The following is a 60,948-nucleotide window of genomic DNA, read 5'->3' on the forward strand; positions in this document are numbered from 1 at the left end:
TGGAAGAGCTCGGTTTGGTGGTATTTTTGAACAAATGTAGATAATTATCCCTTGAAGAGATTTGCAAATTGATACTTGAGAAGATGGATATGGAGGGTTTTGAGCTCTTTTGTATGAGCTTATGGAGTTCTTGGCGCTGGTTATGCGATGTTAAGCATGGAAAGGTTTCTTCTCCACAGTTTGAGAGTCTTAATGGAGGAAAGCACTACCTGGCAGCCTTCAAGAAAGCTAGAGAGCAGGTGCTTGGAGTTCCCGGTTGTTACCGTGTGAAGGAGATAGTCGCTGGATTCTTTCTCGCTGCGGCATTCTCCGGGGATGTTGACTTCTCTTTGCACGACGTCAGTGGAGCTGCCAGCGTGGGGTTTCTGGTTCGCGACTGGGCTGGTGCAATTATTGCAGCTGCTGCTCACAGAGTTGGGCGGACGGAGACTATCCTTATGGGCGAATTGCAAGCTATGCTTTTGGGTATCAATTTTTGCTTAGAGAATGATCTTGGCCCGGTTGTGGTGTACTCCGATTCGATGTTGGCGGTGCATGTGGTTCACGAAGACTACAAGGGAGTGGATTCTTTATGTGATGATTTATTTGAGGCGTTTGTTCTTGCGAAGGAGAGAATTATTTTTTATTTTAGGCATGTTCGTCGTGAGGCAAATAAAGTCACTCATTATTTAGTGAATTTCGCTGCTTGGTCTGATGGTATAATGATCTGGAATTAGGATTTCCCCTCCTATATTACAGATATTGTTCATCGCGATTTGAAATAATATGTTTCTATGGTTTTCCCCTAAAAAAAATTATATCTTCAACAAAAGTTGTCAATTCGAGATGCCTGATTTAAAATCAAAATAAGTCAAAATTCGTGTATTTATTATTAATTATAAAAGTATTATTTAGATTATTTTTTTTAACAATATATTTCATGGGAAAAAATAAAATGAACTTAAGTTCGTGTATTTTTTGACAATTCTCAAAGTTCGTGAAAAAAAATAAGGGTAAATATCATGAAAACCCCTGAACTATATCCACGTTATCAAAAATACCCTGAAACTTTCGAAATGTTCTCTAAACCTTCAAACTATCAAGTTTTTATCAAATATATCACGCATCTATTTTTCGATTACCAGAAACGTGATATGGCTCACCGGATGCCACAATGTAATTTATATTCTATTTTTTTAAAATGATATGAAAAAAATAACTTTGTTTCGTACCATATTCTATCGTGTTTATCCCTAATTCTAGGTTATTAGCATGAATTTCAAAGGCAACTCTCTCTCCTCTTCCTCAACCTCAAAGACACCTTCTTCTTCTTCTTCTTCTTCTCTGCATCTGTTGGGACCTCCTCCATTGCAACTCTCTCTCCTATTTCTCTCTCTTTTTTATTTTTCTTAAATTACGCACGTGCACAATACGCTAACACCTTTCTTCACCTTCGTGCCCGGCACCATCCTTGGCATTCAACATGAACCTCCTCCCCCCAGCGCGACGCACGGGTGCCGTGCCGGCTCGGTTCAGCACGCAAAAGAGAGCGCTGGAGATGCTCTTAAAGGAAAAATCATATATACCCCAGCGCAACACACAAGTGTCGTGCCGGCTTGATCCGGCACGCAAAAGAGAGCGTTGGAGATGCTCTTAAAGGAAAACTCATATATAAAAGTGGGTGCATTTATCCTCTATTATACATAATACCAAAATAAAAAGAAATAATAATAAATAAATAAATCATCATAATAATAATAATAGTAAAACAATGATGATAAATAACAAAACAAATAATTAATAGATAATAATAATAATTAATCACTATAATATTAATACTAATATTGCAAATAAATAATAATTAAAAATACTAATTATTAATATTATTATTATAATATTATTATTCATTTATATCCATTCATTCCTATCAATAAAAAAAATGCTATATTTTATTCTATTCCATTCTCATCATCATTTCTTTCTTAAAATCCATTCAATTCTCATCTAATTTTATCTCTGCTTATCAATCATGACCTTCCGACTTTACATAAATTTACTTTGGAAGAAATGAAAGTAGGGGAAGATAATGCCCCTATGGTTATCTTTTCCAGAGGTTTTGACGAGGTCTAGACTCGTTGAATTTTGGGAAAGTGGTGAGCAATTTGACATTAAGGATCAACTAAGGCCCTTAAGTATTTTTATGTACAAATAAACCCTTAATCAAGGTTTTAAAATGTGTTTTAAGCCTTTAGGTGTTTTCCAATAGCTCAAAGGTGCAAGCCCCGAGGCGGTCTAAGTCTCCTTGCTTGGCTGTCGCATGAAGGGTAGAGTCTTCAAAAAAAATCAAAATTTAGAGTTTCTTTGGGTTTCAATTTTTTTTTTCTTTTTCTTTTTCTTTAATCTTTTCAAATTATGACTTTTAAAAATCAGAGCATGCACATCGGTCGGCTCATAGCCCAACTCAAATTAACCCAAGTTATGAGTCGATCAATGTCGAGAGGGATGGCTTGAGTCCTGGCACGATGAAATGAGCTCGGCTCATCGCCTTTTATGAAAGGTGCGTGTATGATAAGCGTTGAAAAAAAAAATCATACATGTTTTCAAGAATTGCGGCTGCCACTGAAGAGAAACATGAAGAAGACAGAATGAAGATAAAGCAACATGAGGGTTAATAAATAATCTCTTATTGTGTGCGTGTGTTGGCCTAATCGTAGGAGGTCAAGACCTAAGGTCCTGGGTTCGAGTCCTCCGTCGCTCGATCTTTAAAATTTCTTTATTTACTTATGTAATTTATCAAAAAATAAAATGATCCCTTATTAAATTTTAAAACTATAGTTGGGCTTGGACTTCTGTTAAGAAAAAGAGAAAAAAAGTTTGGGCTTCTATTTTCTAAAACTATAGTTCGGACTTCTAGTTTTTACTGATATTAAATTTTTACTTATATTAATTTTCAGTTTTTGTAATTATTGTAATTTTTCAATTTTAAATTACTATAGTTTGGGCTCTATTTACTAATTTAAATTTACGTATTTTACATTCAGTAATTTAAATTAGTACAATTTTAATTTAAGTAACCGTGTTATTTAAATTTGTTTCATTTAAATTAAATGAAAAATGCAAAAATCAAAACTAATTCAACCATCGTAATTCGTTAGTGGTCAGACCAATACATGCCTTGATTCATAAGTGGTCCCACGGCATGGATGAATCAACAACTAACTCAAATCATCGTAAATACTCAAGTTATGGTTTCTTTGGGTTTCAATTTTTTTTTTCTTTTTCTTTAATTTTTTCAATTAGGACCTTTTACACAGCTCGAGACCTAAACATGAAACCTCATTTTTTTTCGAGCCTCAGGCAGCCCAAAGATTAAGGAAAAAAGGAACGTCAAACCGTAAACGTGAGCCCAAATCAAATTAGTTTTGTACATTATTCTAGTTTTGAAGCATTAACAATAAGAACTAGCTATATATTTATCCATTTATTTGTACTTCTACATATCTATTTATTTTTATTTATTTTAAATTGAATAAATTCCGTCTTAAATTATTCAATTACACTGCTCTTGAGATTTACAATCTGAAGCTAGAAATTTGGGTGAATAATAAAGTCAAATTTAATCTATATAAAAATAAAAAAACAGTAATGTTGATAATAAATATATTAATAAAACAAAATGTATAATAATAATAATAATTAAAATATTTAATAGAAAATTTCGTAAAAAAAAATAAAGAGTGATAAAAGGAACCTTAAGTATAAAGAAATTAATGAAAAATTAGTAATTAGTTCTTATTATTAATGCTTCGAGAAAAAAAAAATGGCATAACACTAAGGGTATATTTCAACATGAAGGGCTTATTTGATCCTTTGAGGAAACACTAAGGGTATATTTCACATTTTCCTCTATTGTATAGTATTTTGGAAGCTGATATTCCCAACAATATGAAGTGAAATTTGGGAGCAAGTTGAAAACTGACCTCCATCTCCATAATTCAACACTTTCCTCCATCGATTAGCTACCTCGCTTTGTCAAATATATTCATAAATAATCATAAATGGTAAGTGTAAATACTCAAGTATAAACTAACAAGAAATAGCATGTGAATCTGGACGTAGCGCAATGCATAGCTCTCCAAGGATTAATTTTGTTTCAGAAACTTAATAAGTAATCCGAAAATGAGAAAGTTCTTACTTTAATACATGTAGATTGCAGATTGATCGGATCGCATCAAACACCTTCATTTGAGGTTGTCGAACATGATTTCATTAATTCTGTTAATGCCTATGTCAGTTATGGGCTCGATTGGCTGCTCATCGTCCTCTGTTGAAGGGACGCCACTCAGCGATTCCCTACTAAATTCATCTGCATAAATAGAGCAGAAGTGAAAAGGTTATTATCTTTGATGTGACATGAAAATGCATGTTCATCAATACTTTCTGATTCTGGACCAGCTTTCTACACCTTATTTTCCCCAAGTAATTAGAATTTAGAGGCAAGGAACAAGATATGGTAGTGTAATAAGAAGTCAATTTACCAAACATTATATTTAAGGAGGTAGGAGGAGGAGTTGCCATAAAATTCATGCCGATATAAAATGTGATGGCCAGTAAAATTGTCACCATCACGTAAGCTGGCACAGCCAACGCCCAATACCTGAAAAAGCTTACAAGGCATAAACCGTGCTTCATAGAAGACATTGTGACATGCACTATAATGTAGCCACAATGTGTGATTCATGGACACAAATCAATCCAGTTGCCTGTGAATTCCGCAAAAATAATACTCCTCAGCTTTAATATGCATTTTAGAGAGAATTAACAACAAAGCTTCAAAATCTGAAATGCAAGTACACATTCCATTACACTAACCTGCTTGGGTAGTAATAGATCCCTATAGAATGCAACCAATGGTCAGGAACATACGCCCATACAATGAATATGACTGTTGCAGGAGAAGAAAGAATGTGTTAAGAGTCTTAGAGATGCTATTCTAATTATCTTATTATCCTTAAGATTCATCAAGCTACGACTAGATCTTATGATTGAAGAATGATGACGAATAGAATACTAAGACTACAAACAATAAAAACTAGTCAGTTTAACAATTAGGCCACACACATAATACTTTTATTTTTTCCTTTGGATCTTAAACCACACACGTAATATATACAAGCAATCAAGAAAAATGCATAACTGAGCTAACATGACTCCGGTGATTTTTATCTTCATTATAGTACTTCAATTATGTCGAGCAGGTTTAAACTCTAGTGATCATATATATCAGAATTTAGAACAGCATGAGAAGCCCTAAAAATCAATCACCCATAAATTTCCACAGGAGTACATCACTCACACCATTTAAAGTCAACAAGTCCAAGACAAAATAGGAAGGATAACCATAGAAATGGAGCAGATTCTACATAAAATTCATAATGAGCAGATGAATCGTACCTGTAAAAACAACAGTGGTGATGGATCCGACGAACCCATAAACCTCAGAGGGTTTGGGACCATGCTTGCCGGAGACGCCTAGTTCCGCCGGGGAGTGGTGGTCGGCATCAGGGAACGACACGTTGGCCGCTCGGGTCTTGGAGAAGCTCAGAATCCGTCGAGGGCTATTAACAGAGCAACGCTCTTCCATCCTAATCTTTTATTTCAGGTGGAACTGAATTTGGTAATTTCCGTTTTGAGCTAGCAAGCAATCGGTCGATGTGTATACGGCAGGAAGGATGTAACTTTAATCTCGGTATTTAACTCGCCGTTTATCTCTAGCCTATGAAGCATGGGTACGTGTAAACCCCACTCGCCGCTCGCCGTCGCGCCGCCCTGCGCCTCGCCGTCTCACTGCCCTGCACCACGCCGCCGTCGCGCCGCCTTGCACGCTTGGAGCCGCCGCGCCACCCCAATAAGTGAAGGTATTGCTCTAATTTGGCTTGGGCAGTGGGTATGTATGAAGATTGGGTGAATTTGGCTTTGGTGATGTTCAAATTTACTTAGGATTTTCGATTTGTATAATTGGGCAGTGGGCATGTGTAGACAATTAAATTGTCGTCGAATTAAATCGTGCCATGTGTAAATTCATGAATTAAATATTCAATTATATTTTCTATTTTATTAAATGGGATTTTATTCCTAATTAAATAGATATATATGATTAATGTTTAATATAATGAATTAATGGGCTTGTTGGCCACCTAAAGCCCTAAGGCCCATGTATGAAGGCCCAAAGCCCATAAAGCCCACAAAGCCCATCTCTAAAATCTATAAATAGAGGTGTTGGGGTGTTCATTAGAACCAACTTGAAGAAGTGGAAGTTCGAAGGACATAACGAATTCTCTCTAGTATCACAAGTTGAAGTTGAAGTGGTGCAAGAATTGAAGGCTCCAAGCATCTTCAAGAATTTCATCAAATCTTCAAGTGATCTTCAAGTATATCTTCAAGTCTTCAAGTATATCTTCAAGTGATCTTCAAGTATATCTTCAAATCAAATCAACCAAGTCCCAAAGCTTCAAGGCGTTCTTACAAATTCTAAGGACGTTCTTCAAATCAAATCAAATCAAGTTCAAAGGCTTCAAGGCGTTCTTACAAATTCTAAGGACGTTCTTCTTCAAATCAAATCAAGTTCAACGTTCAATCCAAAATCATGACTTGAGTCCTTTGGATTGGCGTCATCAAAACAAGTATTTCAAGAACCTTCGAGCTTGTTCAAGAATCAAATGGAAGAGAAGAATCAGAGGATTAACTAGAGATTGCAACCCGCATAAATCTATCTTCAAATCTATCAAATTATCTTTGTAACGCGTTTTGTATTTTATCAAATTGAAATACAAAAATTTGTGTTTACAAATTTTGGCACGCCCAGTGGGACATCTCTACCTCTCATCTCTACTCTTCACCAAAAATCTTGAACAATGTCCATTCAACCAAATGCAACTGCTCCAGCTTCATCTAAAGGTTCTTCGGAAAGCATCGGTGTGATCACGCGAAGCAAAGCAAAATTGATGCAAGAGGTGTCCAAGTCGACCTCCCGTCTTCCATCTATCCATGAAGAAGATGACAACTTTGAGAGAAGCTTCACATTCCCCACTGAAAATTATCAACTCCATGCAAGTGTCATGATGACAAACACTTCCACCATGGAGGAACAACTCTTGAACTTGACAAAGATGGTTGAATCTCTAACCAAGCACATCCAAGAGCAAGATGCCCAGATTGCAAAGCTTAAAGGAGAAAAAGGAGATTCAAGCCACGCCAACAACGATAGGGAAGGCGAAGAAAGCGAAGAAGATGGAGAGAATAACGATGAAGAAATCTCCAAAGACAAATCAAAGAGTGATGGAAAAAGGCCTTCAGGAAAAGACATTCTCTTCTCGTCTGGTGGCCTCATTCCCATTGACCAACTCAAAGAGTTCATCGAAGCAACAATGAAGAATAACTCCGATGGAAGCTCCAAGTCATCGTTAACTTACTCCAAGCCATATACTCGGCGAATTGACAGTATGAGGATGCCTCTTGGCTATCAACCACCAAAATTTCAACAGTTTGATGGCAAAGGAAATCCAAGACAACATGTGGCTCATTTCATTGAAACATGCAACAACGCTGGTACTTATGGAGATCATTTGGTCAAACAGTTTGTTCGCTCATTGAAAGGTAATGCCTTTGATTGGTACACCGACTTAGAATCAAACTCAATTGATAGTTGGGAACAACTGGAGCATGAGTTCCTCAACCGCTTCTATAGCACTAGAAGAACTGTCAGCATGGTGGAGCTCACAAGTTCACGTCAATTCAAAGAAGAGCCAGTCATTGACTACATCAACCGATGGAGAAACCTTTGTCTCAACTGCAAGGATCGATTGTCTGAATCATCTGCCATCGAAATGTGTATTCAAGGGATGCATTGGGGCTTGCAATATATTCTGCGAGGAATCCAGCCAAGAACATTGGAGGAACTAGCCACTAGAGCTCATGATATGGAGTTGAGCATGATGGCAAGAGGGATCGAAGGACCACCAATCCAGGAGTCTAGCAAATTCAAGCCAGAATTCAAGAAAGGAGGAAAACCATATGACAAAGCACCAAAGAAGGAATCTATGGCAGTGAAAGCAACTTCTGTGAAATTTCTAAAGAAAGAAGTTAATCAGGAAGACAACCAGAATGCTCCACGAGACAATCAGAACTCTTCCCGAGACATGGGGCAAAGAAGACTTACCTTGAAAGAAATGCAACAAAAGCAATACCCTTTCTTAGACTCTGATGTTTCAGGAATTTTTGATGACCTGCTCAAAGAAAAGCTTATCGAGTTGCCAGAAATGAAGCGACCAAATGAAGCAGGGAGGACAGACGATCCAAATTATTGCAAATACCATCGTCTGGTTGGGCACCCCATACATGATTGCTTCATCTTCAAAGACAGGGTCATGCGGTTAGCCCGAGAAGGGAAAATATCTCTTGAAGAAGACGCTAATACTGTAAATATGGTCTCCACCGACTTGAATGACATAATAGAAGGTATTGGAACCCTGTATGATACATCCAACCAAGTAGATGAAGAACCTGAAATAAACATGGAAGAAGGCGATGATGCATTGGCAATCACATTCTCCAATGAAGACTTGCAACTTGGATTCGAACCTCATAACAGGCCATTGTTCGTGAGTTGTTATACACAGGAGCAAAAGGTCAATCGAATTCTCATCGATGGAGGCTCGGCAGTCAATATCTTGCCACTAAGGACTTTGAAGCAATTGGGAATCCAAGCAGAAGAGCTGTCAAACAGTCGATTGATGATTCAAGGTTTCAACCATGAAGGGCAAAGAGCTCTTGGAACTATAAGGCTGCGATTGCAGATGCAGGACATGGAGTCCACAGCGTTGCTTCATGTGATTGATGCAAGGACATCCTACAACATGCTTCTGGGTCGACCATGGCTTCACGAAAATGGTGTCATTCCTTCTACATTGCATCAATGCTTCAAATACTATCAAAATGGCACCGTAAGAAAAGTGGTTGGTGATCACAAACCTTTCACAGAAGCAGAGTCACATTTCGCCGATGCTCAATTCTATTTGGGAAGAACTAAAGCAACAATGGTGGAAAGGGATGTACCACAGGAGGAGTCAGGATCCCGCCAAGAGAAAGAATCTCGCCCAAAGATGGAAGGTTTCACCATCCCTTTGACTAAGATTGATGCCAAAAAGCCCATTCCTCAGTCACTCAAAGATTTTGTCCAACCAAAGCAAAGTGGCGCCACAGAACATGGAGATCTCTCAGACAAAGAACTCTCAAAACACTTTGGTCCGAAGGCATACAAACTCCTTGTGAATGCTGGATACAATCCCCAAGAAAGCTCCACGTCAAAGTCTTATGTGAGAAAAACTGCTAATACAAGCCAAAATCCCAAGGCAGGCTTGGGATACATGGTGCAAAGCCCCATTCGTATTGCCATCAAGAGAGCCACTGCTAACTATGCTAGCACCAAGCAAATCCCGAAATCTTCAAGCAATCGGAGAACCCAAAGGGTTTCTGTTTTCAAAAGATTGGATGAAAGAAAAGCTCAACGAATATCTGTCTTTAAAAGGCTTGGCAAAGGCAAGTCATGGAAAAAGGACGTGACAAAAAGGGCCAATGAATTGGACATAACAGAAAAGCTAAGGAGCTCGATTCCTTCTCGTATGAAGAGGTGTACCACTTTGCTCATATCATGTGGAAAAGAATTGAAGGCCAAAATGAAGACAACCATCTTCACACGAGATGCCATAGATCAAGAAGATAGAGAAAGTGTGGCTTCCTCTTACTACACTACTAATAGTGCTAGTAATCCAGTTCCTCTTCCTCATACTACTCAAAGTCAAGTGCGCCGTGAAATTGCAAGTCTCGTTAGAAGTGGCGTTATCACAACAAGCGTTGCAGAGAATATAGCCTTCATACGCAAGAGAAATGAAAGCATAAAGACGTGTTTTGATTGCAAAGATCCTCGCCGAAAAGATGAAGACGTTGTCACAGCAAACCATATCACCTCCTGCGAGAAAATGGTCGTTGGAGAAGAGAATTCGCACTTGAGCCCCAAAGAACTGGAAACTCTGGATGAAGAGAGACTAGAAGCCCAGCAAAAATTGAAATACTATCACGCTCTTCTTTCAAGATCCTTCAACAAAGTAGTGCGAGCGCCCTCTTTTCAAGTTGGAGACACGGCCCTCGCTGCAAGGAGGCCAATTGTTATCACTCTCAAAGGAAAGTTCTTGAAGTACTACTATCCTTGAAGGGTGGTAGAAGTTGAAGCATGTACATATGTATATAGTTCCAAAAAAAAAAAAATAAAAAAAAAAATAGAAAAGCCAAAAAAAAATGGAAAGCATAAAAAGCAAAAAAAAAAAATAGAAAAGCAGAAAAGCCAAAAAATGAGTCAGATGAAGAAAAGCAACAAAATGGAGTGTATGAAGACAGCTCCTTGACGCACGAGCCTAAACTGCATGTTACTCCTGGCCCGCATGAGTATAAACTGTGCACGGCACCCAATCTCAAACACTTGTTGATCCTATGAACTACGTTTTGACTTGATCCCTTTCAAAAGGGTACGTAGGCAGCTTAGATAATTTCTAAGTTCAGTCATAAGTTGTGTTTGACTCTTTTCAATTTATATCATCAAGTTATGATTTAAGTTGATTATGTAAAACCAAAAGACGTTTCATTCCAAAATAGCAAAAAAAATCAAGTCATCAAAAGAAGCACAAGCATCGGGAGAAGATGTCAAAATATCCACGAAAAACCAAATGAGAATCATCAAAAGAGGAATGATAAAAATGCAATATACTAAGCAAAAGGGTCTTGATCTCTCAAAATCTGCTGCATAGACTCTAGTGAAAGCTTCGAGGCTTCCAAATTCTTCAAGACCTCATCATTTCTCGAAGCCTCTTCAAGCTTGGCCAGGTCTTCCTTGAGTACCTTGATCTCACCACGAGTAGTCTTGAGTATCAGGCTTCGCTGCTCCAAAGACACCAACAATTCTTTCTTGCGTTTCTCCAACTCATCAAGATCCACTTTTAAAGCATCACAATTCGCAGCATCCTTCTTCTCTTTGGCAAACTTCTCTTGAAGGCAAACCTTGACCTCTCGAACTTTGAGTGTGTGGCCTTCATTGATCTCATGAGAAGCCGATCTTACTTTATCAAAAGTGGTGGCTTTGGAGAATAGTTCATCAATACTATCTTCAAGGTTGGAAAGGTCAAGACCACAAATAATCTTCATACGGGAAAGGCCACTCCGTATCTCGTCTTCAAGCGCCGATAGAAACTCGACTTTGGTTCTCTCAACCTTGTCACGAAGCTTCCCCCAGATGATCCTGCAGCACGACTTTGAGTTCATCATCGATCATGCGTGTGGCATTGAACTCGGAAGGCGCCCCACATGATGGCATTGGTCGGGGGCGGGATTGTTTAGCAAGACAAGGAATCTCGTTTGACTTATTGGATTCAATGGATACACAGTCGATTGGTGAGCCCTTCTCAAGATTATTTCCAAACACTTCTTTCAAAGTCTACAAAAGGGCAAGAAGAAGATGCAATTAGAATGGAAATTATATATCAATACGAAAAGAAGATAAGAGATGAGGAAAGACCTTGTTCACATCGGCATCCACTAGAGTTGGCTCTTCCTCAACGTGACCCTCGGCCGGTTTTGAGGACCCCGCAATTCTCTTCTTTTTCCAATTACGCTCAGAATTGCTACTACCAGAATCAGCTATAAGGGTGGTAGAGACGACCTTCCTCTTTCCATCTTTGGAGTTGATTGCTTCTTCCTGATCTTTTCTTTTAAAAGTGATATGAGCCGGAGAAGAGATTTTGTTTTCAAAAGAAAATCTGTACGTCCTATCCCACCAAGTCTTATAGTCGACTGAACAATGTATCTTCATGTCCAAAGAAGATCGTGGAAAACATGCCCTTGATCGCGATCTGTGCAGCAAACACATGCGCCAAAGGTTGAGACCTTCTTCCAAAGATGTCCTTCGAATGTTCTGAGTAAGGCTGCTGGGTACGATTTGGTAATAGCCAAATTGACGGCTGAAGCGGTGAGGACCATAAGACTCCACGATGAAGTGGTCATCCAGCCGGCAAACCAAAAAAACTCGAGCGAATAGCCATGAAGAAGCATTGCTCAATCTCTCTTGTATTTTCACCATCGACATAGAAAATGTCATCTTCCTTAGTGAATGTGGTACAATTCCAACGAATCGAATTGTACGACTGAATTCGTTCGCGGCACGCAACAGGCAGATAATACTTCGCAGCTCCTTCGCCTGAGTATAGAGTCATCTTGGCGACACCAAGGCTTCTTGGAAGGGGAATGTGAGTGTTGAAATAGAGCGTTATCCAACCATATATGAAATGAAAGGGTAGCGTCACCAGGACAAGAGAAGGCTCCATAGAACTAGAGATAGTGTTCAACCCTTTGTAGATGCTGGCTAGAACTGGAGCTGTAAGGGCAACTTTCTGTTTGCACGCCATCAAACTTGCCATTTTGAAAGAGGTTGGTCTAATCGACATGGCATCACCATCTGGAAAAACAAAGATACACAACCAGCAAGCTATATGAGCTGCCAAGTACATAGTAGTGTGATACTTGTCACTAGCATCAAGCTCGATGAATGGAGCCTTTTCTTCAGAAGACCATGGTTGATGCGCTTCAAATGAACCACTCGGATTATGAGTCGATTTGGGGCGTTGAGATTTCTTTGCCCTGCGAGCAGGAGGATGAGAATACTTTGAAGCTTTCTTCGACCAAAATTTGATCCATTCATCGATAGAAACTGAGCTCTTAGGATCCTTGCCATCACGATACTTAAGAGAATAGTAAGCAGAGAGTAAATATCTACAACTCAAGGGAATGAACGGGTTGCCAAACTGATCTTTGCCAAGAATCTCTTTCGCGCAGGGTACAACCTCATCATACAGTGTCCCGGTACACGGAAGCCCTGATAGATACTGTAAATCCCATAGAGAAATAGACATCTCGCCAGATGAAGTGAGAATGGTGTTCGTCGCAGGACACCAAGCTTCACAGAACGCTTTAACCATCTCGGGCTGGCAATCATAAGTGAAAAGAGAGGCATAAACTGCATCATAGATACCAACAACTCGGAGTTCATTCCCGCAGCGGCTAAGGATATCTTCAGTCCACTCCCAATAGCCTTCAAAGAAATGAAATTCCCCACGAAAGCTTGTAACCCTTCCCCATTTGGCATCTTTATCGATGATCCTTCGCCTCAAAGTCAATAGAAAATTGGATTCCTTGCTTTGCCAAGGACGGGCCGGATGCAATGTATGAGCCTTCGACGCTTTGTTCAAACTGATCTCGCTGGTCCATTCCGACTGATATAGAGAATTCAAAAGTTTGGGCCAAGGTTTCACATAGTGGCCTATCAATGCCGGAAATACTCTTAGATGCATGCCCATTTCCGTCTCTTGCTCATCATCACTCAAAATCAGCAAATAGTCTTGACCCTTGACCACAATATCTTTGAAGACCACCATCGTGACACTGCAAGGAAGCAACACATCCAGACTTAGAAATTTATTTGCATTTAAATAAAATGTGAATTAAATTCTAGTCAAGATAAAAGGAGGCAAGCAAAAGGAGGCAAGATTGAATTATATATATATATATATATATATATATATATATATAATAAAAGGAGAAATTCAATCATTAAAAAAAAAAAGCAAAAAAAAATCGGCCCACTCCTAAACTCTCAAAAAAAAAAAAAAAAAGGCCCATCTCCCCTTACTTTCTCTCACTAAAACCAAACACCTCTCTCTCAATACTGTCTGCACCCTCCCAAAACCAATCCCCATACTTCTCCCAAGGAAATCCCCATTTTCTTCTCACAAAATCAAATCCGTAACTCGCACTCCCCTTCTTTTCTTCTCCAGCGAGAATTCGCCGTTCGACCACCCAATATCGCCGCCGCCTTATCATTTCCTCCTCGGCCCCTCTCTCCAGGTCCACTCCGCTTTCGCCAAGCAGAGAAACAAAAGAAATCCGCTCTCGCTCTCTCTCGGTTCACACAGGGACAGCCGCCGACCTTCTTCCCCGGTGGAAACAGCCGCCAGAGGGCCGCCTCCTCCGTTCCCCTCACCCTCTTCTCTATCTCTCTCCCTCCGCCACCACCGCGACCAGCCCCGCCGCTTCATCGTCCTCTCCATGGACGCGAAGCCGACGATTCTCGTGTCGGAGAAACTGGGAGAGGCCGGGTTGAACCTCCTCAAGGAGTTCGCCAACGTCGATTGCTCGTACAACCTCAGCCCCGAGGAGCTCTGCACCAAGATCTCGCTCTGCGACGCGCTGATTGTGAGGAGCGGGACTAAAGTGAATCGCGAGGTGTTTGAGTCCTCCGCCGGGAGGCTCAAGGTCGTCGGAAGGGCTGGCGTCGGGATCGATAACGTGGATCTGGCGGCGGCGACCGAGCACGGTTGCCTCGTGGTGAATGCGCCGACTGCTAACACCGTCGCCGCTGCGGAGCACGGAATAGCGCTGCTTACTGCCATGGCGAGGAACGTTGCTCAAGCCGACGCATCTGTGAAAGCTGGTAAATGGGAGAGGAACAAATACGTTGGTGTGTCTCTTGTTGGCAAGACACTGGCAGTGATGGGTTTCGGTAAGGTTGGTTCAGAAGTTGCTAGGCGTGCCAAGGGGCTCGGTATGCATGTCATTGCGCATGATCCCTATGCCCCAGCTGACCGTGCTCGTGCAATAGGTGTAGAACTTGTGAGCTTTGATGAAGCTATTTCGACAGCCGATTTCATATCACTTCACATGCCACTCACCGCTGCTACATCAAAAATTCTTAATGATGAAAGTAAGGGGAAGATGAAAAAGGGTGTTAGAGTTATAAATGTTGCTCGTGGAGGTGTGATTGATGAAGAAGCATTGGTGAGGGCCATTGATGCTGGCATTGTAGCACAGGTAGCACTAGATGTCTTCACAGTCGAGCCACCGCCGAAGGATAGCAAGTTGGTACAGCATGAAAACGTGATTGCTACACCACATCTTGGCGCTAGCACGATGGAAGCTCAGGAAAGAGTCGCGATTGAAATAGCTGAAGCTGTGGTGGGGGCATTGAAGGGAGCGGCAGCATATTACTACACCGAATGCGAGCACGACTACCAACTCGCAGGCCCTCGGCGATCACCAGAACGCGCACAAGAAGGAGCGGCAGCAGCTCAAGCGCGCCCAGCTGCAGGCCAGCCGCGACGCCGCCGCCTCCTGCATGCGCAACCCCATGGTCTCCCCTCTCACTGCCGATTCTCTCCACGCTATACACAATTTAAAAGTTCGACAATAATATAAGAGAAACTACAAAGGAGTTTTACCTACACTACCTGCTGCACAGCGAAGAAAACTAAGACCACTCCTGAGAATCTCGTGCCCAGTGATAAGACCGCGAGAAAGCCGACAGCGGCAGCATGCGCGGCTGAGGAGGTGCCGGTGGCGGAGAAACCCACTGCCCCGGAGGAGGACGTGCCCCCGCAGCCTGAGCCCGAGCCGGAAAAGGTAGCGACGCCAACTGAAATAGAAGGGCTGTTAGTGGAAGACAAGCTACAGCTAACTCTATCAAAGATGGCGACAAGAAAGATGAAAGAAAGAGAGATGGATTTCTTTGAAGGAAATTGCTTCTACTGCTAGTGTACAAAGAAAGAAAAAAAAGTGAAGAGTGGCTGTTATATGCTAAGAGAAGAAAACCATGATGATTGTGTGAATGAAACTGATCACAGAAGCACCCCTATTTATAGGCAAGGAAGCAGCAAAACCCTAAAACTTTGAAACCTACATGTGCATGTGTACGAGAACAGAGTGCAGCTCCAGCTAACAGCTAAAAGTAAAGATAATGCAATGCATGTTCTGGTACAGCTGTAGATAAAGCTAACAGCTTTACACTTTAGACAAAGTTAAGTGAGCTGTTGTGGTTTTTTTAAAAAAAATAGCATAATCATAGGGGCTGCCTTCTCTTCTCTTCGGAACGAAACTCGTGTGATTTGAAGATAAATTCGGCCGAGCAAATAAGTGAATTTGGTCAAGCCTTTTAAGTGGGAATTGGACTTGTAGTTAATATCTTCAAATTAGACATTTGATGTCTTTGATTAAGCAAATGGCTTGGATTGGAGTTTGCAGCTAATACTTTCTATCAACGTATAGAAAATAGCTCCAAATGATTGAACCACAAATAGGTTAATCATTATGGGATGCTAGATCAAAGTTTAAAAAAAAAAAAAAAAAAAAGCAAATTCAAAATTCAAAAAGAAATTCAAGAACTCCTAAATACGAGTATAAACTATTTAAAATTTCAAAATCAAATGAAGAACTCCTAAATACGAGTATAAACTATTTACAAAATTCAAAATCAAGAACTCCTCGATAAGAGTTTAAACTATCAAAGATAAATTTCGAGACTTGTCTATTACCAAAGGCATTTCGTCTATAAACAAGTCTCGATGGGGCAATTTGTAGACAATTAAATTGTCGTCGAATTAAATCGTGCCACGTGTAAATTCATGAATTAAATATTCAATTATATTTTCTATTTTATTAAATGGGATTTTATTCCTAATTAAATAGATATATATGATTAATGTTTAATATAATGAATTAATGGGCTTGTTGGCCACCTAAAGCCCTAAGGCCCATGTATGAAGGCCCAAAGCCCATAAAGCCCACAAAGCCCATCTCTAAAATCTATAAATAGAGGTGTTGGGGTGCTCATTAGAACGAACTTGAAGAAGTGGAAGTTCGAAGAACATAACGAATTCTCTCTAGTATCACAAGTTGAAGTTGAAGTGGTGCAAGAATTGAAGGCTCCAAGCATCTTCAAGAATTTCATCAAATCTTCAAGTGATCTTCAAGTATATCTTCAAGTCTTCAAGTATATCTTCAAGTGATCTTCAAGTATATCTTCAAATCAAATCAACCAAGTCCCAAAGCTTCAAGGCGTTCTTACAAATTCTAAGGACGTTCTTCAAATCAAATCAAATCAAGTTCAAAGGCTTCAAGGCGTTCTTACAAATTCTAAGGACGTTCTTCTTCAAATCAAATCAAGTTCAACGTTCAATCCAAAATCATGACTTGAGTCCTTTGGATTGGCGTCATCAAAACAAGTATTTCAAGAACCTTCGAGCTTGTTCAAGAATCAAATGGAAGAGAAGAATCAGAGGATTAACTAGAGATTGCAACCCGCATAAATCTATCTTCAAATCTATCAAATTATCTTTGTAACGCGTTTTGTATTTTATCAAATTGAAATACAAAAATTTGTGTTTACAGCATGAATGAAGATTGGGTGAATTTGGTTTTGGGTGTTTAAATTAAGTTAGGATTTTCGAATTGGGCAGTGGGTATGAAATGAATTAACTTTAGCCATATGAAATGAATTAACTTTCGAATTGGGCAGTGGGTATAAGTTTGAATTAACTTAGATTGAAGTTTGATTTATGTTTTTGATTTGTATATTGGCAGCCATGAATATTACAAATTCTAGTTCTGCATCATCTTCTACCACATCCCCTGCCATTGGTGATTCACGAAAATCATTGTGAAGATATTTTAAACGATGAAGATATGAGGGAAGAGGAGAATAAGGATGATGAGTGAAGATGTCTAACATTTTAGTGTGTTTTATTAAGTATTATTAACTATTAAGACTATGTTTTATTTGCTATTTGGTTAACTTTATTATGAATTAGTAGTGTTTTGCTTATATTATTGGTGAATTGTGCATTTATAATATATATAAAATATATTTTAAATAAAAAAAATTAAAACGTATTTTTGACGTATCGTATCTTATTTTTTGAGAAAATGACGTATTTACGTCCCCGTATCGTATCCGTCCCTATGCTTCTTAGTCTCTAGCAAGCCCAACCGATGGTGTCTTGCCTCACTTGAACTTCTCAACCTTTTTTTCGGGAATATGCAATTTCAAATACTATTCCATCAGCAAGTAAGGATACAAGCAAACACAGCATTCCCAAAAATAAAATGGATGGCAAAGACATTCAACATAAACAGAGACGGAGACAGGGGGGTGGCTGGTAGTGGCCACCGCCCCCCTCAAAATTTTAAATTTTTCTATGTATATATATGCATAAATATATAAATATATATAAATGTTTATTTAAATATATATGTGTATACAATTTTTTAGTGGTCCATTCTATGATCGAGCCCAATATAATTTCTACTTAAAATCCAATTTAATAAGTTGAACTAAACAAAATTCATTTAATAAAATATAGTGAAACTTGGTTATACAAAAATTGATTTGCTTGTTATATTCACTCATATATACTTAAGGATAATCGTGTTATTTAAAACTATATAATCTATAAAAATATTGTTCATTATTATTATTACTATTATTATTATACTTGTCTTTTAATAGAAAATGTATGAAATGCCCAAAAAAAAATTTGTTTGTTATTTAGATTATGCTTGTCTTTTAATAAAAAAATGCCTAAAATATACGAAATGTTCAAAAAAAAAATTGTAATGTATTGAAACTAATTTGTAATAATATTGAAACTATATAATCTATGAAAATGTTGTTTGTTATTATTATTATTATTATGCTCGTATTTTAATAAAAAAATGCCTTAAATATACGGAAGCCCAAAAAAAATTTCTCGGGGCTACCGCCCCCGAACCCCCGTAGTAAATTCAGCCCCCCCTGAACTTGATTCCTGGCTCCATCCCTGAACATAAACTTTATATAAGAGATGGTAACACCCCATTTTTCAATGATTTTCATAAATTACTTATTTACATTATTTAGTGTGGTCAAGCCTTAGAATTCATTATGGCAAGATCATAAAAAATTGTTTTTGTAGACTTTAATAGTTAAAAAAAAAAATTACGGAAGCCTAATTAAGGGTGTATAGGTATAGCACTTAATGATCCCAAATCTTTTCCCAGCACCAACCAAGGTTGCACGAATGATTAATATTACAGATAAGAAAGCACTTTAATGACAAAAAATATAAGTACGGGTATTATGCCAGAGAAGCTTGAAAATTGAACATGGAAATATTCCTGTCAGATAAAGATATCACTCAGTAATGTTATTTGGCTTTAAAATCTACGAAATTCATCTCAAAGAGAAGGTTTAAGATATCAAACACTTTTGGAGGAGTTTTACATCTGACATATGATAAACAAGGAAATTCGTGGAAAGTTGTCTTGGATTCTGCTTCTTACAAGCAATTGGATCATGCAAGCAATTAATATGGCACATGAAGCAACAAGATGCTGAGTTGTCAGTCTCAAAGAACTACTAACATGTGCTAGACTCTTGACTCTTTAGCATATCAACTTCCAAACTGATTGATGCTTACCTAACTGATGTTCCTTGACGATTCAGAGTTCATCACTAAACAACCAAAAGAAAAGAAAAAAAAATACTACAAGGTTCTATCCTATATAAAATGCCTTTGGTAAAACAGTGGAAATCCAAGACGTTGAGCTGATGAAAAATGTAACTTCTAAAACTCTATTAATAGACCGTATCCATCGATTCATGTCAAATTTCACGGGGCATCCTTGCTTATCAATCATCTTAATTTTAGAGTCACACCTCCCACAAAATCTGCAAAGATTAATACAAGATTCCAGCTCTATTCAATTTCAAAAGCATCTACTCTGATTTACTCCATCAAAATCCGCAAAATTGCCCATTAAACAAACAGCAAGTGAAGCAAATTCCATCACGAACATTAACTAGATACATTTTACAATTAGAACCTAAAAACTGCGAGAGATGCAAACTACATAGTAAAACTCAGATACGATGATTGAATATAAAATCAAGTGATCATGCATCAAAAGAGACGCAAATAGACATATAAATATATATAGAGAAGATTTGTAAAAACGAAGGGAAAGAAAAGGAGATAAAAAGACCCATGCCTTCCCGTCGCCGGCAGCCGGATCCAACGATTTCCGGTTTCAACTCCTTGTAGAATACTGTTATCTATTTCTTCAACACCTCAAACTCGAAATGAATTCGGGTACCCGTACCGAAATTCTCGGTTATCGAACCCGAAATTCACCCAAAATTAATAACCGAACCCGAACCTTTTTGAATATCCGGTTAACTACGCAAAAACTTGGGTGAGTTCAACCTCACCCTATGAGACGGGTTTGACCCGTTTGACCCGACCCGCGATATTTAATATACATAATCTAGTTTTTAACAAATGGATATAAAAGTTTGAGCTGGTGCAGTGGAGTCACCTATTTTTTTTATGCCATAAAGGTACAGGGTTCGATTCCCCTTTACCCCCCATTTTTAACTCTTCTTCTTCTTTTCCCTTTCTTTTTTACGTTTTTTAGGTTTTTGTTTCCTTTTTTCTTCTTTTTGTTTTTACTTTTTTTTGTCTTCCTATTTTCATTATTTTTTTGTATATATATATATTCAGTATTTTTTTTTCTTTTTAGCATTTCTTTTTACTGCTTTTCTTTTGCATTTTTTTTTATTTTACTGTTTTTCTTTTGCATTTTTTATATATTTTTGTGAAAATATAATAATTTTAAAATATTACATTTCTTCATAACAATAATTACTTTTTCTGACGACAATAATTACTTGAGCAAATAACTAAAAGTATAAGTTCTCGTGAGTGACAATAACAATTATTGTGAATTTTTCTAAATTATTGATGTGAAGAAAAGTAATTTTATTTTCACTGGCTCGAATTTTTAAACTTAGCTATTCGGTCAAGTAATTATTGTCGTAATAAAAAGTAATTATTATTACAATGAAATGTAATGTTTCTAAATTATTACATTTGTTAACTATTATTGTTACTTTAATTTTTGTGAATTTATACTTTTAGTTATTTGATAAAATAATTATTATTGTAAGAAAATGCAATTATTAATATATATATATATATATATATATATATATATATAAGTAATGTTATTTTTACTCGTTATAATTTGTAATTTTGTATATTCAGTCAAGTAATTATTATCGTAAGAAAAAATAAATATTGATGATAAAAAAAATAACATTTCAAAAATGTTACATTTATTCATGTCAATATTTTTTTTCATTATAATAACAATAGTTATTTTGAATAACGTAGAAATAAATAATAGAATGGCGAAAAAATAATCAATAAATTATTCAAGTAATCATTGTCGTAAAGAAAAGTAACTATTGATATGAAGAAATGTAAATTTTCTAAATTATTAGATAAAAAAGGTAATGTTTCGAAAACAATACTTTTCTTCATGTTGATTATTACTTTTTATCACAACAATATTTACTTTGGTTTGAAATAATGTAGAAATAAATAATTTTATTTATTTGGTGAAATAATTAGTTTCTTGAAAAATAATATTATTTTTATTCGCGAGAACTTGTACTTTTAATTATTTTGTCAAGTAATTAAGCATTTTCATAAGAAAAAGTAATTATTGATATGTATAATACTTTAAATTGAATAAAGGTAAATGCTTATATTAACATAAGTATATATTTGTGAGAACAAATGTATATTTTATGGTTATTAAAAATAAATATTCATATTATGATTTAGTCTTTAGGGTTTCGAGTTTAGGAAATATAATACTTTATATTGAATGAAAGTAGATATTTATATTAACATAAGTATACATTTGTTAGCACAAATGTATATCTTATGCGTATTAAAAGTAAATATTCTCATTAGAGTTTAGGATTTAGTGTTCAAGTTTTAATGTTCAGGGTTTATGGTTTAGTGTTCAGGGTTTAAGGTTTAGAAAATATAATACTTTATATTAAACGAAGATAAATATTTATATTAACATAAGTATATATTTGTGCCAATAAATGTATATTTTGTATTTATTTAGGGTTTAGTATTCAAGGTTTAGGGTTTAGTATTCACTATTTAGGGTTTAGTATTCACTGTTTAGGTAATTACAAAATATAGAATGACAGGAAATACTTATAGAAACATAATTAAGTATGCATTTGTACAAAGAAATGTATATACTAGCCTAAATAAAAGTAAATATTTCCGTTAGGATTTAGCATTCAAGGGTTAGGGTTTAGTATTCATTATTTACGGTTTAGTATTCAGTGTTCAGGTAATTACAAAATATAGAATCACATGAAATACTTATAGAAACATAAGTATACATTTGTACAAAGAAATGTATATGTTAGACTGCATAAAAGTAAATATTTCCATTAGGGTTTAGCATTCAAGGATTAGGGTTTAGTATTCATTATTTAGGATTTAGTATTCAAGGTTTAGGGTTTAGTATTCAGTGTTCAGGTAATTACAAAATATAGAATAACAGAAAATAATTATAGAAACATAAGTATACATTTGTTCAAAGAAATGTATATGTTAGACTACATAAAAGTAAATATTTTCGTTAGGGTTTAGTATTCATTATTTAGGGTTTAGTATTCAAGGTTTAGGGATTAGTATTCATTATTTAGGGTTTAGTATTCAGTGTTTAGGTAATTACAAAATATAGAATGACAGGAAATACTTATATTAACATAAGTATATATATTTGTGCTGCTAACAAATGTATATTTTATACTTATTAAAAGTAACTATTGTCTTAATAAAAAGTAATTATTCATATGAAGAAATGTAATATTTCAAAATTATTACTTTTTCAAAAAAATGTTATTTTTACTTACGAAAATTTGTAATTTTAATGACTTGGTCAAGTAATTATAGTTGTAAGAAAAAATAACCATTGATATGAATAAAGGTAATTTTTTTTAAATGAAATAAATGAAAAAAAAAGTATATATAAAATGTTAAAAAGAAAAAATTAAACAAAAAAGCGAAAGAAAATAAATAAAACACTTTACTAATGTAATTATTATTGTAATAAAACTTAATCATTGATATGAAAATATATATATATATATATATATATATATATATATATATATATATATATATATATAGTATAAACGTAATAACAGAAGAAACAAAAACACAAAAAATGCTAATGCAAAAAGAATAATTTATAACAGAAAAATAAAAGAAAAAAAAGGAAAAAAAAAAACGCAATAACAAAAAAAAAACGCTAAAGCAAAAGGGAAAATAGAAAAAATGAAAAAAAAAAAAAGAAAACAAAACATAACAGAAGAAAAAAAAACACAAAAAATGCTAATGCAAAAAGAATAATTTATAACAGAAAAATAAAAGAAAAAAAAGGGAAAAAAAAAACGCAATAACAAAAAATAAAAACGCTAATGCAAAAGGGAAAATAGAAAAAATGAAAAAAAAAAAAAAAAAACAAACAAACAAAACAAAACAAAATGCATAAAAATAAAACACTATAAAATGCTGTAGTGAAGAGTCGAACTTTGGTAGACAATAAAGGGAAAGCTTCCCCCAACCATTACACTACATTTAATTTTGTTTTTAAGAAGGGAACAGTTTTTATATATTATATGCAACCCCAGACCCGCCCATCCCACACCTTAACCCGCCAGACCCGCGCCCAAACTCACCCGACCCGCGCCCGACCCGTCTCATGGGATGAGCCCAAGACCAACTCTTTAACTAATAATCGATTCGGTTTTCGGTTAATCCGAATTGACAAAAAAAAACAAATTACTACAGTGTTTTCAACTCAAAGCTCAACCACAATTGAACAATTCAAAGCCAGCATTCAGTTTCAAAAATTAGAAAAACCTCACCCAAATAGATCGTTTATATCTTGCAAATTAAAAAACCTCACCAAATTCAGAATTATAATCCCTAAAAAGAGCAAAAGGATGCACAAAGCTTGCCTGTGGCCTTTGGGAACGGCGATGGCTTGAGGAGCACCTCCGGTGCGGCGGAGATGGCCCGAGGCTGCCGGCAGGGCAGCGACGGCTGGAGGCGGCCGTGCTGTGCGACGTGCGGCGGTGCGGTGCGGCAGGACAGTGCCGCCTTAAGCCTCGAGGAGCTGCTCCTGCTGCGGTGCGTCGGCGTCGGACCGGAGCTGGAGAGTGGAGATGATGCAGTCTTAAAATCTACTACTGCAAATGACTCAACTTCAAATAATTGTCTGCTTTGATTGGGAAACATTTAGAGGGTGAGCCATACGTGGAAGGAAAGCTAGTCGAGTCTAGTTTTCAGCAAAAAAAGAATTTCAAGAAAATCTTGTCTGTGGAGGAAGTTATAGCCATTTGAGTTGAGTCTGCCACACAGACTGCGGGATTCTGTTCACCTTTCGGATTCCCAACTTTATTTCAAGTCTCTTCATTTTGTTTTTCTAAATTTATTGTTCCTTAGTTCATTTCATTAAATTGGTCAATAGTATTTAAACTACTCAGAAAGTCTAGGAGTCATGTTTGATCTAATCTTTGGAGGATTGTGTTAGGAAATTAGACGCAACATTTTGGATATCGACCGATATGAAACGAGAAAAATAAATGACACCGATATTTTTAACGTGGTTCGGCCAAACTGCCTACGTCCACGGACCCACACCAATATATTAGAGAATCTCAAAAGGAGGAGTACAACAAAATTACCACACTGTATTTTGTATCTGCCTACGCAGAGGCTATCTCTCAACTCACTTTTATCACTCGTGTATAACTTCCACACTGAAGTTTTCTCTCACAAGATTTTTCTCTCTCTATTTCTCTCTCTATCTTTCTTAGCTGAAAGCTTTGTTTGATAGTTGTTTGGTGTGTTGTGTTGCTGCTGCGAGGAAGGATTTTATAGGGGATGAGAGGTGGTAGGTGGCAGATGGTGGTAGGTGGCAAAGAGTGGGAGGTGGTAGGTGGCTTACCTACTTCCAATTTTTTACTAACAATCTCCCACTTGAAGACTGATTTCAATCTGTCTTCACACCTCGATCAACGCAACAGCCTTTCTGTCTTTGTCATTCTAGCAAACCAATTGAAGCTGAGCACAACTTCAATTTATCAATGGTTACTGCCTTTGTAAGCATGTCGGCTGGATTTTGAGCTCCTTGGATCTTTTCAAGTATTAACACCTCATCCTCCAACAGAGATCTGATGAAATGATAACGAAGTCCAATATGCTTCGTTCTAGAATGAAATGCTGAATTCTTTGCCAGATGTATCGCACTCTGACTATCGCTGTGCAAGACATTCTTCGTCTGATCAAAACCCAATTCTGCCAACAACCCTTGTAACCAGATCATTTCTTTGCTAGCCTCGGTGATTGCCACGTACTCTGCTTCTGTAGTGGATAAAGCAACAATCTTTTGTATCTGCGAGATCCAACTAACAGCAGTCGTGCCAACAGTAAAGACATAACCGGTAGTGCTTCTCCTGCGATCTACCTCACCGGCAAAATCTGCATCTACAAAACCTTGTAGTGCTACATCACCTCGTCGAAAGCATAAGCATCTATCAGTAGATCCACGTAGATATCTCAATATCCATTTTACTGCTTCCCAATGCTGCTTTCCTGGATTTGCCATAAATCTGCTCACAACTCCCACTGCATGAGCGATATCTGGTCTAGTACAGACCATGGCATACATCAGACTTCCAATGGCTGAGGCGTAAGGAATTTTAGCCATGAAGTCTCTTTCCTCCTTAGTCTTTGGAGAGTGCTCTTTGGATAGGCGGAAATGGTTAGCTAATGCTGAGCTAACCGGCTTAGCACTGCTCATGTTGAATCTTTGCAAGATTCGATTGACGTAGTTGGCCTGAGACAACTGCAAAACACCTTTTTGCTTGTCTCTGTAAATTCTCATCCCGAGAATTTGCTTTGCTTCTCCTAAGTCCTTCATCTCGAACTCCGCTGAAAGCTGTCTTTTCAACTTCTTGATTTCGTTCAAGTCTGAGCCGGCTACTAACATGTCATCAACATAAAGTAGCAAGATGATATAGCTGGACTCGAACCTCTTGAAGTAACAACAATGGTCAGCATTGCACTTCATGTAGCCATTTTTCTGCATGAATCCATCAAACTTCTTGTACCATTGCTTTGGAGCTTGCTTCAAGCCATACAGGCTCTTTTTCAACTTGCACACCAGCTTCTCCTTTCCTTTGACAGAGAATCCATCTGGTTGTTGCATGTATATTTCCTCCTCTAAGTCACCATTGAGGAAAGCAGTTTTCACATCTAACTGCTCTAGATGCAAGTCCTCCGTTGCGACAATACTCAGGACCGACCGGATTGTTGTCAACTTTACAACCGGAGCAAAGATATCTGTGTAGTCAATTCTTTCTTCCTGTTGGAAACCTTTGACTACCAATCTTGCCTTATATCGCTTTGAACCATCATGCTCTTCTTTGATTCTGTACACCCATTTGTTGTGTAGAGCTTTCTTTCCTTTGGGCAACTCAACTAGTTCCCACGTCATATTAGAGATAAGAGATTTTATCTCTTCTTTCATTGCAAGCTCCCACTTGACAGAATCTCCGACTTGACATGCTTCTTCATAGAATTCAGGTTCACCAGCATCGGTCAGTAACATTTGATTCATGTACTTCCTGTTTGGAACATGAGGTCGAGATGACCTCCTGGGTATAGGAGTTGGAGCTGGAACTGGAGACTGTGGTGGATCAGCCTCAGAGTTGGGCTCCTCCGTCTGCAAACCTTCATCTGTTTGCTTTGATGTACTGCACTCTGCAGTATCATCTGGATCAACGTATGTTGGATCGTCACTTGTTGTGTCGGTGGACTGCACTGCATTCCTGTCCTTGTACATCACATTTTCATTGAATATGACATTCCTGCTTCGAATGACCTTCCTGTTTTTGTCATCCCAAAAACGGTACCCGAACTCATCTCCACCATATCCAATGAAAGTACATTTTAGTGATTTGGAGTCGAGCTTACTCCTGGCATTATCACTAATGTGTACATACGCGACACAACCAAATACTTTCAAGTGAGAAAGTTTAATTTCTTTGCCGCTCCAAACTTCCTCAGGTATTCTGTACTCCAATGGTACAGATGGCCCATGGTTAACGAGATATGCCGCTGTGTTGACAGCTTCTGCCCAAAATTGTGTTGGCAGTCCTGCATGTATCCTCATGCTCCTAGCTCTTTCTGTCAACGTCCGGTTCATGCGTTCTGCAACTCCATTTTGTTGTGGTGTCCCTGGCAACGTCCTTTCTAACTTGATGCCATCCTGGTAACAAAATTTCTTGAACGCCATATCTTCGTATTCTCCACCATTATCGGATCTCAACTTCTTTATCCGTAAGCCAGTTTCATTTTCCACCATGGCCTTCCACTTCTTGAACGCCTCGAACACCTCTGACTTGTGTCTCAAGAAGTAAACCCACACCTTTCTCGAGTGGTCATCGATGAAAGTCACAAAGTAAGACTTTCCGCCATTGGATGAAACTGCTGCTGGGCCCCAAACATCTGTGTGGACTAACTCAAGCTTTACTTGCTTCGGAGTTCTACCACTGGTATTGAAACTCACCCTCTTCTGCTTCCCGTAGATACAACTTTCGCAAAAGTCTATATCAACAGACTGAAGCTCTGGTAGTTTCCCTTTCGAATGCATATACTTGAGCCCTTTCTGGCTCATGTGCCCAAGTCTTTGGTGCCACAAATTTGCATTCTTCTTGCTATCAGCAACTGCAATTGTCACACACGCATTCATCGTTGTGTATAGGCTTCCAGTATCCTTGCCACGTGCAAGAATCATTGCGCCCTTAGTGATTTTCCAATAATCACCTGAGAAGTGTGTATCACATCCTTCTCTTGACAATTGCTTGACGGAGATCAAGTTCTTCCTCAACTCTGGAATGTGTCTCACGTCTTTCAATTTCCATACAGATCCATTGAGTTTGATCTGTACTTCTCCTATGCCCACCACGCTGCATGGGTGATCATCTCCGAGATATACTTCTCCGAAATTTCCCGACATGTAATTTATGAAGGAATTTCGATTCGAGGTGGCATGGAAAGATGCTCCAGAGTCTATGACCCAATACTCGGCCCTTTTCTCCATGGAACATATCAAGGCATCGCCTTCTTCTTCAGCCACAACATTGGCTTCGGTCTTTGTCTCGTTTCCCTTTGAAGGTACTTTACACTGCGTTCTGTAGTGTCCGACCTGACCACAGTTCCAACATTCAACAGACTTTGATTTGTTGGAATTCTTGTGGATCCTGGAGCTCTGCCTGCCATTCCTTGACTTGCTCCGTCCACGCCCTTGACTTCTGTTTGAGTTTCTGCCTCTGCTTTCTGCATTTAAAGCGGCACCTGAAGTGGAGACTACATCTGACTGCCTCCGGATCTCCTCGGTTAAGATCATGCTCACGACATCATCGAACTTCATTTTGGACTTACCGGCAGAGCTGCTAATGGCCGTGACTGTGCCATTCCAGCTCTCAGGTAACTGCCCAAGAATTAACAAAGCCCGGACCTCATCATCGAATTTGATGTCCACCGTGGTAAGTTGGTCCGTCACTTCGTTGAACTCGTTCAAATGTTCTCCAAATCTTCCGCTCTCCGTCATTTTCATATTGAACAATTTCTTGATCAAATGAACTTTATTTGCTGCAGACGGCTGCTCGTACATGCTGGATAAAGCTTTCATGAGAGACGCTGTTGTCTTCTCATGCTTTATGTTGAAGGTGACTGACTTTGACAAGGTCAGTCTGATTGCGCCGAGTGCTTTTCGATCAAGCACCTCCCACTCGTCGTCCTTCATATCCACTGGCTTTTCCTTCAAGGGCTTATACAGGTCCTTCTGGTACAAGTAATCCTCCATTTGCATTTTCCAAAATCCAAAATTCACACCATTGAATTTCTCCATTTTGGAAATTTTATCGTCTGTCGACATTGCTCCCACTCGATCAAAAAACACGATAATTTTCTCAAAAAATTCGTTTCTGATGTGGAGGTTCAGTTTACACTGCAACCACAGAGCATACTAAGAATTTTAAAAGAATAATTACCGTTGCGCACGAAACACTGTTCGCAAAAAATTTACTATTCACGAATTCACTATTCACGTGAATAGTACCAGCGCAAGAAAAAAAATTTCGCCACCAACGTGGCTCTGATACCAGTTGTTAGGAAATTAGACGCAACATTTTGGATATCGACCGATATGAAACGAGAAAAATAAATGACACCGATATTTTTAACGTGGTTCGGCCAAACTGCCTACGTCCACGGACCCACACCAATATATTAGAGAATCTCAAAAGGAGGAGTACAACAAAATTACCACACTGTATTTTGTATCTGCCTACGCAGAGGCTATCTCTCAACTCACTTTTATCACTCGTGTATAACTTCCACACTGAAGTTTTCTCTCACAAGATTTTTCTCTCTCTATTTCTCTCTCTATCTTTCTTAGCTGAAAGCTTTGTTTGATAGTTGTTTGGTGTGTTGTGTTGCTGCTGCGAGGAAGGATTTTATAGGGGATGAGAGGTGGTAGGTGGCAGATGGTGGTAGGTGGCAAAGAGTGGGAGGTGGTAGGTGGCTTACCTACTTCCATTTTTTTACTAACAGATTGTTCCAAAGCGCCTATATATATTTCTTGCAATGAGGAAATGAGGGGAATTGATTTTTAGTTTAAACATACTTTGCAAATTTCTTGCATTTGGAGTGATGAATCCTCCTACATCAAGCGTTTGGCTTGGTCACGTTGAGTAATTCCGTGATTAGTAGCGTCGAGTGAGTCCGCTGCCGCTGGTAGAGTGAGTCCCGGCCACCCTATTCGTCACCCTTTCTATTATTGTGGGTTTCAGCCTGCATCCGGAGAGTTGTGTGCGTCTGTGTCTTGATTGTTGCGTGTGTGTGCGTGAGTGAGAGTAGAGTTTAGTTTAGAATTAAGTTTTAGAATTATAAATTACAACTAAAAATAAATATATATGTATATATATTAAATTCAAATATTTGATTAACCCGATTATGTTATCCGATTAATTGATAATATCCAATTTCTTTTCTAAAATTCACTAATTTTAAATCGATTCGATAATCACAAAGCGAGTTATCGAATACCCGAATCCGGTCTGATTGATCGTTCTCAGTCTGCGTTCGTGGAGGGACGTATGATCCAAGATAACATATTGATTGCTTTCGAAGCCATACATTCAATGAAAAAGAAAACTCGGGGTAAGCACGGCTTCTTTGCTCTAAAAATCGACATAAGTAAAGCATATGATAGAGTTGACTGGAACTACCTTGATGCTATACTTTCCCGGTTTGGATTCTGCGCTAAATGGAGAGCTTGGATGAAAATGTGTGTTGGTACAGTTTTGTATGATATCTTAGTTAATGGGGAGCCCGTTGGACCTATTATTCCAGGAAGAGGCCTTCGCCAGGGAGACCCGCTCTCCCCCTATCTCTTTATCTTGTGCGCAGAGGGCTTATCTGCTATGGTCCGTCATGAAACAGCGAGGGGCTCTCTTCACGGGCTTCAAATCGGTCGGGGAGGGCCAGCTATCTCTCATCTTCTTTTCGCTGACGATTGCATGTTCTTTTGTCGGGCTTCGGAGACGGAGTGCTCGGTACTTAAAAGTGTGCTTGGTGCTTATGAATCTGCCTCTGGCCAGGCTATTAATTTCCAGAAGTCTGGCGTGTTCTTTAGCTCGAATGTGGATGCGGACACTCGTGATATTATCTCTCATTCCCTGGGAGTTCACTCTCCCTTGAACACGGGCCGTTACTTAGGCTTGCCCTCTTTGATTGGACGCAAAAAGAAGGAGATTTTTCAATATCTTCGGGATCGACTTTGGAGTCGTATTCAAGGATGGAATGGGAAGAAACTCTCAAAGGCGGGGAAGGAAATTCTCATTAAGGGTGTCGCGCAAGCTATCCCGTCTTTTTGTATGAGTATCTTTTCTCTCCCGATTGGCCTAACGGACGAGTTAGAGTGCATGATGAACTCCTTCTGGTGGGGCAATAAGGGCGGCGTTGGAAAAGGGATTAACTGGCTGAAGTGGGAGCGACTTTGTGTTGACAAAAAACTTGGTGGCTTAGGCTTCCGGAGCCTGCAGCTTCTAAATATTGCCATGTTGGGCAAGACGGGATGGAGACTAATTGATGAGCCAGAGGCGTTGGTATGTAAGGGTCTCAAGGCAAAGTACTTTCCGCGGGGAGACTTCCTCACAGCAAAAGTGGGCCACAGCCCTAGCTACGCCTGGCGGAGCATCTGCTCTGCGCAAGATATTGTTCGGCGAGGTGTGAGATGGAGGATCGGGGACGGCTCTCGAGTGCGGGTGTTTGAGGATCCGTGGCTCAGAAAAGATGACTCCTTCTTCGTTGCTTCTCCCTGCCCTCCCGATTGTGCTGGTATCAAGGTGAAGGAGCTGATAAACTCTGATTCTGGTACTTGGAATAGAGATCTGCTGCATGAGCTGGTTAACGTGGGAGATGCTCGACATATTATTAGCATTCCCATCTTCTCTACACCTCGCGATGACAAGCTTATCTGGCATTATTTGAATAACGGAAGATATTCAGTTAAGAGTGCTTATAGACTAGCTAGCTCGCTGGTACTTGACGACACTCACCAGGTTGAAGGGCAATGGGAAAGCTTGTGGAAGCTCAAAGTTCCACCAAAAGTCAGAAACTTCCTTTGGAGAGCAGGCAGAAATAATTTACCCACTAAGGATAAGCTCCTTTCTCGTGGAATTACGGTTGGAGGCGAGTGCGTGCTGTGTCGGGCCGGCTTTGAGAACCTTTGGCATTTGTTTTTTCAATGTCCGTTTGCTGATGAATGTTGGAGGATAAGCAATCTGCAGCCGCTCATTGAGGCCATCGTTGATAGCTGTGAATCATTCTCTGAAGCTCTTTTCAAGATTATGGGAGGTTCGGTGGAGGAAACCACTGCTCGGATCTGCATGACTCTTTGGCAAATATGGAAGGATCGCAACACTGTGGTGTGGAAGAACGCGACCCCAAGTCCAGCTAACACGATTTTACAAGCGGCACATGCAAGGGCTGAGTGGTTGCTGGCCTGGTCGCGGCGTCCCCAGCGCAATCCTCAGCCGGAGGCGGCGACGACCTGCAAGGGCTGGCATCCTCTTCCTCTTGGAACTGTCAAATGTGATGTGGATGCAGCCTTCTTCAAAGATGATTACTCGATGGGTATTGGGCTCGTTCTGCGCGACCATGAGGGTGCCTTCATCCTTGGCAAATCTGTCAAAATGCCGGGGTTGAGAAGTGTGGAGGAAGGTGAGCTCATTGGCATTAAGGAGGCCCTCTCTTGGCTCAAAGACCTGGGTTACACGCGCGGCTGGATTGACTCGGATAGCAAACGGGCATGTGACGCTGTGAGCTCGGGGGAGAGGAACATCACGGAACTAGGCGTTATTGCTGCCCTTTGTCGAGCCGACCTGCTGCTCCTTCCGGATTTTCGTCTCCGTCATATTAGGATAAATCAAAATACCATCGCTCATTGTTTAGCGAAGGCCGCGAGGGATATTATGACACAACATGTTTGGAATGAGCCCCCAACCTTTGTGGTGGGTCATCTCCATGTACCATGCTCTTGTGATTAATAAGATATCTCCTCTTTTCCTCAAAAAAAAAAAAAAAATACCCGAATCCGGTTTAATTTGTCATTAGATTAATCAATATTCGTCTACCATTTAAATAGTCATAACTGAAATGAAAAGATAAGAAATTGTATGAAAATATCTTCACACCATTACCCAAAGATAATATTTTTAACATTAAAGAGAAAATGAATGAAAAGAAGTTACCCGATAAAATATTTCATATGTCTCGAAGAAAAATTCTTATCATATTAAACATTTTCAATAGAAAAATAGTAAAAATATATATTTTCTTTATTTTCCATCAATGTAAACGCACCTTAACAATAAATCTTACTTTTGGTTTGCAGTCGATGAGTTATTGAAAAATAACAATAACAATAATCATAAATAAATGAAAATTCAGTTAAGAAACAAAATTTAGCAAATTTACTCCTATACCATGAACACGAGATGGCTGTCCAGGCAGACTTTGTTTGTTGATAGCTGGAGTGATTGTCTTACTCCACCATTTCTGTTTTTCTGTGGTGTCTGTTATTTGGTCGTCTTTCTGTTAATTCTCGTTTCCAGTTACGGGGCATTTCCATTGCCTCCATGTATCTGTGTTGTGTGTCTCCACAAATCGAGTCATGTCTGCATGTGTTCCCATGGAGTGAGGCTGCTTTGATTGTCTGGACTCATTTTGACTCTTGGTTTTCTTCTGTGCACACACTTTTTCACACGAGCACTGATATTGCATATAAACTAGGTCACTGGCGGCGCGCCTTCCCCAGGGAGCCCAAAAGGCACATTTTATTTCTGATTCCTTGTTTGATTATGTGGTTCCTTTGGACGGAAATGAATAGTCGTAAGCACATGGCTATTCTTTTTCGTGCTTCTCATGTGATTTTGCAGGTCGCTTATCATCTTCGTCTACTTGTTGCGGCTGGAAAACTTACTAAGACTCATTGGCGAGGATGAGCTCCGCCGATTGACTTCATGCCTCGCTCCACTATGGTGCATTGGCTCCCCCCGAAATCCCCATGGGTGAAGTTGAACACTAATGGATCTTGCGACTCATAGACGCAGCGTGGTGCCAAAGGAGGACTAGTTTGTGATCACACTGGAGCCCTTCTTACTGCTTTCTGCATCCCCTGTGCTGCCACTTTCAGTTTTGAAGCCGAGTTATCTTCTTTGCTCGAGGGTCTTAGGCTGGCTATTACTTTCTCAACTTATATATGGGTTGAACTGGATGTTGTGGTGATCATTTTGCTCATGTCTATTGGGCATCACGCTCATGCTAGTTGTCACAGGGTCTTCCTTCAACTCTGAATTTTTTGCCCCGTGCAGCGCCGAATTCCCACAATCCGACCAGCTTCCTCCCTCACCAACACTCTTTTGACACTTAGAATGTATGAGGCTCTCAAATGTAATGTGCACGAATCAAAGTTCACACGCAGCGGACATCAACATATACAACCTTGAGCAACACAAAACGATTTACGGGAACACCACGCCCCAACCTTTAATTTTATTCTCACAATAAAATTACAAGGACCTATTCTCGCAGCCCGGTTCTGACACTAGTAATAGCGGGGACCGAGTATCGATACGACTAATAAAAGAAAGGGGGAAGATAGAAAGAATACATAGAACAACAGCGGAAGCTCACAAAGAAACATGTTAAGGAAAGATCATCATAATTCATCAAAAGGGTATATTCGTCAACATCGTCATAACTCGATAAATATAAGGAATCTCAACATGAAAAGCAAAACAAGTATAGCTCAATTTTTATGTAGAAAGGGGCTTTGTACTGATGGATTCGCGCCATTCAATAGTTTTGGTAAACAATATTCCTCATGGCCAATCCTACTTACCCCATACAATCTTCCTCCTTGGATGTGCATGAGAGAACAACACATATTTCTCACTGCTGTTGTTCCTGGCCCACACAATCCGAAGGATATGATTGATGTTTTTCTTCAACCGCTAATTGCCGAGTTGTCTCATCTTTGGGAAGTCGGTGTCCAAACGTATGACATATCATTGAAAAATAATTTTTAAATGCGTGCTGCACTTTTGTGGACAATTAGTGACTTCCCCGCCTATTCAATGCTTTCTGGTTGGAGTACAGCTGGTAGATTGGCATGTCCATGTTGTCTTGATGATACAGATTCTTTTAGATTACCTTTGAGTGGTAAACAATCTTGGTTTGACTATCATAGGAGGTTTTTACCCCTCGATCATCCTTTTCGGCGCAACAAAACTGCATTTCTAAAAAATTCTCAAGTAAAAAAAGGTCCTCCACAAACCAAAAATGGGCATCAGGTGTTGGTGGAGATTGAGGGATTGGGCATTAAAAAAGTAACAGAGTTGACAGTTGAAGAGACTAGATTACGGATAGCCAGACGACAGAGATCTTATGAATCCGGGTGGAGGAAAAAAAGTATATTCTGGGATTTGCCTTATTGGAGTTCATTGCTTATACGTCATAATCTTGACGTTATGCACATTGAAAAGAATGTCTTTGATAACATTTTCAACACATGTTCGCTATTTTATTAACACGCCGCAAGTGTACGGGTGTAATTGTGTACAGTAGCAAGCAAGGTCGTATTCCACAGAGACTGATTTAACCAATTCCTATCCTAAATTATTCTACTCTATCTGGAAAACCGGAAAGATGAGTTTTTGTTTTAAAAACTAAATAAATAAACAGTAGGAAATAAAATAAATCAAGCTGCGAAACAGAGAAACAGATAAGAGAAGATTTCCCAAGGCAAAGGTTTCAACAGATTCTCCTAACTAACATGTTCAATTCAATTAATAAGATGATTCCTAAGGCAATCTCAAAACTAGTCTATACCCACTCCCGTGGCATACAAACCGTTGATTACATGCAAGGCTACCGTCCCCGGATCGCACTTCTAACATGCAACTCCTAAAAGCTCATAGGATTAACGCCCTCACAAATATCAATTCCCTTTAGAATTAAATATATGTGTTCTATGTTCTTAGTTCAGGTAATAATTATCATCTCCCGATCTCAAATTAAAACCTATGATTATGCTAAATTGGTGGCCAATCAATAAAGCAAACAATTGTAACAAGAACATAAAAAGGAAAAACAATCTCAATTAATTGAATCAAACAGTCAGAAATTCAAATCATGTCTACTCCCTAAACCCTGGGAAAAAAAGGGATTCTAGCCACACATAGACATATGAACTAGAATACAATTCTCAATAAATACAAATAATCATTCAACAATAAAACCGTAGTATAGTTGAGAATCTTCAATCTTGCTCTGCTCCGTTCTCCGTCTCCCTCAGCTCTCAGGAAAAGTAAAATATGATATAAGATGATAAAAGCTGCAGAGAATAAGTTCTTTGGGGAGTATTTATATGCCCTAGGTCTTGTAGCTCTCAAAAATACCCAAAATCGCTAAAAAAAACGAATTTCGGGCGGAAATACGGCGACTCGCGCGGCCGCATGGCTGGACCGCGTGACGAAATAGAACTCCTGACAGCTTTGCGCAGCGATTTTATTTTGGCTCATTCGCCCTCGTACGAACTGCGATTTATGATCCGTTTGCGCTCACGAACTCCTATCGAGACGAACTACAACTTGTATTTCAGCCAATTCTTCCAAATTCGGCTTCATTATTTCTGAAAATTCGTTCAAACACAAGCAAGTAACAAGTTTTTGACCATAAACGAATATAAGCTCAAATAGACCATCAAACACACAAAATCCTCACAACTAAGCATCAAAAATGACACACCAAGAGGTAAAAATGCATGTTTATCAACCCCCAAACTTGAACTATTGTCCGTCCTCGAACAAAATAAAGATGAACCAAGAATGAATCAACAAGAGCGTAGAGAAAAGTAGATAACATTGTGGCTTCAGATTTGTCAACAAAATTATCAACATGCATTTGTATCTCCTATTATCAAGATATTACACTCATGACAAACTTCAAATTCTCAATGAATTGCAATCCTCACCAAAAAGATAAAGAATATATGAACTCTCAACTCTCAAGTGTATCAATTCAAAAAGGACGTGTATACGCTCAGTTCAAACTAAACAAGTACTCATCCATAAGCTTGTCAATCGTCTCACCTCTCCACCACTAAATGTGTGCTCCTATAACCAAGATCAAAAAGGTCTTTATTGAGGGTTGTAATGTAGGCTCTTTGGCAAGGTAGGATATATTTGGCTAAATGACTAAAAGATGCGAATCAAAGTAACATCATCACCAACCTTATAACATTCTTACTCAATTCTATCATCCACCTTCCACAAAACCAAATTTTTCAAAATATAATCTACCACAACACAACAATTATTTCTCATGATATTATGTCTTTCTAATGTATCCTATGTACCCATTTTTTCCACTTTTCTCACTTTTCTTTTTTTTTCTTTTCTTTTTTTTTCTTTTTTTTTTCAACGACTTGTAGGGTACTAGGATTATTTTCAATCAAGATCAAAGTTCATAAACCATTATCACGCATCTCCACAAACCAACTACCCCATAACAACAATCTCCAAGCTCCCACCCACAGCTAAACCAAATAAAATAGAAAATAAGGCTCAAAGGGGGCGAACTAGGATCATATATAGTAAAAGGACAAGTATGAGATATATAGGCTAGCAAAGATGGCCTTCTATCATCTCAAAGTTATTAAGCACACTATGTGACCTCGAGGGAGAAACCAAGACAAGTTCTAGTGAGAAACATGCATGCTCGAACAATCACTCAAGAATAAGAAATAAGATTGTAAAATAATGACAGTCAAGGCTCAAATCCTCACAGCTTATTTCATTGATTGCAACAACAAGAGACCATGCTTATCATTCATCAATCATGCTCAATCACAACAATATCGACACAAACGCATGCACTTTCACAAGTTTTAACCAAAAATAATCATAAGCCAGTTATCCAACCAATCTCTACACTACTTGCATCATCATCAAGCTAACATCACAAAGAAACCACCAAAGCAAGACTAAGAAAACTCAACGACAAAACAAACAAAAACAACCAAAGCAAACAGTGCACCCAGAAAGACACATCCCCCCAAACTTATTCACCACCAAGGAGAATAAGTTTGAAAAGGATTTGTGGGGCACGAAAACAAACAAACAAACAAACGAAAAGGAACAAACTAACCAAAAATTGGGTTGCCTCCCAATAAGCGCTATTTTTAACGTCGTTAGCTCGACGATCCAGCAGGTGTAGGTGGTGGCCACTTTTCATCAAATTTGAGTACATCATCTGTTGCGAACCAATGATAAGGTGGTTTTCCAACCTTCAAAATTTCTTGAAAACTATGGCCATCCTGTGAACAATCAAAAGTACTACCACACTGCAAAAAGTGTTCATCAGATGAATCAAAATTAAAATCAAAAGATGGAGTTAGATAAAAGCTAAAGAGAGCTAAAGAGACAAGCCTTCAATGATTTCCCTTGGTCGATGCAAGTGTCGACTACATTTAGGACATTGCGCTCTTCAACACTTTTAAAATTTTCATCCTTCAAGCTCATCTCAACTTTCAGAACTTCTTGCTCTTCTTCCATCTCTTGAGGCTCTTCATATGATGTATCACTTTCGAGCTCAATGGTCATACACTGCTCTTTTGGACTCACCACGGTATTGCTTGAGAATTGGCCCGACTGATATATATTGCTAATAGAAGTGGTAATTTGAGTCATCTGAGTCTCAAATACCTTCATCTGAGTCCCTAAAGCAGCAGTGGTAGACTCAAGCTTCTCCATCCTCTCATCCGACTTGGAGATAAATTTCATCAGCAGCTCTTCCAAATTAGGCTTTTTCTCCTCATTGATGACTCCATTGGTGACAGAGAAGCCTGGTGGAGCCTGAAGCGCGTTATTCGGGCACCCTCCATGATAGAACTGTTGCCAACTCTGATTGTTTCCCTGCTGCCCTCTTTGAAATCCACCCTGCTCAAAATTCCTGAAATTGAAATTGCTGACAAAATTTGCCTCTTCCATCATCATCGGATTTTTCACAGCTGACTCCATCTTAGCAATAATCAAAGCATTTATCTTGGAAGTCAATGCAGCGATTTGAGTGGCTAACAAAGTAACCGAATCAGAACTTGTGGTGGCAGCAACATTCTTCAAATATACCCTCTCGACTGGCCATTGATAGCATGTAGTGCCCATGCTATCAAAAATCTCCATAGCTGCTCATGCACTACCTGGAAAAACTCCACAACCAAAAAATAAGAACCAAAAGAAAAATAAAGAACATAAATAAAAAAACAAAAATCCAGATTAGTCTCAAACAATCTACAGATAGTACTGATAAATAATCAGTCCCCGGCAACGGCGCCAAAAACTTGTTCGCTATTTTATTAACACGCCGCAAGTGTACGGGTGCAATTGTGTACAGTAGCAAGCAAGGTCGTATTCCACAGAGACTGATTTAACCAATTCCTATCCTAAATTATTCTACTCTATCTGGAAAACCGGAAAGATGAGTTTTTGTTTTAAAAACTAAATAAATAAACAGTAGGAAATAAAATAAATCAAGCTGCGAAACAGAGAAACAGATAAGAGAAGATTTCCCAAGGCAAAGGTTTCAACAGATTCTCCTAACTAACATGTTCAATTCAATTAATAAGATGATTCCTAAGGCAATCTCAAAACTAGTCTATACCCACTCCCGTGGCATACAAACCGTTGATTACATGCAAGGCTACCGTCCCCGGATCGCACTTCTAACATGCAACTCCTAAAAGCTCATAGGATTAACGCCCTCACAAATATCAATTCCCTTTAGAATTAAATATATGTGTTCTATGTTCTTAGTTCAGGTAATAATTATCATCTCCCGATCTCAAATTAAAACCTATGATTATGCTAAATTGGTGGCCAATCAATAAAGCAAACAATTGTAACAAGAACATAAAAAGGAAAAACAATCTCAATTAATTGAATCAAACAGTCAGAAATTCAAATCATGTCTACTCCCTAAACCCTGGGAAAAAAAGGGATTCTAGCCACACATAGACATATGAACTAGAATACAATTCTCAATAAATACAAATAATCATTCAACAATAAAACCGTAGTATAGTTGAGAATCTTCAATCTTGCTCTGCTCCGTTCTCCGTCTCCCTCAGCTCTCAGGAAAAGTAAAATATGATATAAGATGATAAAAGCTGCAGAGAATAAGTTCTTTGGGGAGTATTTATATGCCCTAGGTCTTGTAGCTCTCAAAAATACCCAAAATCGCTAAAAAAAACGAATTTCGGGCGGAAATACGGCGACTCGCGCGGCCGCATGGCTGGACCGCGTGACGAAATAGAACTCCTGACAGCTTTGCGCAGCGATTTTATTTTGGCTCATTCGCCCTCGTACGAACTGCGATTTATGATCCGTTTGCGCTCACGAACTCCTATCGAGACGAACTACAACTTGTATTTCAGCCAATTCTTCCAAATTCGGCTTCATTATTTCTGAAAATTCGTTCAAACACAAGCAAGTAACAAGTTTTTGACCATAAACGAATATAAGCTCAAATAGACCATCAAACACACAAAATCCTCACAACTAAGCATAAAAAATGACACACCAAGAGGTAAAAATGCATGTTTATCAACACCATTATGAACACTAAAGGCAAAACAAAGGATACGAGCAAATCTCGTGAAGAATTGAATAGGTTCTGTCGCAGACCCGAGTTACAAGCCAATGAACAAACAGGAAATTATCCTAAAGCATGTTATATGCTTGATAATGATGAAAAAAAAATTACTTACGTGGATTGAAGGTCTTAAATTTCCTGATGGCTATGTATCCTCATTGGGTAGATGTGTCAACTTGAGTACACTTCAAATGTTTGGCATGAAGAGTCATGATTGCCACGTGATGATGCAACGAGTGTTGCCGGTCGCATTAAAAGAACTTCTTCCAATCAATGTGTGGAAAGCAATCACAGATCTTTGTCTCTTTTTCAAAGATTTGACATCACCTTCTATTCAAGTGAACAATCTTCTTCTGATGCAACAAAACATTTCTGTTATTCTTTGTAAGTTAGAAAGAATCTTCCCTCCAAGTTTCTTTGACTCTATGGAACATCTACCAATTCATCTCGCCGATGAGGCATTGATGACAGGCCCTGTGCAGTATAGATGGAAGTATCCATTTGAGAGGTATTTGGGAAAGTTGAAGAAAACGGTTAAAAATAAAGCCAAAGTTGAAGGATCAATTACAAATGCTTACCTTGTGGAAGAAGCTACAACATTTTGTTCTTATTACTTTGAAGATCATGTTAAGACAAAGCAACGAAATGTACCTCGAAACTTTGAAGGTAGTGGGCCATCTAGTGGTGTTGCTATGCATCCTGATATGTTGTCTGTTTTCAAATATGGTGAGAGACCATTTGGAAAGATGACAACTAGATTTCTGGATCCTAAGGAGCACACTGCTGCTCATTTGTACGTGCTAAATAATTGCCCAGAGGTCACAGAAACCTACATAGGGTATATTCTTATTATTTTATTGCATAAACTTAAATTCTCATTAAACTTAAATTTTAACTAATATGAAAACTCTTAATATATAGGTTGTTCGAGGATGAAATGAAAGCCAACTATCCACATCTTTCATCCAACCAATTTCAAATGATTCTTGAGAATGAATTTTCATCTTGGTTCAAATCTTATGTAGTTATCTCTTTGTTAATAGGGTTCAAAATCCTCCTTGAATTGTTGTTGACTAAATATTTTGTCTCAATAATAGGCCTCGAATCCAAGAAATCGAATACTCAATTATTTTTTGCATCATTTGTCATTGGGACCTTTGCAAAGAGTTTCTACATACCAAGGATATTTTGTCAATGGCTTCAAATTTCATACAGTTGCTTATGGCTCCAAGAAATCAACGGATAATAGTGGATTGTGCGTTAAGGGATCAGTGGATTATTATGGTCGTTTGTCCGAGGTTGTTGTTTTAGAATATCCTGGGCTGCCAAAGAAAACAACAACATTGTTCAAATGTGAGTGGTTCGACCCTGAGATTGGAAGTGGAACTGAAGTTGACCTTAACTTCAATTTGGTTTCAGTCAACAGAAATCGTCGTTATTCCAAATATGAACCATTTATCCTTGCCGATCAAGCTATACAAGTTTATTATTCCTCTTTTTCTAGTAAAAATAACAATAGAAGGAATTGGTTGGCTGCTTGTAAAGTGAAAGCAAGGCCAGTTGTTGAAGTTTCCACAACTGAAATTCCAACAACATCTTTGCCGTTTCAAGAGGAAGTCATAGGCAGAATATCTCCAACGACTATAGATGACATCCCAACAATTATTCACCCACTTGGAGGCGAGGTGGAGATAGATGACGATGAAGATGATGAAATTAACAATGAAGACATTCTTTTAGACTCACCCGAGTCTTCAAATTCTGATTCTGATTGAGTAAATATATTTGTCAACTTATGTATTTAATGTAGTCTACAATCCTTATTGGAACTAATGAATTAATCACTTCAAATTATCATATAGATGTCTACTTCTGACCGATCCGGATCTACGCATTCGACCGACGATCCGGATGTGTCCGTGACGCCGCCCACGGGGGCTATACCGACTGGTGTTGCTACTGATGGGCGCACATGGGTGCATCTTCATGGCAGGTCTGTTTAATAATATATATCAATTTACTTCCAAATTAAATAAACATTAATTCTAATCTAAGTTTCCAATTTCTAAGTGTTTTGAGGCCGAGTGGACCTATTCGGGCTAGGGCTACTGATAGCTTCCAAGGTATGCCACATGAAAGTGGCACGAATTGGAAGAATTTAACTGAAGAGATGAAGGACGTGTACTTCGACGAATTTGAGGTATAATCATCTAATATATATATAATTATGTCTTATTCTAAATGAACACTCACAAATACTAATTTTACTGTTATTTTCAATAACTTTAAACAGAAAGCATTTTGTTGGCAACAAGATAAATATACCAGACACCAAATTAAGAAGGCGTGGATCTCAGAGGCTCGAGTGGCATATAAGGATTACATTTCTGCATGCAAGAAAACCCTCCTACTACACAAGAAGAAGATTGATTATCTCAATCCTATTGTTGAGGCTGCTTGGAGGGCTTATTGGGCATTGCCTGAGACTCAGGCAAGGTCTGCACAGGCGTCTAGGAATCGCCGAAAGGAGCCTTGCGGTGTTGGTACAGGGATGGCTATCCATCATGGGGGGTCGCGTAGCGCTCTGGATCATGCTGAGTATCTGGTAACTTTACATCCTAAATTTTATTTCAATGGGTTTATGTCTATTAAATCGTTACTTTACTTTAACGTGTTTTTGAAGGCTCGGGAGAGCAATATCCCTCTTGACGCGGCGTCTTGGGCTACCTTTCGACGTATCCATTTTAAGAATGGACAGTATACCGCCGGACGACCTGCGCAGCACGGGGTATGACGTTAATTGCAAATATTTAATTTATTTTGTTATAATAATCTATTTTACAACTGTTCTAACATTTTTTATATTGTAGTTGGAGGTCGAGAGGCGAGTGGCAGAGCTGCGTGAGATACAGGGAGAGGTCACACCTGCCGACGTGGATCGCATCTTCCGAGAGGTAGTCACTCCTGATCTGAAGGGGCGCATCATGGGATTAGGTATGATGATGTCGAAGGCGCTTACTTCAGGCGGCGGCGAGTCGAGCACCTCCACCAGCACCTCACACTTCGATGCTCCTTCAAAGGCTGAGTTTACCACTTTGAGGGAGGATCTTGACACCACAGCGAGGGCTCTGACCACAGCAGTGCAGGAGATAGAAGCCAGGAGACAGAGAGAGGAGGAGCAGGCTAGGACTATACAGGAGATGCAGTCCCAGATCGCGTTGCTCATGCGAGGATTTCGACCATCCACCCCTTCTGATGAGACTCACCCGGACCTTTGATTATGCTGACTATGTTTTGATGTAGATTTTTATGCTTTGAATACTGAATTTCTGTTTTTGTTGATATTTTTTAGGATTTTCTACTTTGTTATGGTATGATTATTTAATTTTAGTATTTTCATGATTTGGGACTACGATTATTATGAATCATTTATATATCGCTATGTTATGGAAAATAATAATAATAATAGTATACTAATAATCTGAATAATAAAAAAAAAACTAACGACCGAAATTCGGTCGTAGCTACAAAAAAACCGGACGGGACAAAGCAAGGGCTCATAACTGTATAAACAGTATTTAACGACTGAAATTCCGGTCGTTGCGTAACGACCGAATTTTCGGTCGTTGGAAGTGCCGGCGGGGAAGGCCGGTTGGTCATGCCGGAATATCAACGACCGAACATTTCGGTCGTTACTCAACGACCGGAATTTCGGTCGTTGAATTTCACACTTTGGTCGTATGCCCGACGATATTAACGATCGAATTTTCGGTCGTTAGACACAACGACCGAATGAGTTCGGTCGTTACAAGCCGCGCGACGGTCGAAGCTGTGACGCCCTTGTACGGTCGTAAATTCGGTCGTTAACCAATTTAACGACCGAATTTAAGGTCTTAACGACCGAAAATTCGGTCGTTAACGCCGCCTTTTCTTGTAGTGTAAAAAGAAATAATACTTTACTCAAAATGAATAATAGATCATAACTAATAAAATAGCAATAATATCAATAAAATTTAAAATAAATACAAATCTCAATAATAAAATAATCGCTATGGTTAATAGTTAGTCGAAAAGGAGTTACAAACAATTATAATAAAATTAGGTAAAACCAAACTTAAGTAGTAAATTTGATTTTGGTTTAATTCTGAAACCAAGCTTAAAGAAAATTTGGTAAGACTATATGTCAAATATGAAGATTCAGGATTTATTTTATTTTTGCGGTTATGGATTTATATCGTTGTAGAGTACATCACATTCCAATTTTATTTTGTTTTTTTTAATTTTAATTGTTTTGCGAAGATTCCAAATTTAGGCGTTCCTATTTAATTGCTTAATAATATTACGAATGGGCCCTAAAGATATTTAAAACTTTTTCCATGGTTTGCATTTGAGGTGGGAAGCTTCCATTGATTTTGAAGAACCAAATTCAGCTACTTTGAATAGAATTAACTATATTCAACTACAAGATATATATAGTTGAATTCGACAAGTTCCAGAAAACTAAACTGTATACTTTATTAATGAATTTGTAAAGTAAATGAGACAAATTTGACCTGACGACTTTGATTTGAATTAGGTCCAATCTAGTAATTGAATTTAGTCACTTGGTATCTTCTGTTATTGTTTCTAGAGGCAACAAGATTGATCAACATGAAATTTCCTACTACTGTTTTGGAAACAAATATTTGTACTTGTCACTTTTTACTGCATTTACGTCACTGCTGTTGTTGTATTTATTTGTACGATGCTATTTAGGAGCCGGGTGCTTGGCTAATTTAATTTTGGACATTTTGTAATATTTTATAAGTTGCAATTGTTTTTAGAGTTTATATTGGAGTTTATAAGTTATCAACGTATTTTAATAACTGAATTTATAAAAGTTGAAGAGAATTGTGACTTATAGTGAGAGAGATAATAGAAAGAATATTAATATATATGAAATGAAAATAATGTGACGTATTAAAGTTGATATTTTAAGTTAACAATGGTTTATAAGAGCATTCACATTAGTTGAGTTAATTGTAGGCTTATTCACATCCGGGATCACTTATCAGCCAATGCCCTGTATTGGTGTGGTCCGTCCTACTAGTTCATATCCATTAAATTTTTTTTAAGTGTTGCGTGCATTGCATGCGCATGCACAAAATAACGGATTAGCTCGGCATATGAGCCGCAGCTCGAGTCGGCCTGCACAACATCGGTTGGCTTATCGCTAAAATCGACTTGAGCCGGGGCGATGAGCCAACCGATGTCAATGCTCTAAGAGCATAAAAAAAAAATAAGAGAGTCAATGAATTTTATATAAGTTGTTTGGAGCTTGCTTATAAATTATTTAAAATCTTATTTTACTAAATACGGCTTTTTGTCTATGAAGATGGGTCATAATTTGTTATTTTCATTGGCTCACGAAAACATGTCTTAATCTTTTTTTTTGTCTCCACCACTTTAAATTTGTGGGGCCTCTCTCTATTTTTTTTTTTTTTTAATTTGTGTGGATTTTTTTCTCTACCCACTAATAAACAATTAACCTTTCTTAAAATCTGTATCACACTTCTTTAGGACCTATTTTCGTGACCAAAGAGAGGATATGCGAGTATGTGAGATATCTTAAAGAGCTCATAATTAAACAAGGTCAGCCAAACACTTTAGTTTGCATGATCGTGTAGGATTGATTAATTTGAAGTGAAATAATATATTGTGCACTTTATTGAAAAATACAAATATCCTAATTAAGGTCCGGTTTTATAAAATTTGGAGCTATTGCTTGAATATGAATCCAAATATCAATCAATTCATGAGGATGTGTTTGTTTTGGTTCTACAACTTGTCTGTATAGGCTGTATAGTTAATTAATCTCCAAATTAGTATTATCTACAAACATAATTAAACACCAACTAATAGATACATAAAACCACATTTTAATTATTTGCAAGCGAAAATCCATTACTCTTTTCATATATATATATTTACCCACGGGGAAAGAGCACGTATGCCCAATCCCTTCTAACAATAAGCTACATAATTAATACACTAATATAATTTTTTGTTACTAAGAAAAGGAAAAAAAGAGCATCACATGATCAAGTCGTGATAGCTCCCTAACACGTCGTCGCAAAACGACTCCGACGAAAAAAGCCCCCCGAATTGGGAGGCGAAGACATTGTCCACGGCCCCCAGCAGAGAGGCCGTGGACGTGTCATCGGAATTAGAAACCGACGAGGATGGAGGTCGGTCGGGGAGCAGCATCCCGCCCTCGTCACGGTAGTCGACGAGGGCGCCGCCGTCGGAGTCCATGTAGGGCGCGATGTCGGAGTTCTTGCCGGTGAGCTCCTGCACCAGCGACCGGAACCGGGCGGCGCTGGTCCTCACCTTCATGGGGCTCGAGATGTAGACTACTTTGAGCGATTCGTCGGCGGCGGCGGCGGCGCCCTTGCGCTTCTTGGCTCCCTTGTGATGTCTCGACTGCGGCGGCGGCGGGGGGCCTCTGTGATCCATTGTGTGTTGTGTGTGTTTGAGAGCAAGTGGGAACTGGCATTTTTATATAGAGGAAGAAGGGTTGTTTCTTGGAAGGAGAAAGTGTTTGAGGTTATGTCATATGTGGTGAAAGGGGAAATATGAAGGTTGGAGGAAACGACTATGAATAGAAATGTTTGGATTTTGTAGGATGCTTATAATTAATTGACCCATCGTATCTCCGCAGCCTTCAGTGACTGCCGTTTTTTTCCTTCTTGCTGCTCCCTATTATTGCTTACACATCTATTTAGCTGCTTTTTTTAAATTATATTGGAATATTAGGTTCTCGTAAAAATGTACTATACATATTTCACTTGTCAATATTAACCTTTAAATTATTATATCCTCATTTTCTAAATTTATTTATAATTTTGCAACATATGGCCCACCTCAAATCCTTTATTTTTTATTATCATAACACTATAACAAAAGTTATTTAATTTCCCCCGTCCCACTATAAGTTACATGTATTTCATTTTGAGTCGTCCCATTAAAAGTGACATGTTTCCATAAATGAAAATATTTAACCGTTAAAAAATATAGGTCCTACCACTTTTAATCAATTTACACATTCTCCTTAATTTTTGTGCCGAAAAATTTTGAGCCACTTATAGTGGGACGGAGGGAGTAGTTCATTTCTTCACTCATAATACGCTCACATAATATTTATCGAAGCCTGTGTTGGATAAGGATACACATACTATTACTGGACGGAGAGAGTATGATATATAGATAGATAAAAAATAGTATAAATTGATCTATTATTAGAACGATGGATTAATTAATTTTAAATTTATTTGATCAGGTAATTCTTCCATATACTCAATTATATAATTTATAAAATAAAGTGAATACTGAGGGGTGTTCTATATTCAATTCTCCAGGGGCGGATCCACCATGGAACATGGGGGTGCAGTTGCATCCCCAAAAAAAAAAAAATTTTTTTACTAGTATTAATATTCATATATAAATTATTTTAGATTTAGTTTTTGCACCCCCAATTAAAAGTTTTAATCCAAAATAAAAGAGAAATTCAGTTTTTAAAATCCTAAATTCCATTGACCCAACTAAAAAGAGAGCTCACCATCTCTTTCTTTTTCATTCTTTTGATCAAGCCCATCATTTAATCAATCAATTACCTCAATTCTTAATTAAACAAAAAAGTTGAAAGTATACATTTTGCATTTGAAATGCAAAGTTATTACTATTATATTTGTATTTTAGTAAAAAAAAATGTCTAAAATGTATCGAAGGCCTCAAAAAAAAATCTCGGGGGCTACCGCCCCCGAACCCCCGTAGAAGTTCAACTCCCTCAAAAAAATCCTAGCTCCACTAGTGTTTATAAGATTATTTTTTGCATCCCCAATTTAAAAATCCTGGATCCGCCACTGCAATTCTCTTAGTCGAGGGATATGGAGATTGATATCGCACCCTGATCACTCGTCTTTATAAAGTGGAGGAATATCATTGAACTATAATGCTCGATTCTCCTCTAGATTCATAATAAACATAAATGAGTATTTCTAATTAACTTCGTCATTAGGGTTTCTCTTATATCCATTTTCAGTGAAATATGAATCGAACATGCTACTTTAAATTATAAAACTTATCAAGTGTCTTAAAATATTTCAAAATTTTAATTTATTTTAATAAATAATAATTATCTATATTATTCCCTCCGTTTCCCAATTTTTTACCCTTTCTGTCTTAAAAAAAATTACTTACCCTTATCCAATTTTAATCACTTTAACATTATAATAAAAATGAGTTCGTTATTTCACTCACAATATATTTAACTATTTTATTAAAACTCGTGTCATTCTTAAAAGTGTAAAGAATCGAGGGATGGATGAGTATTTTTATCTATCAAACACTCCCTACTTGGGTAAGTTTAAAAATATACATTTTTGTCTCTTGGGCACAAGTCCAATACTATGAATTTGGTATATATTGTATGTAAAAGTTTTATACGACAAAGAGGGTGTGGTGGGAAAAAACTAGAGGTTAGAATTGGGTGCATGGAATGTAGTGTGGAATATATGGTGGCTGCTGGGGCAATTAAGCCCGAGACTATATACTCATTGACAATTTTACGTCTCTTTTTATAAGATTTGTTCAAATATTATTGGACAACTACGTTTCCTAAATCTTTCCTTATCTCTCTCTCTAATAAAAAATAAATAAAAATCTTTGCTTTTCTCTCTTCTGTTATGTATACATATGCTCCGATGGATGTGCTGCCAAATTAAACAACATATTTTTGTGAACAGAGGGAGTAATATTATTTGTGATATACTTGTTCTTATAGCCGCCTTATTACTAATTACTCTTACCTATATTTAAATCCAGAAACTATTTTTGATAGAAGTTTTGTCATGTTCCTAGAAAAAAAATAAAACATAGGAAGAAAATATTGATGAAAAAGTCTCATGAGTCAAATAGGTCGGTGAAAAAGCTATACGTTTATGAATCTATACAATACAAGTGGCATCGGAGATCCCTTTTATGCTTTTACTATAGCCTTCTAGAATTCTCACTATCAAGGCAAGTAAATTATCATAGCAAAAATCTGAAGATTTGGTATCAGATTTATGAATATGAATATATATAAAAAAAGAAAAAGAAAATCCCCCCTACCCAGTTCCCTCTACGATCTCAGAGAATGCTCTAGCCTCTAGCTACATGTCGATCAGCAAGAAAAATCGATTCTTTCAAACTTGAAAAGCATTTCTCGATGAGAAATTATAATGCTATATACTGCACTTCAATGACAAGAAGATTACAAATTCAAAAACTTAGGTGAAATTATTTATATCATCCAGCCACATGCCACCGAAATCTTCTTTTTTTCTCAGAGAAGCATATGATCACCATATTTCTGTAGCACCATTTGGCAATGGAAGATCAAGTTCGCTCACAAATGAAACAACTAGTTCGATGTAACACCAATGTCAACAAATCTAAGAGCTCGCGAGTTTCGAGAAACGGAAAAGGAAGAGGCCCGTTTCTCCAACGCGCACGGAGCCCAATTCTCATCCAACACTTATTCTTCCAAGGCATAATATTAATAAGGAAATGAGATTCAAAAGTAGTTGCTTCTGAAGAAGTTTTTCAAGTACTCGGATCCCTGATCCTTGGTTCCGGTGTCTGGGGTAATTTCTGGACGACCCAAAACATATTGGCCGAGAATGTGGTGCCGCTGCTTTGCATGCTCCACGATGTTACTCAACTCTTCTGTACCCTTGAAGAGCAGCATATCAATGACCTGTATATTGTTCGTAAAGAGTGATGAGAATCAGCGCTCGTTTGTTTCACTCCTAGAAGTGTATAGAGACAATAAATCTGATCAACTAATATGCTGACTGACCCTAGAAGTTACTATAAACTTTTCCCTTCGTTTTGCGACTCAATTACTCATAGAAAGGGTGCCTATGAGACACAATCCACTAGTGAAAAGAGGATTTGATCTTGACAATATTTAAGAACATGGCCCTACATAATATACCAACCACTTAAGACATGAAGACATGCAAGAAATAGGAATTTCATACTTCAAACAATTGTCAAAGCAAACCAGGAAGAATCCTGACAAGCAGCTTATTGTAGAGAAACAATATGTAGATGGAGCCCTGTAGCTATGCCAAAGTTAAAAATCCTACCAAGTAACTAGAGAAATCATATTACAATTTTCACGATATCAGTATATCCTCATAATAACTTATGTAGTTATAACCCAAAATTAAATTAAAGTAATGTCAAACGCAAAACTATATCCCTTAAAACTCTTTGATTTCTACTCCTTTCCTATCACTTGATGCTTATAGCCTTATACAAGCTGTCCCGTATCCACTATCAAACTCGGAGTAAAGACAGACATCAGCATATTTAAGTTCAGTAATTGTTTTAGTGAAAGGAATGATTTGAGATCTACAAATAATTAGCCGCCAAAATATCACATCAGTGCGAGTCCTCCAAAACATCCTTCTCTAAGCAGAATCCAATCTCCCATGCTAACACTAGTTCTTTTAACCTAGAACTATCTAGTTCCTATAATTTCTTCAAACAGCCCTTTTCAAGTAGCAACAAAGTTATTCAATCCAAAAGCTTGTGGCTGAAGCAAAATCCATGCAAAAATTCTGCCATCTGATAGAAGCTTCTTGTTCCCAATATCAGTATGAAGTCAAAATTTAGAAACAAGGATTCAAAGCTACCAACTTTAGGTCCTATCATCACAGGAAAACGAAATTTGTAAAAATTGTATATGGATTGTTATAAATGGATACATACCCAAAGGAAAACGGAACTTGTAAAAATTCTCGAGGAATTGAGGAAATAGACATATTTGGTTTACGCATTTCCAAATAATCAGCACAGAAAAATTATAAACCAAATAATTATATCTTTCCCCTAAATATAATCGTTCCAGTACATTCGCCCCTTGAATATGAACAATGTACTAGGAATTAATTTCGAACCTAATAAAATTTGAATGGCAGTATCTCTAACTCCATCGATTCCCCCAAATTCAAACGGATATGTCATAGCTGAAGAAATGTTGATTGATCTTAATCCACGAACAGAAAATAGAAGATACAGCAGAGGAAGAGAAATTTAATCGGACCTTGGGGTTTGTGATGTGAGCGTTCTTGCGGATCTCGGAGGCGACGATAGCGCGAAGCTGGGTGGGGGTAACGACGTCATCGATGTTGTAAATCTCCATGATAGTGGGGATGGACCTGCAGGCGGTCTTGAAGAACTCGAATACGCGCCGCCGCGCCTCCTCCAGGCTGACCGAGTTGGGCGGCACGCGCACGTACTTCACCGTTGACGCCATCGGTTTTGCTGCGTGTCGATTTGTTCAGGCAGCGGAGCCAAGGAGAGGAGGATTTGATTTCGAGGGAGCACGAATAGGGCGTAGAGGCTTTCCTAAAACGACGTCGTCGTGGGATTCATTCTTACACGAAAAGTCTATTTATTTTTTCTTTAATTATCCACTACTATATTTTAAACTTTATTTACGTTTTTTTTAGAGAAGCTTTATTTACGTTAGAGTGCCTTTACATGGGGTGAAAAATAAGTGAAAAAGTACATTTTCACATTTTTTTCATTATTTCACAATAATATTTAGAGGTAAAATAGGATATACTCCGTTCGTCCACTAATTCAAGGCCTACATGAAAAAATACGGGTTTTAAGAAAAAGTTTACTTTTATTAGTTGAGTGGAGAAAGGGGCCCACAAAATGTATTGTTTATTGATTGAGTGGAGAAAGAGACCCACAAAATGTATTATTTATTAGTTGAGTGGAGAAAAAGTGTATTGATTATTGAGACCCACCAATTAAAATATAATAAAAACTTACTAAAAATAGATAGGCCCTGAGTTGGTGGACGGACCAAAAAGAAAAGTAGGCATTGAATTAGTAGACGGAGGGAGTACCTTTTTTGAAAGATGAAACATAAAATGTACCCACTTTTTTCAAAATAATAAAATCTATCCACTTAGGACATTTTTACCTTTATGTGTAATTCGCGCATTGCTCGACGCTTCAATACCCATTTTTTTCAAAACAATAAAATCTACCCACTTAGGACATTTTTACCCTTATGTGTAATTCGCGCATTGTTCGACACTGAAGCGTCGAGCATTAAACTGTCGAGTATCGAGGTGTCGAGCAATAGTTCAAATTGAACTGTCGAACAATAAATTGAACTATTGCTCGACACCTCGAGTATCGAGCGTCGAGTGTCGAGCATCACATGTCGAGCAACTAAGAACTGTCGAGCGAGGCGGAGGCGTCAAGCGTCAAGCATCGAACTATCGAGCAAGGTAAGCAATAGTTCAAATTGAACTATTGCTCGACATTAAGTGTCGAGCATGTTGAGCGAAATTCGCGAATCGAGCACTATAGAACAAACACACGAATCTTCAAAATATATCAACTCAATTCAAAAATGTTGTTCATAATCATAAAATAGTTTTGAATAACAGTAACTCATGTATAGAAGACCTCAATATACCTTTCAAACCACCGGATTATGGTCGAATCGAAAAAAAAAACCCCAATTGAAGAAGCTTTGGGGGGGTTTTGAAGATGAATATTTAAAAATTGTTTCGTTTTATGTTTGATGTTGAAGTTGCAGAGATATATTCACTACCAATTATAGACGTCGGCGGCGTGGAAGCGCCGGAGGCGCGGTGGAGAGAGAGAGAGAGAGAACATAGTGTCTGCGATTTGGGGATTTGGGGAAAGGGGATTTGTTTGGTATTTTCCTTTTGTTTTAAGGATATCTTAGTCCTTTCAATCCCAAAAATGGTACATTTTATACATTTCTTTTATAGTGGGTATATTTTTATTTTTATCTTTCAAATAGGGTAAAGACTACCATTATGATAGAAAATTTCCTTCGAATAGAATTCTTATCGGGCAACTTCTTTTTACTCATTTTCTCTTCAATATTGAATATCTTTAGGTAATGATGTGAAAATATTTTTCAATATTTTCATCTCTAGTAAAAATACATGATAGAAAAAAAAAAAAAGAGATAATATTATCTCATCTTTTCTATCTATCATTTTTCAATTAAAGTAAATGCACCCTTAATATTTATACAAAAAAAAAAAACTCATTTCAATAATAACCTGAATTATAATAAATTAATTAAATGTGTTGAGCACAATAAATGTCTCACTTTTATTACTATAAATTTAAATTAATTGAATTCTAGAATCCATAATGATAATATTGACAAATTTGATTTATGAATAAATATTCAATATGCATCTTAAGTTTAAGTTCGTAATAAGATTTTAATATGGTATAAAAATCATTAAAAATCAATTTAAAATGAATAAATTATTTAAATTTAAAATATTTTATTTTATTTCTCTTTGTTAAAATTTTATAAATTTTTTATTTATGTCTGGTATGAAAATATTTATATATTTATTATTATGTGGAATACTCTATAATAATAATGTACTTGTAGATTAATTATTATTATTATTAAATAATTTAAAATTATTTAATAACTATAATTATTGTTACACTTTATACTTAGTTGAAAATTACGTTTTTAAATTCGAGATTTTACTGAGTAATTGATATTTTATTTATAAACATATTGTGTATTTATTTATATTTAATTATGTTTAATATTTATATTTATTTATTTAAAATGCCATTTAATTTTGATTTCGCCGTGATTGCACGGATGAGCATACCAGTATTAGTAAATAAGAGAATATTGAGGATTATAATTATTTAAGTATATTTAGTAAAAGAAAAAAAAAGAATGAAATGAATATATTATTTTGTGAATGAATCAAAATTATAAAACATTTTTTTTTGGATAAATAACATAAAATTTTTGGACAGTTCAAAATAAAATACTCCCTCCGTCCCGCTCCAAATGTCTCCTTACTTTTGGGCACGGAGATTAAGAAATGAGTATAAAGTAGATAAAGTGGATATAAAGTAAATAAAGTGGGTTGGTGGTAATTATTTAAATATTAAGTATAGAGAGAGAGTGTATTACCAAAAAAGGTATGAGACACTCCATTATGGAAAGTGAGACATTTGGAGTGGGATGGAGGGAGTACATATCACTTTCAGTTGGGGCGGGGGAGGAATTATTTTTTTTGTTTGAAAATGTGAATTGTACAAGAAAACAAGAAATAAAATTTCAATTACAAATTGTAACGGTCAAAAAATTTGTTTGTCTGAGACAAAAAAGGAAAAGGCATATCGTGTTGGAGAATCCAAAGACGACGCTCTGTAATGGCATATATACTGTCTTGGTTTGGACAAATGACATTTGAGCAATGCCAATGCACTTCAATCATGACGTCACCTACCTTTCCTGCAATCCTTTCAACTCGCCTCTTTATTCTCTCTCTCTCTCTCTCTCTCGACTAATTAATGGGGATCGCCACTCCACCTACTAGGTTTGTTTTCTTTTCCTTTTGTGGTTTGTAGTAATTTGTTGAGATGAAGGGAAAGAAAATGGAGAGGAGAAGAAGAACTAGGAGTCAGTGGGATGAATATTACAAACAGTGTCATGAGGAGTTGAAGAGGGAGAAAGAACAACACAGTGGTGGCAGTGGGAGAGGCATATGTGCTCAGCTCACTGATGATGCAGAGCCTCATAGTTGTAGTATTGAAATCTTGAGGAATGCTGGTGGAGTTGAGACGTTAAGTAAGAGCGGTGAGGATGATCCCATTGAGATTTCGAGTAGTGATGATAATGATGATGATGGAGTTGGGACGTTCAGTAAGAGCAGTGAAGAGACTTCGAGTAGTGCTGATGATGGTGGTGGTGGTGGTGGTGGTGGTGGTGACGACGATGATGAGGATGATGATTATGATGATGAGGATTATGATGATGAGGATTATGAGAGGGGAGAAGGCAAGACAAGTGGTGACACTCATGGAGAGAGTGAGAGGATGAGAGAGAGTGGAACCAAGCTAGGAGAAGAAAAGGACGGCGAAATTGATCAAAAAAGGTGTAATGAGCATGAAACAGATAGTGAAATATCCATAGGAAATGTCAATGAGAAGCTCTTCAGGTATAGGAAGACCAGGAGAAGGATGAACATGGAGAGAGAAGGTGAAGCTGACCTTGAAACAGATGATGAGAGGGAGAGGGAGAGGGAAAGGGAGAAGGAGAAGGTGAAAGAGAAGCTTCCCAAAATTGACAAGAATAAGTGTACTTCTACAGATAGTGGTGGAGAAAAGGATGGTGAGATTGAGCAAACAAGGTCTAATGAGCATGAACCAGATTGTGAAATACTCACAGGAAATGTCAATGAGAAGCCCTTAAGGAGTAGGAAGATAAGGAGAAGGATGACTATGGAGAGAGAAGGTGGAACTGGCCTAGAAACAGATGATGAGAGGGAGAGGGAGAAGGAGAAGACAAGGAGAAGGATGACTACGGACAGAGAAGGTGGAGCTGGCCTAGAAACAGATGATGAGAGGGAGAGGGAAAAGGAAAAGGAAAAGGAAAAGGAGAAGGAGAAGGAGAAGGTGAATGATGAGGACGAGTGTTTCTATACACGGATGAAGATGAAGGGTCAACACTGCTCGGTGGAGAAGATAATGTTGGGCAAGAGAAGGTCTCATTCTCCAAGAGATCTCGACTTCATCAAGATTTTGGTCGACTCCATGAATGCATTCAAGGACAAACAATATAACATCGACGAGAATGCTCTGCCTGAAAATGCCCTTCCTCTAAGGTTCAGATTCGAGGACGAGGTGATGCCTCCCCCGGAGAAATCAGAATGGGAGGAGCACATAGATTCACTCTTTCGTGATTTAGAGTTGGGATGGCGTGAAATTGAAGCTGATTGTGCTCATCTTTATACAGTATGTTTTCAATGTTAGTCTGGCCTTAAGTTAATTCGTTTCAAGTATGTTCTAAAACTTGTGTACTAATTTTTCAGATGGAAAAGGATGATCTGAAGACCACCGAGGAGATTGATGAAAGCCCAGCAGCATGTTGCCGCCGTGGGAATCATCATGCTATTCTTGATGAGCAGATAGGGATTGTTTGCAAATACTGTCATACTGTGATCATGGACATAAAACATGTCTTACCAGATTTTGTAAGTGATGTTATGTTAACATTTAGTAATATTTGTGCTATCTTGTTAACATGGTGATGCTGCTCATAATATTCTTATTTTGAACATAAGCTTTTCTTTGTGGCTCCCAATTGTTTGCAGTGTTTTTGCTTATTACCATTATTGGGAGCAGCTGAGTGTAATACAATGGTATAAATATGATTGTTGATGATGATCATGATCATGATCATAATTAGGGAAAGATGATGCAGTTTATGTGATATGTTTAGAGATGGAATGCTTGAGAGTTAATTAATGATGGTATCATGCTTTATATTGTCATTATCATTGTTGTGGATTGCTTCATGTTATGTGCATTGTCTTGATACGCGCTGTTCTTTCTATGACGCCATCATTCTTAACATCATCATCTCATCTCATTACACGATGCTCCTCATCTCATGCAGCACGTACCATCTTGGGAGAGGCGAGACAGGAGGTATTACCACGATGAGTTCTCGAGCTCTTACTATAATGAAATTCAGTTTGAGGGTCCTGCTTCCAGTGCTCCCGATTCAGCAAGTTGCACGAAAAGCACAGTATGGGATTTAGTCCCGGGTGTCAAGAAAGAGCTGTACCCTCATCAGCGGGAGGGCTTTGAGTTCATATGGAGAAACATAGCAGGAGACACCATAATCGAGAAACTGAAGCAGACGCTTGCTGATGATGCAAGGGGGTGCATAATCTCACATGCCCCTGGCACTGGCAAAACGCGTCTCACAATAGTGTTCCTGCAGACTTTTCTGAAGCTGTATCCGACCTGTTGCCCCATGATCATAGCTCCTCGAGGCATGCTTCTGACATGGGAGGCCGAGTTCAAGAAGTGGAACTTCAACGTAGTGTTTCACAATCTAAACAAGAAAGAGCTATCCGGGAATGAAAACGCAGTTGCTGGTGAACTTCTTGAGCGAGCTGGGAGTGGAAACTTGAAGCAAGACTGCATTCGCCTGCTGAAATTGTATACCTGGGCGAGAGGTGGTAGCATTTTAGGGGTCGGCTACCAACTGTTTGAGAGGCTTACTGGAGAAAGAAATGGGAAAAGAGAGCAACATGAGAAGATTAGGGAGGTGCTTCTTCAAAGGCCAGGCCTTTTAGTGCTTGATGAAGGGCACACGCCTCGTAATGACAAGAGTCAGATATGGCAGGTCTTGGCAAAAGTTTCGACTCAGCGACGTATAATCTTGTCAGGCACTCCATTCCAAAACAATCTCAAGGAGCTATACAATACTCTCTGCGTGGTTGATCCAAAGTTTGTAGATGCGGACAGAGCATGGAAGAATAATTACGGTAGCTCATCTGGCATAAAAAGGGGTAGCGTGTTGGAGCTGAAGGACAAGCTCAAACCATATATTCATGTGCACAAGGGAACTGTGCTAGAGGAAAGCCTTCCTGGATTGAGGCACACACTAGTGTTCTTGCATCCAACCAAGTCTCAACAGACACTGCTGAAAAGTGCTTGCAAAGAGATGATAATATTTCATAGGATTCGGATGGTATCCCTAGTCTCCGTTCACCCTTCAATAAAAGCAGTAACGGAGAGGTACTCCACTAGAAAAGAAGAGATCACAACGGATATTGATGCAGGCGTGAAGGCAAGGTTTCTTTTTAAGCTTATACATTTTGCTGATGCACTCGGTGAGAGGGTGCTGGTCTTCAGCCAGTTCATAGACTCTCTTACCTTCATCAAAGAGCAGCTTGAGTCCATTTTCTCTTGGAATGAAGGAAGGGAAGTGCTATACATGGATGGACAGCTGGATGAGAGGAAACGCCAAGAATCCATATCTTGCTTCAATGATGAAACGAGTGAGGCGAAGGTGCTTCTTGCATCGGAGAGAGCTTGCTCGGAGGGTATTAATCTGACAGGGGCTTCCAGAGTTGTGCTACTGGATACTGTGTGGAATCCTTCAGTGGAAAAGCAAGCAATCTGCAGGGCTTACAGGCTTGGACAGAAGAAAGTCGTGTATGTATATCGCCTATTTACATCTGACATTGAGATCAGGCAATATGCACTGCAGAATCGCAAAGACCGCATATCACGGTGGCTGTTCTCTCTTGGTGAAGGACAGAGTGAAAAGACAGTCGCGGAAGACAAGCTTTTGGAAGCCATGCTTAATCTTGAAAACTTCAAGAATATATTTGACGAGATTATTTCCCAACCAAAGGAATCCGACCTCATCAGATGGCTGGAAGTGCAGAAGTAGAAAGCACTCCATTCCACTTTGCTGCTGCTATTCATTTTGTTTGGCTTCATTGTGATATATATGCGAAACCATGCTAATTTTTTTGGTGAAGTTAATAGGAGAATCTTTCTGTTAGTGATAGGCTTAGTGGTTAAATGCAGTGTTTGGTATGAAGCTGTCTCTTGCTATTGTGTTGAAGTTAGATTGTGATTTGTTGTTGGATGCATGTTTGCTGCTGCTTCTTATTGTGACTGTGATCTCACTAGCTGTGTAGTTCCAAACACAAAATGTTGGCAGTTGAGTTATTGATTTAGGCAGATGTGCATTATTTTCATCTATCTCTATTGTTTACTGCTTTTTTGTTTTAAAATGCTCAGCCCCAGAAACTCTAGCATTCTTTTTGGAACTCCATTTCTAATTTATAGTGAGATATGTATAATGAACATCGTTGGTGTTTTGTTTTGTTTGCTTTTTGTTTTTGTTTTTTGTCAAGGACATGATCGCAACTAGTTTTGCCATACGGGAAGGAGACGTAGAGTATTACTACTATTTGTAACCATTTTGCATTTGTGGTTAAAATTTTAATGTTTATAACTCCCTCCACTTATAACGGTACATGTATTTTGTACACAAAGATTAAGAATAAAATATTAAAAGTGTAAGTAGATAGAGACCATGTATTATTTTTAAAAAGTGTAATTATGAATGGGACACACTAAAAAGGATGGGGTGTTATTATAAATGAAACGAAGAGAGTATTTCATACTCACTCTGTCCCAACGAAGTTGAGACATTTTTTTGAGCACAATATTTAAGGAGCTAGTGTTCAGTGAAAAAGTGAAATGAAAAAAATAAAATAAAGAGTTAAGTATCAAATTCACCACTAACATAGAGGCCTCTATCACGTATAGATCTCTATACTCGACTTTGGTTCAACTAAACCCCCGAAGTCGTTAATTTGGTGCAATTACCCCATCTGCCCAAACGGCTGTTTAACACCGTTAAGTATTTTAACTTTTTTTTATTTCATCGGTGGTGGGACCCACGCTTTCTTCTTCTTCTTCACCAAACTCGCCAGAAACACGCTGAAAACACATGTTGAATCTTGAAATTGCCGGAAACAAGGAAATGCTCGATCACCTTCGACTGATCGCCCACTTTGTGGCAGTAGATTTCGAGCTTATTTGAGCTTCTTCTCAAGCTCGGTCATGGAGTGCTTGAGCTTCGAAGCCTCAAGAACAGCCTCGTCGCGGCGCCAACTCGCTTGGATCAAGTTGTTGGAGAGCTCCACCACCACGATCTTCCAGTGCTCCTCCGGGAAAAATTTTGAAAAAAGAAAAAAAATTAAAATCGAGCAAAAACCCAGATTTACTACCTTTTCTAATCTTATGATTTTTCGATGCTCTCTCCCAATTGATTGTTGAAATCCAACATCATAGCTCCTGCAGAAATCAATATATTTTTATCTCTCAAATCCCACTGCAGCTCTCATGAATCAAAACCCCAAATTTCCCAAAGATCCAGATCCCTCGATTTCGTTGGTGGTTTGAACGGAAAATCCCACGTCAGTTTGGCATCTCCTTAGGGCAAATAGGATCCTCTGTCCCAAAATATAGTGTGTACCACGTATACCACTCTTCATTTCTTTATAGTGTGTGCGCGCCGGTCAAATTGGTGTTTCCGGCGATTTCAAGATTCAAGATGTATTTTCGGCGAGCTTGGTGAAAAAGAAAGCGCGGGTCCTACCACCAATGAAATAAAAAAAAATAAAATACTTAACGGTGTTAACCGAACGTTAGGGCAGAAGGTGTAATTGAACCAAATTTAAGATTTTAGGGGTTTAGTTGAACCAAAGTGAGTATAGAGATTTATACGTGATAAAGGCCTCTATGTTAGGGGTGGATTTGATACTTAACCCTAAAACAAAAGAAATAATAATGTGTTTAAGAAAATAAAGTATAATTAATAGCTTTAATTTATTTCAAAAAGAGATACCCCCGTCCCAATATTGTTGGCCACATTTTCTTTTTAGTTTGTCCCATTATTCTTGGCCACTTTCTAAAATAAGGATAAATTAGACTTAATTAAAACCCCTAATTAACTCACTAAATAAACTGTAATTATACCTACTTAAACCTATCGAAATTCTTATCATTTCACCTCAACCCTAGTCGCAACCCTTCGGCTCTCTCTCTCACACATTCGTCCAACCCTAGCCGACACCCTTCGGCGATCTCTCTCTCACCGTTGAATTGCCTGAATTGTCGTTCAATCGCCGTCAATCGTCAATTACCTCTGTGAATCTAGGGTTTTCACCCTTTGATTCACCAATTAAGGATAAATTCCGATCTTTTTCCTCCGCGATGACGAACAACACATTCTTCTCTGACAAGCAGGCTTCGCCGGAGCCTGTCGCCTCTCTGAGCGGCGTCCTGTTGGCCGGACCTCTCTCTATCGATTCTCCGTTCATTCGGCGAAGATTGTGCAGTGAGGGCTCCCCCTTTCACCCCGCCGCCT

General features: G+C 38.1%; 7 protein-coding genes across 8 annotated transcripts; 3 read left to right on the top strand and 4 right to left on the bottom strand.

Annotated features, from left to right (window-relative positions):
• Window positions 1–4,007: 4,007 nt before the first annotated feature.
• Window positions 4,008–6,007, bottom strand: LOC131022441 (phosphatidylinositol N-acetylglucosaminyltransferase subunit P). Of its 2 annotated transcripts, XM_057951928.1 has the most exons (5): window positions 5,759–6,007; window positions 5,434–5,696; window positions 4,852–4,924; window positions 4,518–4,636; window positions 4,008–4,345 (listed from the first exon to the last, which is right to left on the bottom strand). In XM_057951928.1, the coding sequence occupies exons 2-5, from the start codon at window positions 5,621–5,623 to the stop codon at window positions 4,221–4,223; spliced, it is 507 nt and encodes a 168-aa protein (XP_057807911.1). In that variant the 5' UTR covers window positions 5,624–5,696; window positions 5,759–6,007; the 3' UTR covers window positions 4,008–4,220. The 2 variants fall into 2 exon arrangements, with proteins under 2 accessions (XP_057807911.1, XP_057807910.1); XM_057951927.1 differs by having other exon boundaries at window positions 5,434–6,006.
• Window positions 6,008–10,679: 4,672 nt separating this feature from the next.
• LOC131022439 (uncharacterized) lies at window positions 10,680–13,514 on the bottom strand. The gene is made up of 2 exons (XM_057951925.1): window positions 11,603–13,514; window positions 10,680–11,521 (listed from the first exon to the last, which is right to left on the bottom strand). The coding sequence occupies exon 1, from the start codon at window positions 13,512–13,514 to the stop codon at window positions 12,084–12,086; it is 1,431 nt and encodes a 476-aa protein (XP_057807908.1). The 3' UTR covers window positions 10,680–11,521; window positions 11,603–12,083.
• A 605-nt stretch (window positions 13,515–14,119) lies between these two features.
• LOC131022440 (D-3-phosphoglycerate dehydrogenase 3, chloroplastic-like) lies at window positions 14,120–15,345 on the top strand. Its single transcript, XM_057951926.1, has one exon. The coding sequence runs from the start codon at window positions 14,185–14,187 to the stop codon at window positions 15,328–15,330; it is 1,146 nt and encodes a 381-aa protein (XP_057807909.1). The 5' UTR covers window positions 14,120–14,184; the 3' UTR covers window positions 15,331–15,345.
• A 26,635-nt stretch (window positions 15,346–41,980) lies between these two features.
• LOC131022903 (uncharacterized) lies at window positions 41,981–43,396 on the top strand. The gene is made up of 5 exons (XM_057952446.1): window positions 41,981–42,111; window positions 42,198–42,318; window positions 42,412–42,723; window positions 42,802–42,906; window positions 42,989–43,396. The coding sequence occupies exons 1-5, from the start codon at window positions 41,981–41,983 to the stop codon at window positions 43,394–43,396; spliced, it is 1,077 nt and encodes a 358-aa protein (XP_057808429.1).
• Window positions 43,397–46,043: 2,647 nt separating this feature from the next.
• On the bottom strand, window positions 46,044–46,825 carry LOC131022442 (uncharacterized). The gene has a single exon (XM_057951929.1). The coding sequence runs from the start codon at window positions 46,611–46,613 to the stop codon at window positions 46,191–46,193; it is 423 nt and encodes a 140-aa protein (XP_057807912.1). The 5' UTR covers window positions 46,614–46,825; the 3' UTR covers window positions 46,044–46,190.
• A 2,497-nt stretch (window positions 46,826–49,322) lies between these two features.
• On the bottom strand, window positions 49,323–51,627 carry LOC131022443 (NADH dehydrogenase [ubiquinone] 1 alpha subcomplex subunit 6). The gene is made up of 2 exons (XM_057951930.1): window positions 51,253–51,627; window positions 49,323–49,896 (listed from the first exon to the last, which is right to left on the bottom strand). Exons 1-2 carry the CDS (start codon window positions 51,463–51,465, stop codon window positions 49,714–49,716), a joined length of 396 nt encoding a protein of 131 aa, XP_057807913.1. The 5' UTR covers window positions 51,466–51,627; the 3' UTR covers window positions 49,323–49,713.
• A 2,786-nt stretch (window positions 51,628–54,413) lies between these two features.
• Window positions 54,414–58,769, top strand: LOC131022445 (SNF2 domain-containing protein CLASSY 3-like). The gene is made up of 3 exons (XM_057951931.1): window positions 54,414–55,994; window positions 56,072–56,233; window positions 56,659–58,769. Exons 1-3 carry the CDS (start codon window positions 54,621–54,623, stop codon window positions 58,450–58,452), a joined length of 3,330 nt encoding a protein of 1,109 aa, XP_057807914.1. The 5' UTR covers window positions 54,414–54,620; the 3' UTR covers window positions 58,453–58,769.
• The last annotated feature ends 2,179 nt before the right edge of the window (window positions 58,770–60,948 follow it).

This window comes from Salvia miltiorrhiza, chromosome 4 (genome assembly GCF_028751815.1).
Source record: "Salvia miltiorrhiza cultivar Shanhuang (shh) chromosome 4, IMPLAD_Smil_shh, whole genome shotgun sequence".
Lineage (NCBI taxonomy): Eukaryota > Viridiplantae > Streptophyta > Magnoliopsida > Lamiales > Lamiaceae > Salvia > Salvia miltiorrhiza.

Bases quoted from the DNA above. Each gene is read 5' to 3' on its own strand.
- LOC131022441 (XM_057951928.1), bottom strand. From the start codon at position 5,623: ATGGAAGAGCGTTGCTCTGTTAATAGCCCTCGACGGATTCTGAGCTTC. The intron at 4,925-5,433 runs GTACGATTCATC...CTCCTGCAACAG, and splicing joins CACCACTGTTGTTTTTACAG to TCATATTCATTGTATGGGCG. The intron at 4,346-4,517 runs GTAAATTGACTT...CTATTTATGCAG, and splicing joins CTCCTTAAATATAATGTTTG to ATGAATTTAGTAGGGAATCG.
- LOC131022439 (XM_057951925.1), bottom strand. From the start codon at position 13,514: ATGGTGGTCTTCAAAGATATTGTGGTCAAGGGTCAAGACTATTTGCTG.
- LOC131022440 (XM_057951926.1), top strand. From the start codon at position 14,185: ATGGACGCGAAGCCGACGATTCTCGTGTCGGAGAAACTGGGAGAGGCC.
- LOC131022903 (XM_057952446.1), top strand. From the start codon at position 41,981: ATGTCTACTTCTGACCGATCCGGATCTACGCATTCGACCGACGATCCG. The intron at 42,112-42,197 runs GTCTGTTTAATA...AAGTGTTTTGAG, and splicing joins TGGGTGCATCTTCATGGCAG to GCCGAGTGGACCTATTCGGG. The intron at 42,319-42,411 runs GTATAATCATCT...AACTTTAAACAG, and splicing joins TGTACTTCGACGAATTTGAG to AAAGCATTTTGTTGGCAACA.
- LOC131022442 (XM_057951929.1), bottom strand. From the start codon at position 46,613: ATGGATCACAGAGGCCCCCCGCCGCCGCCGCAGTCGAGACATCACAAG.
- LOC131022443 (XM_057951930.1), bottom strand. From the start codon at position 51,465: ATGGCGTCAACGGTGAAGTACGTGCGCGTGCCGCCCAACTCGGTCAGC. The intron at 49,897-51,252 runs GTCCGATTAAAT...AACAATATACAG, and splicing joins CTCACATCACAAACCCCAAG to GTCATTGATATGCTGCTCTT.
- LOC131022445 (XM_057951931.1), top strand. From the start codon at position 54,621: ATGAAGGGAAAGAAAATGGAGAGGAGAAGAAGAACTAGGAGTCAGTGG. The intron at 55,995-56,071 runs GTATGTTTTCAA...CTAATTTTTCAG, and splicing joins ATTGTGCTCATCTTTATACA to ATGGAAAAGGATGATCTGAA. The intron at 56,234-56,658 runs GTAAGTGATGTT...CATCTCATGCAG, and splicing joins AACATGTCTTACCAGATTTT to CACGTACCATCTTGGGAGAG.